We start from the raw sequence: 72089 nt of genomic DNA, 5'->3' as shown, positions 1-72089 counted from the left end.
CATACAGTCTCTTTGAAGAACTCCCATTTCTGTGTTGTGTTCATCGATGCCAATATTCCCTCCCAGTCTAAGTCTTGGAGAGCAGCTCTCAGCCTTGGAAAATTAGCTCTCTTAAAATTGAGTGTTTTTATTTTTCCCCTATGTGCTTGCTGTTTACAGCTAACAATAAATGTTCTGACTTTGGCTCTGATCCTGACTTTGACTTGCTTCTGATTTGGTACCTGTCTGCCCTTTGATGACCCTGGCTATTCCTTTGACACTGCTCCTGTCTCCCATCCCTGCTTCCTGCCTTGCTCTGGTGCACACCTGGCGATCTACCATACCAGCTCTGCGTATTACTACTGTGCCTGAATAGGAGGTTCATCAGTCTTCCAAAGTCAGCAACCACAAGAGCTGCAAACAACATCTACTGGCGCTCTTGTCCCCCTGGTCCCTAGACACCCTCTGTTCCAGTGGGGTCAGGGCTAGTGACACAAGTCATCATCATTTCAGCCTCCTATCAGGTACGTGACATAAGTTCTGCACGGTTTGAGATTACCATGTCCAGCAGAGCATCATTCCTAGTAGGGTCCTCTATGAACTGTACCATAAAGTTGTCCTGTTGTAGGTTTAAAATTTTTTGCCCTTTAACTGTTCCTGCAGTACCATTACTCCAGTCAATTTCCAGGTAGTTAAAATCCCCCAATATTATCACTGTCCCAGCCCATTCAGCCCTTTCGAACTGTGCAAGGAGCTGAGTCTCCATCTCCTCATTAACACTGGGAGGCCTATAACAAACTCCAATGATTACCTTTGTAGTGCGCACCCCCATGTGCAGTTCCACCCATAATACTTCAGCCTCATCACACACTCCATCAACTAGGTCCTCTTTCACACTCGCTCTGAGATCACTTCTCACATAGAGACAGACACCACCACCTTTCCTATTTACCCTTTCTCTCCGAAAGAGAACATAGCCAGGAATATTAATGGCCCAATCATGTGAAGAATGAAGCCAAGATTCAGCAATAGCAATTAAATCATAGTTCTCTCCATGCACCAAAGCTTCCAACTCACCTATTTTGCTTGGCAGACTTCTGGCATTGGTGAAAAAACACTTTAAATCATTGACACCTTGTTCACGCGTATTTTGCATATTTTTTATTTTCATACAAATGGTACCAATTCCACTGGTTGCTTGTAACATGGGAACCTTCTTATCATCCATAGCCTTCCCCCCATCTTTCCCCATTCCACCAACCAATTCAGGGAACACTTTGCATTTTCACAGTGAATGCAAAGTGTTCTATGATTGGATATGGTAAGGAGATAATGTCACCTTGTCCGATCAATGACTTTGTAGTCATTGAGGAGATGCAAACGTTTCTCTGAATGGCACCTTTACTAAATGAGTGACCCACTGTGTTCAGTAAGCAGTAGGGTGGTGCCTACTACACTGATTTTCAGCTTCCAGAATAATCACACAAGTAGGGCACATACATCCTTACACTGGATCATACTGGGCCAATGTAACCGTGTAAAAATTGCCATACCTAAGCTTTAAAATGTATAACCCCTTATTAGTGCTCGAAAGAGTAGGGCTCTCTAACCCCTTGTGTACTGTTGTTGTTGCTGTTCTGTTTCTTGTATTGTCCCCCCCCTCTATTGTACAGCGCTGAGCAAACCCTTTGGCGCTATATAAACTCGATATAATAATAATAATAATAATTAGTGGCCTGATGTGACTTTGTTCAATATAGAAACTTTCAAGATTGCCATTACTTTTCAGTAATAAGAATTTTTCTACCTATTATTTAAAAAATACAGAGTACAATTGTGAAAAAAAGCTGGGAACAGTGACAATAAATAAAAAGAAGCACTTGTTATATCTGGAACACAAACGCTTGATAAGGATGTGAAATAAGGAACATTGGGTCCCAAGTCATTAACTGAACAATAACAGAACTTGCTGAGTTGGATTATCAGTTCTTCTGACACCAAACTGGCAGCAATATCAATTCACCACCTACATGAGTCACCTCAAGCAGTCTCTGCTCAAATTGTCCTAATGAAACAAATCCTCTTTTCTCCAGTAATAAGACTGCAGCCACCACAATTATCGAGTCTCCTAATCTAGTCTGCCACGCAACATAAATACGTGTTTGGACTTGATGTTTAAAAATGATCCTTCATTTGTGACTGTATCATTAGGACAGAATTCATTAAACGCATATTATCAAGGTTAGAAGTTGTATATTATCGCAATTGACTACACATCTGTTAAATAACACCCTATCCAATAATATTTTAGCAGTGATATTGCTCTAAGCAACCAACAAAAAAAATGGACTGCCATATCCTTTATGGGGGCACTGAAACTAATAATTAGACCAGTGCTCCTGAACCTGCATTTTGCACTGTAGCATGCCTCTGCGGGGGCTGTGCATGATTGTTCTTTGTGATAATTGCATTAAATGTGCAAAACGTATTGGGCCGCCTGCCTTTACACGCATATGAACTTTAATGGCATCCCAGTTTTAGTCCGTAGGGTTCAATATTAACAGCTTCAACTCTTCTGGGAAGGCTATCCACAAGGTTTAGGAGGGTGTCTATGGGAATGTTTGACCATTCTTCCAGAAGCGCATTTGTCAGGTCAGGCACTGATGTCAAACGAGAAGGCTTGACTCGCAGTCTCTGCTCTAATTAATTCCAAAGGTGTTCTATAGGGTTGAGGTCAGAACTCTTCGCAGGTCAGTCAAGTTCCTCCACCCCAAACTTGCTCATGCATGTCTTCGTGAACCTTGCTCTATGCACTGGTGCGCGGTCATGTTGGAACAGGAAGGGGCCATCTCCAAACTGTTCCCACAAAGTTGGGAGTATGAAATTGTCCAAAATGTCTTGGTATTCTGACACCATCAGAGTTCTCTTCACTGGAACTAAGGGGCCAAGCCCAATCCCTGAAAAACAACCCCATACCATAATCCCCCCTCCACCAAATTTTACACTTAGCCCAATGCAGTCAGGCAAGTACAATTCTCCTGGCAACCGCCTAACCCAGACATGTCCATCTGATTGCCATACAGAGAAGTGTGATTCTTCACACCAGAGAACACATCTTCACAGCTCTAGAGTCCAGTGGCGGCGTGCCTTACACCACTGCATCCGCTTTGCATTGCACTTGGTGATGTAAGGCTTGGATGCAGCTGCTCAGCCATGGATACCCCTTCCATGAAGCTCTCTACGCACTGTTGTGCTAATCTGAAGGTCACATGAAATTTGGAGATCTTTAGCTATTGACTCTGCAGACAGTTGGTGACTTCTACGCACAGAGTGGGGTCAGTGCATGCTGAAGCGCACAGTCATTTTACAAGGCCTACCACTTTGTAGCTGAGTTGCTGTTGCTTCCACTTTGTTATAATACCACTAACAGTTGAGCGTGGAATATTTAGTAGCAAGGAAATGTCACGGATGGACTTATTGCACAGGTGGCAACCTATCACGGTACCACGCTTGAGTTCACTGAGCTCTGCAAATGTTTGTAGAAGCAGCCTGCATACCTAGGTGCTTGATTTTATACACCCGTGGCCAATAAGGTGATTGGAACACCTGAATCCAATGATTTGGGGGTGTCCCAATACTTTTGGATACTTTTGGCAATATATTGTGTGTATATATATATATATATATATATATAAAAACACAGCTTTATCATGCAATTGCCAGACTCTAAAGTAGCTGCCTTTCCTCTTCAACAACTCATGCTACTCGGCCACATGTTGCACATTTTAAAGGTGCAACGCAATTTTAGACTAGTGTTAAACTATTTCCTATGCAAATTGAATATTTACTTTTTTTGTAGCAATTTAGAAATATGCAAATGAATGGAGAATGATTAGGGAATACGGGCTAAACAAATCCCTCCGTAAGTCCACAAGTCATTTGTAACCCTTTTAATCATTCAATTAATCGCTAAAGTCAGACGAAATAAATCTCTCAAGGCAGCGCTCCATTAATCAACTCCATATTGAAAAAAGATATTCAGGGTAAACACGGTGATAAAGCAGGAAGCACTCAGTCAATGTAGAAATGTTTTCATGACTTTTAAAGGTAAACTGTCATGTCTTGTGTAAACATTCTTTTTTGACTTGGTAATATGTGTTTGTCTCCTGTGTTTGAATCATTTTGATGTGATTTGTTGTTATATCATAATTTCATAATAATATTTCATACACATTGTGAAGCCACTAGAAGGGTCACCTATCAATATGTCAGTAAGTGAAGGATCTCTAGTTGTTTGCATGTTAAGTCAGTTCTCATAGTCAGCCCTGGTGCACTGGTATACAACGGTTGATCTCTTGGGCACATTGCCTCAACCTTCAAAGCTTTACTGTTGGCAAGCAAAGTTTCCCATCAAAGTGATGGGCCAATAGCTTCCTCATAGTGTCTGGTATCGAGTGATGCAACATGCTACTGCACGAAGAATCTGTGTTTGCACCATATTACCGAGGAAGTGATCTGTAGTCACAAAATGGGTCTCGGTGTTTTAATCAATAAATACTTCAATATTAAGAGTCTCCCGAGCCATGAAATTTTTATTTTGGCACACCGGGTTCAATTCACTAAAAGATATTGCATGCAATATTTGGGTCATGTGACACATTTTTTTCCAAATATCGCATGCGATATTGAAAATGTCAATTCACTATCCCTTAATGCGGTCTTTACCTCTAAAAGCCACTGGGTAAATATCAGATAGAACAGGGTTAAAAGTCAATTTAAAGTAAATAAATAAATGCATGCATTTAATAAGTAGTGGTCCATGCATGTGATATTTAGGGGTTCTAAAAGGCTGAAGGTTTTTTTTTTTAATTCATGCGTTCTATGCATGAAGGTAAAAACCTTCAGTCTGCACCTCCCCCCACCAGCCCCCATAATACTTAATTGAGTCCATTCTCAATCCAGTAATGTCATGAGAGCAATGGCTCTCCTGTCTCTCTTCCTCCTCACTGGCTCAATTACAGCTAGTGAGGAGGGAGTGGGTACAAGGCTGATCCACCTTCTCTGTGTCTTATGGACACACAGAGCCAGCTTGGGAGCAAGCACGCATGGGTGTGCCCATAGAAGGGAGAAAGTAAGTATACATTTTTTTTTTAATTTTATCTACATAAAAACTTTAAGGAATGTATGAAATTTGTTTGGTAAGGAGGCACCACGCCTCCATGAACAGGGAATGGAAGTTTTTTTAAAAAAAGCACTATTTGTTGTACAAGATCCAGTATATTCTTCTAGATTGTAAGCTCGAAAGAGCAGGGCCCTTAATCCCCTCATGTTTTGCATTGTATTGTTATTGTTCTGTCACATGTTCTGTCCCCCTTTGTAATGTACAGCGCTGAGCGAACTATTGGTGCTTTATAAATACTGTATAATAATAATAATAATAATAATTGGGCTTTTCCTCCAGACTCTTGACCAGCACTCCTTCTTCTGCAAGGTCCCTCTGAAGTGTCTACCTGAAAAGAAGTAATGCCCCCTGGATGTGACATTATGCTATAAAATATCGGTTTCATGAGATAAATACAGTACATTTTGAAGGAATAACACATGCCTTATTTTGCAAATGTTTTTTGATGAATGGCGAAAACAAATTGGAAAAATGCTATGCACTACTTTGCCGCTAATCTTAAAGCTGTAAATACAATTTCACAAATTAAGCCCACTGTCAGCATAAGATGGGTGCCTCTGCAAAATGTGCAATTTTGGGTATTTTATGCATCAACTGGTACTATCCCATCACTCTGGCATTCCTTAGTTGGACCCTAAATTGACCCCCCAGAGAACTGACAATGACTGCCTACTCTTCTGCCTGGAGATTATATGTTTTTCTTTTTACACTATCTGCTAATGAAAGACTCCCCTGCAATCGGCATAAGCAAACAATACTCAGAGAGTAGGGAAAACCTAACAAAAGCAGAACTATAATGATCCCAGCTAAGGCTGACTACAGCCTACTGTAGATAGAACACTAACTTCGATACCCCTGATTAGGTCCCTACCAGGGGCGGACTGACAACTCATGGGGCCCCCGGGCAATAGGGGATCATGGGGCCCCTTTGTCCTTGCCCAAACTCAAAAAAGCCTATGAAAAAGGTACCAGGGGCATCTCAAGGGGCCCCCTACTGACCCCGGGCCCTCGGACAGTGCCCGAGTTTCCAAATGGTCAGTCCGCCCCTGGTCCCTACACATCCTTCCTACAATAAAGGGAACACTGTGTCTAAGTAGAAATGTAATATTGGCAATGTATTATTACAAATGTAAGCTATGAAATGCTCAAATAAACTTACAGTATTCTATATCCTCTATCAAATCAACCCTGTTTTTATGATGATATTTGCTCTTCATTTTAGAAACACATGAAACAGAAAAAAAATGCTTTTAAGCCATCTATTGTATCAGATGCTGCACACAAAAGAATCCTTGGTGCAAAATAGGTGGATCCACATACTGCTGTCATATTAGATATATCCAAATGTAGAAATCGCTGCACAGAGAACCTGCCAGAATACACATTCATACACTGTCCGCATGGCAGTAGCTTTGTGATTGCAGGTCCAGCTGCCAGTCCAAAACAAACTACGCCACAATCTGCCAACTAGGCGTCATATTCAGCTATGCCAGTCAAAGCCAAAGCAGACGTTCCATTTAGATTGGAAGATCACGCTCACAATGGACTTCCACATAATCAAACTGTAGTACAAATCTCCAGCTGCATTGCTTTTATTATTGTGTGAAGCTACAAATCCCACAGCTAATTATTATCTTTCGTTGTGACATTAAAAACCCAGGAGTGTATATTATAATATATAAGGAGCCTATTATATGATGTGCAAGCAGACAAAAATTCAATAGCCCATCAGGATTAATCATAAATGTAACACATTTGTGTAGCACGTGGCTGATATAGAAGAGCTTGATAAATGATAAGCAGTTCAATAAGAGTTCAAAAGATTATGAGGATTGATCAATGTGCTGCAGATTTATATACAGTATATGAGACATATGCAGTACTCTTAGTGAGCACTTTGCTAGTATACTAAACTGTATCCATAAAGGGATCCAAATAGTCAATAACAATACCTAGTTAGGCTGTGGTATTCCAAAATGTACCAAGAATATGTTCTCCACACCATTACACCACCAGCCTGTACTGGTGACACAAGGCAGTTTGGGTTCATGGATTCACATTGTTGACACCAAATTCTGACCCTACCATCTATGTGTGCCTGAGCCTAAATCTAGATTCATTTTTTTAATCTTCAACAGTCCAGTTTTGGTCAACCTGTGCCCACTGCAGCTTCAGCTTTCTGTTCTTGGCTGACAGAGGTGGAAACCAAATGTGGTCTTCAGCTTTTTTAGCCCATCTGCCTCAAGGTTCAATATTTTGTGCATTCAGAGATGCTTTTCTACTCACCGAGGCAGCCTTTTTGTCAGGTCGAATGAGATGAGCCATTCTTTACTGGCCTATCTCACCAACAAGGCATTCCTATCTGAAGAACTGCTGCTCATTGGATTTTTTTCTGTTTTGCACACCACCTGAGTATACTCTCGAGTAGTATTTTTCAACCTCTTTTGAGATTCCTACAAAACCTTCCATGCCACAATGTTAATGTTTATACCTAGAGATGAGCGAATCGAACCAGGCGAACCGGAATTCGAGTCGAATTTCAGGAAATATTCGATTCGCGGCGAAACCGAAATTTTGCCTACTTCGGGTGCGCGAATCGAACATTTCCCGATCAGCCGGCAAAAGTGTCCCTGCAGTGAGCTCCGCTATTTCTGACAGTTCTCTGACAGAAGGAACACATGTTTAGCGGTTGAAACATTGTATCTATTAGTTTACATTTAGGATACAGATGTTTCAACCACTGTACATGTGAAGAAGCTGTGAGAGAACTGTCAGAAATAGAGGAACTCTGCACATACACTTTTTGCCGGCTTGGAATTATTCTTCTTTTCATCCTACTTCTTCTTCTTCTTCTTCATCCTCATCCTCATCCTCTTCTTCTGAGGATGAGGATGAAGAAGAAGAAGAAGTAGGATGAAAAGAAGAATAATTCCAAGCCGGCAAAAAGTGTATGTGCAGAGTTCCTCTATTCTGCAGATACACTTAGAGGAGCTCTGCAGATACACTTAGAGGAGCTCTGCACATACACTTTTTGCCTGTTTGGAATTAATCTTATTTTCATCCTACTTCTTCTTCTTCTTCTTCATCTTCTTTATCCTCATCCTCAGAAGAAGAAGAAGAGGATGAAGAAGAAGAAGAAGAAGAAGAAGAAGAAGAAGTAGGATGAAAATAAGAATAATTGCAAGCCGGCAAAAAGTGTATGTGCAGAGTTCCTCTATTCTGCAGATACACTTAGAGGAGCTCTGCAGATACACTTAGAGGAGCTCTGCACATACACTTTTTGCCGGCTTGGAATTAATCTTATTTTCATCCTACTTCTTCTTCTTCTTCTTCTTCTTCATCCTCATCCTCATCCTCAGAAGAAGAAGAAGAGGATGAGGATGAAGAAGAAGAAGAAGTAGGATGAAAATAAGAATAATTCCAAGCCGGCAAAAAGTGTATGTGCAGAGCTCCTCTAAGTGTATCTGCAGAGCTCCTCTAAGTGTATCTGCAGAATAGAGGAACTCTGCACATACACTTTTTGCCGGAAACCGCTGTATGGAGGGAATGTCCCAGAACTGTCATAAATAGTCTATTTCTGACAGTTCTGGGACATTCACTCCATACAGCTGTTTCAACCGCTGTATGGAGGGAATGTCATGGAACTGTCAGAAATAGACTATTAATGACAGTTCTGGGACTGTCCTTCCATACAGCGGTTGAAACATTGTATGTATTTGTTTCCATAAATGGATCCATTTATGGAAACAAATACATACAATGTTTCAACCGCTGTATGGAAGGACAGTCCCAGAACTGTCATTAATAGTCTATTTCTGACAGTTCTGGGACATTCACTCCATACAGCTGTTTCAACCGCTGTATGGAGGGAATGTCATAGAACTGTCAGAAATAGACTATTAATGACAGTTCTGGGACTGTCCTTCCATACAGCGGTTGAAACATTGTATCTATTTGTTTCCATAAATGGATCCATTTATGGAAACAAATACATACAATGTTTCAACCGCTGTATGGAAGGACAGTCCCAGAACTGTCATTAATAGTCTATTTCTGACAGTTCTATGACATTCCCTCCATACAGCGGTTGAAACAGCTGTATGGAGTGAATGTCCCAGAACTGTCAGAAATAGACTATTTATGACAGTTCTGGGACATTCACTCCATACAGCGGTTGAAACATTGTATCTATTTTTTTCCATAAATGACATTCTGCAGATACACTTAGAGGAGCGCTGCAGATACACTTTTTGCCGGCTTGGAATTATTCTTATTTTCATCCTACTTCTTCTTTTTCTTCTTATGAGGATGAGGATGAAGAAGAAGAAGTAGGATGAAAATAAGATTAATTCCAAGCCGGCAAAAAGTGTATCTGCAGCGCTCCTCTAAGTGTATTTGCAGAATGTCATTTATGGAAAAAAATAGATACAATGTTTCAACCGCTGTATGGAAGGACAGTCCCAGAACTGTCATAAATAGTCTATTTCTGACAGTTCTGGGACATTCACTCCATACAGCTGTTTCAACCGCTGTATGGAGGGAATGTCATAGAACTGTCAGAAATAGACTATTAATGACAGTTCTGGGACTGTCCTTCCATACAGCGGTTGAAACATTGTATGTATTTGTTTCCATAAATGGATCCATTTATGGAAACAAATACATACAATGTTTCAACCGCTGTATGGAAGGACAGTCCCAGAACTGTCATTAATAGTCTATTTCTGACAGTTCCATGACATTCCCTCCATACAGCGGTTGAAACAGCTGTATGGAGTGAATGTCCCAGAACTGTCAGAAATAGACTATTTCTGACAGTTCTGGGACAATCACTCCATACAGCTGTTTCAACCGCTGTATGGAGGGAATGTCATGGAACTGTCAGAAATAGACTATTAATGACAGTTCTGGGACTGTCCTTCCATACAGCGGTTGAAACATTGTATGTATTTGTTTCCATAAATGGATCCATTTATGGAAACAAATACATACAATGTTTCAACCGCTGTATGGAAGGACAGTCCCAGAACTGTCATAAATAGTCTATTTTTGACAGTTCTGGGACATTCACTCCATACAGCTGTTTCAACCGCTGTATGGAGGGAATGTCATAGAACTGTCAGAAATAGACTATTAATGACAGTTCTGGGACTGTCCTTCCATACAGCGGTTGAAACATTGTATCTATTTGTTTCCATAAATGGATCCATTTATGGAAACAAATACATACAATGTTTCAACCGCTGTATGGAAGGACAGTCCCAGAACTGTCATTAATAGTCTATTTCTGACAGTTCTATGACATTCCCTCCATACAGCGGTTGAAACAGCTGTATGGAGTGAATGTCCCAGAACTGTCAGAAATAGACTATTTATGACAGTTCTGGGACATTCACTCCATACAGCGGTTGAAACATTGTATCTATTTTTTTCCATAAATGACATTCTGCAGATACACTTAGAGGAGCGCTGCAGATACACTTTTTGCCGGCTTGGAATTATTCTTATTTTCATCCTACTTCTTCTTTTTCTTCTTATGAGGATGAGGATGAAGAAGAAGAAGTAGGATGAAAATAAGATTAATTCCAAGCCGGCAAAAAGTGTATCTGCAGCGCTCCTCTAAGTGTATTTGCAGAATGTCATTTATGGAAAAAAATAGATACAATGTTTCAACCGCTGTATGGAAGGACAGTCCCAGAACTGTCATAAATAGTCTATTTCTGACAGTTCTGGGACATTCACTCCATACAGCTGTTTCAACCGCTGTATGGAGGGAATGTCATAGAACTGTCAGAAATAGACTATTAATGACAGTTCTGGGACTGTCCTTCCATACAGCGGTTGAAACATTGTATGTATTTGTTTCCATAAATGGATCCATTTATGGAAACAAATAGATACAATGTTTCAACCGCTGTATGGAAGGACAGTCCCAGAACTGTCATTAATAGTCTATTTCTGACAGTTCCATGACATTCCCTCCATACAGCGGTTGAAACAGCTGTATGGAGTGAATGTCCCAGAACTGTCAGAAATAGACAGAAACTGTCACAGAACTGTCCTTCTTCTCATCCTTCTCCTTCTTCTCATCCTTCTTCTCATCCTTCTTCTCATCCTTCTCCTTCTTCTCATCCTTCTCCTTCTTCTCATCCTTCTCCTTCTTCTCATCCTTCTCCTTCTTCTCATCCTTCTCCTTCTTCTCATCCTTCTCCTTCTCCTTGTTCTCATCCTTCTCCTTCTCCTTCTTCTCATCCTTCTCCTTCTCCTTCTTCTCATCCTTCTCCTTCTCCATCTTCTCATCCTTCTCCTTCTCCTTCTTCTCATCCTTCTCCTTCTTCTCATCCTTCTCCTTCTTCTCATCCTTCTCCTTCTTCTCATCCTTCTCCTTCTCCTTCTTCTCATCCTTCTCCTTCTTCTCATCCTTCTCCTTCTTCTCATCCTTCTCCTTCTTCTTCTCATCCTTCTCCTTCTTCTCATCCTTCTCCTTCTTCTCATCCTTCTTCTCATCCTTCTCCTTCTTCTCATACTTCTCCTTCTCCTTCTTCTCATCCTTCTCCTTCTCCTTCTCCTTCTTCTCATCCTTCTCCTTCTCCATCTTCTCATCCTTCTCCTTTTCCTTCTTCTCATCCTTCTCCTTCTGCTTCTCCTTCTCCTTCTTCTCATCCTTCTCCTTCTCATCCTTCTCCTTCTTCTCATCCTTCTCCTTCTTCTCATCCTTCTCATCCTTCTCCTTCTTCTCATCCTTCTCCTTCTTCTCATCCTTCTTCTCATCCTTCTCCTTCTTCTCATCCTTCTTCTCATCCTTCTCCTTCTTCTCATCCTTCTCCTTCTCCTTCTTCTCATCCTTCTCCTTCTCCTTCTTCTCATCCTTCTCCTTCTCCTTCTTCTCATCTTTCTCCTTCTTCTCATCCTTCTTCTCCTCATCCTTCTCCTTCTCCTTCTTCTCATCCTTCTCCTTCTCCTTCTTCTCATCCTTCTCCTTCTTCTCATCCTTCTCCTTCTTCTCATCCTTCTCCTTCTCCTCATCCTTCTCCTTCTTCTCATCCTTCTCCTTCTCCTTCTTCTCATCCTTCTCCTTCTCCTTCTTCTCATCCTTCTCCTTCTCCATCTTCTCATCCTTCTCCTTCTCCTTCTTCTCATCCTTCTCCTTCTTCTCATCCTTCTCCTTCTCCATCTTCTCATCCTTCTCCTTTTCCTTCTTCTCATCCTTCTCCTTCTCCTTCTCCTTCTTCTCATCCTTCTCCTTCTGCTTCTCCTTCTCCTCATCCTTCTCCTTCTTCTCATCCTTCTCCTTCTTCTCATCCTTCTCCTTCTCCTTCTTCTCATCCTTCTCCTTCTTCTCATCCTTCTCCTTCTCATCCTTCTCCTTCTTCTCATCCTTCTCCTTCTCATCCTTCTCTTTCTTCTCATCCTTCTCCTTCTTCTCATCCTTCTCCTTCTTCTCATCCTTCTTCTCCTCATCCTTCTCCTTCTTCTCATCCTTCTCCTTCTCATCCTTCTCCTTCTTCTCATCCTTCTCCTTCTCCTCATCCTTCTCCTTCTTCTCATCCTTCTCCTTCTTCTCATCCTTCTCCTTCTCCTTCTTCTCATCCTTCTCCTTCTCCATCTTCTCATCCTTCTCCTTCTTCTCATCCTTCTCCTTCTCCTTCTTCTCATCCTTCTCCTTCTCCATCTTCTCATCCTTCTCCTTTTCCTTCTTCTCATCCTTCTGCTTCTCCTTCTCCTTCTCCTTCTTCTCATCCTTCTCCTTCTGCTTCTCCTTCTCCTCATCCTTCTCCTTCTTCTCATCCTTCTCCTTCTGCTTCTCCTTCTCCTCATCCTTCTCCTTCTTCTCATCCTTCTCCTTCTTCTCATCCTTCTCCTTCTCCTTCTTCTCATCCTTCTCCTTCTTCTCATCCTTCTCCTTCTCCTTCTTCTCATCCTTCTCCTTCTCCTTCTTCTCATCCTTCTCCTTCTCATCCTTCTCTTTCTTCTCATCCTTCTCCTTCTTCTCATCCTTCTCCTTCTCCTTCTTCTCATCCTTCTTCTCCTCATCCTTCTCCTTCTTCTCATCCTTCTCCTTCTCATCCTTCTCCTGCTTCTCATCCTTCTCCTTCTCCATCTTCTCATCCTTCTCCTTTTCCTTCTTCTCATCCTTCTGCTTCTCCTTCTCCTTCTCCTTCTTCTCATCCTTCTCCTTCTGCTCATCCTTCTCCTTCTTCTCATCCTTCTCCTTCTTCTCATCCTTCTCCTTCTTCTCATCCTTCTCCTTCTTCTCATCCTTCTCCTTCTCCTCATCCTTCTCCTTCTTCTCATCCTTCTCCTTCTCCTTCTTCTCATCCTTCTCATCCTTCTCCTTCTCCTTCTTCTCATCCTTCTCCTTCTTCTCATCCTTCTCCTTCTCCTCATCCTTCTCCTTCTCCTTCTTCTCATCCTTCTCCTTCTTCTCATCCTTCTCCTTCTCCTTCTCCTCATCCTTCTCCTTCTTCTCATCCTTCTCCTTCTTCTCATCCTTCTCCTTCTTCTCATCCTTCTCCTTCTTCTTCTCATCCTTCTCCTTCTTCTTCTCATCCTTCTCCTTCTTCTCATCCTTCTCCTTCTTCTCATCCTTCTTCTCATCCTTCTCCTTCTTCTCATCCTTCTCCTTCTCCTTCTTCTCATCCTTCTCCTTCTTCTCATCCTTCTCCTTCTCCATCTTCTCATCCTTCTCCTTCTCCATCTTCTCATCCTTCTCCTTTTCCTTCTTCTCATCCTTCTCCTTCTGCTTCTCCTTCTCCTTCTTCTCATCCTTCTCCTTCTCATCCTTCTCCTTCTTCTCATCCTTCTCCTTCTTCTCCTCCTTCTCATCCTTCTTCTCATCCTTCTCCTTCTTCTCATCCTTCTCATCCTTCTTCTCATCCTTCTCCTTCTTCTCATACTTCTCATCCTTCTCCTTCTTCTCATCCTTCTCCTTCTCCTTCTTCTCATCCTTCTCCTTCTTCTCATCCTTCTTCTCATCCTTCTCCTTCTCCTTCTTCTCATCCTTCTCCTTCTTCTCATCCTTCTTCTCCTCATCCTTCTCTATCTCCTTCTTCTCATCCTTCTCCTTCTCCTTCTTCTCATCCTTCTCCTTCTCATCCTTCTCTTTCTTCTCATCCTTCTCCTTCTTCTCATCCTTCTCCTTCTCCTTCTTCTCATCCTTCTTCTCCTCATCCTTCTCCTTCTTCTCATCCTTCTTCTCCTCATCCTTCTTCTCATCCTTCTCCTTCTCATCCTTCTCCTTCTCCTTCTTCTCATCCTTCTCCTTCTCATCCTTCTCCTTCTTCTCATCCTTCTCCTTCTCCTTCTTCTCATCCTTCTCTTTCTTCTCATCCTTCTCCTTCTCCTTCTCTTTCCTCATCTCCAAGGGCATTTAAATTAAAGGTACAGTGTTCTGCACTAATTTAAAGGCTCTCTGAAGCCTAGAAACCCTTTTTATAAGTCATCTTCGTAGCGAAGAAATTCGCATCGAATCGAATTTCACACTGGAATTCGCCGAATCAGCCGAATCGAATTTTTGAGAAATTCGCTCATCTCTATTTATACCCACGCAATAAAAGTATCGGCGAATAAAATATGCAATGAACTGCTGAAAGACTCTGGATGGGGCTGGGTGTCACTGTGGGCGGGACAGGGGATACTGGAGGGAGTTAGGGGACTTTGTCAGGGATCGCGGCTCCATGGTCCACGATCGCGGCTCTGTCCCCCGCGCATGCGCATTGGCGGCAGATCGCGCCGGGAAACAGGCACTAGGTCCCGGCTAGCCGCGGCTGACAGGACGCCGCGCATGCGCAGTAGGTGCCGCGGGCGCGCCTCAGGCGTCCAATGACAGCCGGGGGCGCGTCCTAGCCGGCCAATGACAGTGCAGGGCGCACTATTTAAAGATGCCCTGCACTGTCACAGATTGCCGCAAGGTCTTCCTGTGATCCTGAGTTCCTGCACCTGTCTAGTGACCCTGATTGACCCTGACTACGCTGCCTGCCCCTGTGATTGACCCGGATTGCCCTGACTATTCTGCCTGCTCCTGTGATTGACCCGGATTGTCCTGACTACTCTGCCTGCTCCTGCGTTTGACCCGGATTGCCCTGACCATTCTACGGATTGACTTCCCTGCTGACCCTGCGTGTGACCCGACTACTCTTCGCCTACCGATTCTGTACCCCACTTACCCTCACGGGCCCACGATCCGTTACTACCCTGCTGGGGCCGCCATCCTCTTCATATCTGGCTCTCCCGGTACCTGTCCCCAAAGGTCTCCTCAGCCACTGGTGGGCCTGCTCGGAGGTCGTGACCTGGCCCGGGACTGTTTCAAGTCCATCCCCACCATCAGGGGCCCTGGTGAAAGCACAGCCCGGGCTTAGACCCCACGCTCTGAGTAGGTCTGTCAGTTGGCAGCCTGAGGCACCACCTGGCGGATCATAACAGTACCTTGCGGCCATGACAGAGCCAGGAAGTGGACCGCCGTCCCTAGAGGATATTTGTCAGCACCTGGCAACCTTGACCCAGGCTTTCCAGAACTTCCACAGTCGCTGCGCCCGACTGGAGGACCGCATGGAGTCATTAGCTCCCCTGACTCCCCCTGCTCAGAGTCCTCCACCTGCAGAACCTCCTGCTAACCCGGTATCCGGAGCGGTTGCCACACCCCTAGCTCCTGAACCCCGCGTTCCTCTGCCGGAACGATTCCGTGGTGACCGGAGCCGCTTCCGAGCCTTCCGGAACGCTTGCACCCTGTACTTTGACTTACAGCCCCGCACGTTCACCACCGAGACCGTCAAGGTGGGGTTTATAGTCTCCCTCCTTCAGGATGAGCCCCAGGATTGGGCACACCGTCTGATGGAGAAGCACGACCCCCATCTTGACTCCGTGACCGAGTTCTTTCGGGCCATGGCCGTCTTGTATGACGACCCTCAGCGAGCTGCTTCCGCAGAGGCTACTCTATACTCTCTGCGGCAGGGCCGCCGGACAGCCGAAGAATACGCGTCCGATTTTAGGCGTTGCATGGGAGACACCAGATGGAACGATGCGGCCTTATGTCACCAGTTCCGCATCGGGCTGTCTGAGTCTCTCAAAGACGAACTAGCACGAGTAGGCCTACCTGACTCTCTGGAAAAACTGATTGAGTTGGCCATTCAAATTGACCGTAGACTAAGGGAACGTCGGCTGGAAAGAAGCAGCCAGGGTCAAAGGGTGGCATGGATTCCATCCAGAGATACAGCTCCAACCCCAGGGAACCATCCGCGAAGCACGGAAACAGGGGACAACCCGGAACCCATGCAGCTGGGATTGGCCCGTTCCCACTTATCGGTCGAGGAACGTCAGAGGAGACTATCACAGAACCTATGTCTGTACTGCGGGGAAGCTGGTCATCAGGTGCGCTCCTGTCCTGCTAAAATGAGTAAGTCCACGCCCGTTTCTTTTACTTTACCTGCAGGAAGGGATGATCAGTCGAGTTACCTGGCCATTCCTGTGTCTTTACAGCTCCCCGGAGGAACATTGTCGGTGACCGCAATCGTTGACTCAGGAGCCTGTAGTTGCTTCATCGATCTGACTTTTGCCCACCGGCAAAAAATCCCTCTCCAGACCAAAGAAAGGGGGTTCAACATCTTCTTGGCAGATGGGTCCCGTATAAAATCAGGGGTGGTGGACCAGGAGACACCACCCATTTTCACCACAATGGCAGACCATCACCAGGAGTTCCTCCGTTTGGATGCCATTGCATCCCCCCTTTTTCCAGTCATTCTGGGGCTCCCTTGGCTGAGGGCCCATAACCCCCAGATTGACTGGGAAAAAAGAACAATTCAATTTCGCTCACCCTATTGTTTGAGTCACTGCCACGTCACAGGATCCGTGGTTCCCCGGTTCCTCCTGTGCTTGGATGGCGACACCAATCTATCCCAGGTTATTCCTCCGGCCTACCATGACTTCTTAGACGTCTTTAGTAAGCGAGGAGCTGATGTTCTCCCTCCGCACCGTTCCTACGACTGCCCCATAGACCTCCTACCCGGATCTGAAATCTCATTCGGCCGTATCTTTCCCTTGTCCGAAACAGAATCGGGAGTACTGAGGGAATACATTGACGAAAACCTTCGGAAGGGATTTATTCGTCCATCCACATCCCCAGCCGGGGCCGGGTTATTCTTCGTAGAGAAGAAGGACAAATCGTTACGGCCCTGCATAGACTACCGTGACCTGAACAAAATAATGGTAAATAATCGTTATCCCTTACCCCTAGTCCCCGAGCTCCTCCAGAGATTGAGATCGGCAACGATATTTACTAAATTAGACCTGCGGGGAGCCTATAACCTTGTCCGTATCAGGGAGGGGGATGAGTGGAAGACGGCGTTCCGTACGAGATTCGGTCACTACTAGTATTTGGTGATGCCGTTCGGGCTCTGTAATGCTCCGGCGACCTTTCAGCACTTTATCAACGATGTTTTTCGTGACTTTCTCGATATTTTCGTGGTGGTTTATTTGGATGACATCCTAATTTTTTCCCCCTCACTGGAGGTTCATCGGGGTCACGTGATACGGGTATTAGAACGGTTGCGTCAACACGGGCTATACGCGAAGGCAGAAAAGTGCTGTTTCGAACAGCACGAAATCACGTTCTTGGGACTGGTTCTCTCTTCCGCGGGGGTCGCGATGGATCCCCAGAAAGTCACGGCGATCTTAGATTGGCCAATACCCGCCGACAAAAAGGGGGTACAGCGTTTCATCGGTTTTTCCAACTTTTACAGGAAGTTTATTAGGAACTTCTCCGGTCTGGTCTCCCCGATCACGCAACTGACGAAACAAGGGGTCCGCTTTAAGTGGACTCCCGAAGCGCAGACGGCATTCGAAAAGCTCAAAGAATTGTTCACCTCTGCTCCCATTCTCTGCCATCCACATGCTTCTCTCCCATATGTTTTGGAAGTGGACGCCTCCGAAAATGCGGTAGGAGCGGTTTTGTCCCAAAGGAATGGTACCAAGGAACTACTGCACCCTGTGGCGTTCTTCTCCAGGAAGTTGACACCAGCGGAACGTAACTATGACATTGGAGATCGGGAGCTCCTGGCCATTAAAACTGCTCTTGAAGAATGGAGGTATTTACTGGAAGGAGCCACACACCCAATCCTAATATTCACAGATCACAAAAACCTTGAATATTTAAGAACGGCAAAACGACTGAGACCTCGCCAAGCGAGATGGGCTCTTTTCTTCTCTCGATTCTCATTCCATATAACGTACCGACCCGGTACTAAGAACACTAAACCAGACGCTCTGTCCCGCATGTTTGAGGACCCCGACGACGCTGTGGTACCTGACACCATCTTACCTTCTGGGAGTTTCCTCGCTCTACAAACGGAACTTCGCTCCCGGCTTCTCGATGCTTCTGTAGGACTACCAGTTCCGTCTGGGTCACCCCTCCAGAGCCATGGTGGGCTATTTTGGAAGGAAGACCGGATCATGGTCCCAGAAGAAGTGCGAACCTTGGTCCTAGGGCACTGCCATGACCATCCAATGGTGGGCCACTTCGGGGTAACGAAAACTCTGGATCTACTACGGCGCTCGTTCTGGTGGCCAGACATGATCAAGGATTGTGAGCATTACGTCCGAACTTGTCCCACCTGTCAAAGGAACAAGCCCTCCAGGAGCAGGGCATGGGGATTGTTACGTCCATTACCCATACCCAAGCGGACCTGGCAAATGATAGCCATGGATTTCGTGGTCGAACTTCCACCATCCCAGGGCTACACTGCAATAATGGTGATCGTCGACCGCTTCTCAAAGATGGCACATTTCGTGCCCCTGGAGAAGACCCCATCAGCACCAGAAATGGCACGGATCTTCATCAAGGAAGTGGTGAGGCTTCATGGGGTTCCCGAAGATATAGTGTCAGATCGGGGGGTCCAATTCACCTCCAGGTTCTGGAACGCCTTATGTAAATCGCTGGGAATCAAGCTGTCGCTTTCATCCGCCTACCATCCACAGACCAACGGCCAAACTGAGAGGACAAACCAGACGCTGGAACAGTACTTATGGTGCTACACATCCTACCTTCAGGATGACTGGCTGTCGTTGCTGCCTTCCACGGAATTCTCATACAACAACTCGAGTCACTCAGCTATGGGTCAGTCCCCGTTCTTTTCCAATTACGGGTATCATCCCACATTCCTCCCTGATCTGATGCCTGAGAATCCGGTACCGGCATCTCAAGACATCTTGAACTTCTTTTCTGTCAATAACAAGACAATTCAGGAAGCCATCGCTAAAGCCCAAGAGGACAGTAAAAGGGCATTCGACAGAAAGAGAAGAGGAGAATTACTGCTTCAACCAGGGGATCAGGTTTGGCTAGCAACAACCAACTTGAAGATGCTGTGTCCTTCAAGGAAGCTGGGACCCAAGTACATTGGCCCATTTCCGGTAAAACGAGTAGTCAACGAGGTGGCCTACGAACTCGAGCTTCCGCAGACCTTCAAGATACATCCTGTGTTCCATGTATCTCTCCTGAAGCCATCCAGACCGGATCCCTTCCCGGACCGTGAATCCAGACCTCCCGCGGCAGTCACCATAGGTGACCAGGAGGAATATGAAGTGGAGACTATCCTCAGTTGCCGAAGGAGGGGGGGCCAGACACAGTTCCTGATAAAATGGAAGGGGTATGGCCCTGAGGAGAACTCATGGGAACCCGCCCAGAATGTCCACGCACCCAGGCTCATCCGGGAATTTTGTCGTGATCACCCGCGGTGGAGAGATCAGTGGGGCTCCCGGAGGGTGCCCATTGGGGGGGGGGCAATGTCAGGGATCGCGGCTCCATGGTCCACGATCGCGGCTCTGTCCCCCGCGCATGCGCATTGGCGGCAGATCGCGCCTGGACACAGGCACTAGGTCCCGGCGAGCCGCGGCTGACAGGACGCCGCGCATGCGCAGTAGGTGCCGCGGGCGCGCCTCAGGCGTCCAATGACAGCCGGGGGCGCGTCCTAGCCGGCCAATGACAGTGCAGGGCGCACTATTTAAAGATGCCCTGCACTGTCACAGATTGCCGCAAGGTCTTCCTGTGATCCTGAGTTCCTACACCTGTCTAGTGACCCTGATTGACCCTGACTACGCTGCCTGCCCCTGTGATTGACCCGGATTGCCCTGACTATTCTGCCTGCTCCTGTGATTGACCCGGATTGCCCTGACTACTCTGCCTGCTCCTGCGTTTGACCCGGATTGCCCTGACCATTCTACGGATTGACTTCCCTGCTGACCCTGCGTGTGACCCGACTAATCTTCGCCTACCGATTCTGTACCCCGCTTACCCTCACGGGCCCACGATCCGTTACTACCCTGCTGGGGCCGCCATCCTCTTCATATCTGGCTCTCCCGGTACCTGTCCCCAAAGGTCTCCTCAGCCACTGGTGGGCCTGCTCGGAGGTCGTGACCTGGCCCGGGACTGTTTCAAGTCCATCCCCACCATCAGGGGCCCTGGTGAAAGCACAGCCCGGGCTTAGACCCCACGCTCTGAGTAGGTCTGTCAGTTGGCAGCCTGAGGCACCACCTGGCGGATCATAACAGACTTAGTGGTCCTGTAATGAATGAGGTTCCTGAATGAAGCTGGGAGCAACTGTGGGGAATAGGATCTTTGCAGGGGCATTTTGGGGGACTGTAGGAGCCTGAGGAAGGGGGTGGGGGACACTAATTGAGGTTGGAGGCATTCATGCGTTCTATGCATGAAGGTAAAAACCTTCAGTCTGCACCTCCCCCCACCAGCCCCCATAATACTTAATTGAGTCCATTCTCAATTAAGTATTAATTTAGTATTATTGCTCAAGGCTCTGAAGCAAGCTAGGGGGCACTGCAGGGTGATGGGTGGCACTATGGCAGAATGGAGGGCACTGTGGATGCTGAAGGCTCTGAAGGGGTCTGGTGGCACTTTGAAATGTTGAGTGGCACTGCAGGCCACTATGAAAGGTTGAGGGGGGGTCTTATGAGACTTGCAAGGCACTGTGGCATGTGAGGGGATCTGCAGCTGTCTGGAGGTCCAGAAGGAAGGAGGCCGCTGCCCGACAGCAGGCATTGTCCCAGTGGTTGAGTGCTCTAGAGACTGGGGAATATGTGAAAATATTAGGAGATCAGCAGTTACAGAAATAATCAAACCAGCCTGTCTGGCACCAACTATCATGCCACAATCAAAATCACTTTTTTCCCCCACTGTGGTGCTTGATATTAACAAAAGCTCCTGTATGGTTTTATGTACTGCACTGCTGTCACATAACTGGCTGATTAGATAATTGCATGAATAAACAGGTGAGCATTTGTTTCTAATAAAGTGCTTTCTGAGTATATATATGTATAGTGATGATGGATCCTGCCCAGGGGTGGACTGACCATTTGGAAACTCGGGCACTGTCCGAGGGCCTGGGGTCAGTAGGGGGCTCCATGAGATGCCCCTGGTACCTTTTTCATAGGCTTTTTTGAGTTTGGGCAAGGACACAGGGGCCCCATGATCCCCTATTGCCCGGGGGCCCCATGAGTTGTCAGTCCGCCCCTGATCCTGCCATCAGTAGATGACCATAGAGACATTCAGTGACAGCAATTTGCAGCAGTGAGCATTTGTGTTCTTGGCAAGGATGCGGCTATCCTGACTGCAGAAGGCAGGGTTGTAGGCAGTGTGAGCAATTTTCAATCACATCACACAAATCAAATGTTACCTCCATAAAATATGTTCACCTAATGAACACATATCAAATATAGCATAATACAAATACATATGAATATATACATAATTCGCAGAATACAGAAGCTGAGCCACCTAAGATGACAGCCAGTGCTCTGCTTAATCCCTTAGACAAACTTACTTTCCATCTTGTTTCTGGTCAACCTTGAACTCTTTGCTCCTCTTATGAACTTTCTATTTAAGCCATGTCTTTGCATTCCTGTTTGCCAAATTATTGTGCTCATTTATAGCCAATATCTTGCTTTTTATGCTCCTTCTGTGGGCTGCATCGCCATTACCATTTATTACCAACCTTTGGCTTGTTCCTTGACTACTCTTCTGCTCAATCCCAACCTGCAACCACTTGTTTCCGACCTTCGGCTTGTTTACTGACTATGCTTTTGCTATATCTGTTACCAGACCACTGCTTAGTCACCTCCTGGTGGGGCAATCCTGAGGACCAAGATCTGGTACTAGCCTGCAGAAAACCCATCTCCACTATCAGGAACTCTGGTGAAGACCAGTTAGTGCTTAGACAATGGTCCTCGGGTGAGTCCACATCATCTCCCATTGTGACCTGACCTGCTTGCGTACTTATTTTTCTGGTCGGTGTGAACCTTTCCACTGCTATAGCTACAGTGAGGAACAGAAGTATTTGAACACCCTGCTATTTTGCAAGTTCTCCCACTTAGAAATCATGGAGGGGTCTGAAATTCACATTGTAGGTGCATTCCCACTCTGAGAGACAGAATTAAAAAAAAAATTCAGGAAATCACATTGTATGTTTTTAAAGAATTTATTTGTCTTGCAGTGCTGAACATAAGTATTTGAACACTTAAGAAACAGCAAGAATTCTGGTTCTCAAAGACCTGTTACTGTGCCTTTAAAAAGTCCACCTCTACTCCACTCATTAATCTAACTTAGTAGCACTTGTCTGAGCTCTTTAAAGACACCTGTCCACCCCACAGTCAGTCAGACGCCAACTACTACCATGGGCAAGACAAAAGACACCAGAGACACAATTGTGGACCTCCACAAGGCTGGAAAGGGCTACGGGGCAATTGCCAAGCAGCTTGGTGAAAATAGATCAACTATTGGAGCAATTGTTAGAAAATGGAAGAGGCTAAAGACGACTGTCAGTCTCCCTCGGACTGGGGCTCCATGCAAGATCTCACCTCGTGGGGTATCACTGATAATAAGAAAGGTGAGGAATCAGCCCAGAACTACAAGGAAGGAGCTGATCAATGACATGAAGATAGCTGGGACCACAGTTTCAAGGGTCACTGTCAGTAGAACACTACGCCGTCATGGTTTCAAATCATTGCACGGAAGGTTCCCCTGCTCAAGTCATCACATGTCCAGGCCTGTCTGAAGTTTGCCAGTGACCATCTGGATGATCCAGGGGAGGCATGGGAGAAAGTCATGTGGTCAGATGAGACCAAAGTAGAACTTTTTGGTCTAAACTTCACTCGTCGTGTTTGGAGGAAAAAGAAGGATGAGTTGCATCCCAAGAACACCATCCCTACTGTGAAGCATGGGTGTGGTAACATCATGCTTTGGGGGTGGTTTTCTGCGAAGGGGACAGGACGACTGCACTGTATTAAGGAGAGGATGAATGGGTCCATTTATTGTGAGATTTTGAGCAACAACCTCCTTCCCTCAGTCAGAGCATTGAAGATGGGTCGTGACTGGGTCTTCCAACATGACAACGACCCAAAGCACACAGCCAGGATAACCAAGGAGTGGCTCCGTACGAAGCATATCAAGGTTCTGGAGTGGCCTAGCCAGTGTCCAGACCTAAATCCAATAGAACATCTTTGGAGGGAGCTGAAACTCTGTGTTGCTCACCGAGAGCCCCGAAACCTGACAGATCTAGAGGAGATCTGTGTGGAGGAGTGGGCCAAAATCCCTGTTGCAGTGTGTGCAAACCTGGTCAAGAACTACAGGAAACGTTTGACCTCTGTAATTGCAAACAAAGGCTTCTGTACCAAATATTAACCCTGATTTTCTCAGGTGTTCAAATACTTATGTTCAGCAGTGCAAGACAAATAAATTCTTTAAAAATCATACAATGTGATTTCCTGAATTTTTTTTTTTATTCTGTCTCTCAGAGTGGGAATGCACCTACAATGTGAATTTCAGACCCCTCCATGATTTCTAAGTGGGAGAACTTGCAAATTCGCAGGGTGTTCAAATACTTCTGTTCCTCACTGTACTGGTCTCCAAGTCTGATCCCTGACTGTGACACCCTGTTAGGTTTTAGTAAAATATGGAACTCTAGCAGAGAGATGTACCCTCAATTGTTGCTTTGTTTAGAACATTTTATCATACAGGAACTGAGGGGTACCCTCCAACACCAACATTGGCATAAATAAAATGCTTCTTTCTTTGGGAGAGTTGGGGAAGGGAAAGCTAGAACCACTGTGTCATGGTAAGAGGTCAGGCTTGGGGACCAGTAGCTATAGCAGTAAAGAGGATCCCACCAACCAGCAGGATAAGTATACAAGCAGGTCACCCTGATGGATGGCACATGCTCACCTGCAGTGTGGGGTATAAGCACTAACCGGAATTCACCAGAGCTTAAAATGTACCAGATTGCAGTCGTCAGGCCAAGGTCCAGTAGCAGATACAGTAGGTGGGGTCATGCACAAGTGTAGTCAGTAAACAAGACAAAGGTTGGTAACAAGTGGTTGCAGGTTGAGATAAAGCTGAAGCATAGTTGAGGAACAAGCCAAATTTTGGTAATGAGTGATAGTGGAGATAACGACAGCTGCAGCTGTGCAAAGGAGTAAGATATTGGCTAGAGGGAGCACAATAATCTGGCAAATAGGAAGTGCAGAAACATGGCTTAAATCAGGAAGTTAACGGGAAGAGCAAAGAGTTTAGGGTTCATTAGAGACAAGGCAAGAAAGTCCAAAGGACTTCTATTTATGTGTCGTCTTTCTTGGCTGTCTGTAATATTATAATAATGTATAATAATGTATATCCCCCAAAATTTTTTTTGTCAGCACTGGCCAGCAGGTGGCTCAGCATGAAGAACCACTGCTGAATGCAGCGGAGGCTGTGGGTTCAGATACTGGTCCTGACACAGTGTTGAATTTTTATTTCTCTCTGTGTCTTTGTTGCAAATTTTCCCTGACTTCCTGCCTGATAAAACATTGTCAGCAAAATAGGAAGAAAGGTTAAATCTAGAAAAAAAGTTGTTGGCCTGACATACATTGTATTGCGTTCGCCTTACTGTACGAAAACACGTGTATCCAAGTTACAGATTGCACAAGGGTAAAAGAGTCCTGATAGAAGTTGTCTCATTGCTGTTTTTATGATTTCTCATGGGGCACAAAGTACATGTAGTTCCTACGTGCTGTGAAAGGCTCATTTGGACAGGTGGCCCCTCTAGGGATACCTAGCAATGCAGTTAGCAAGGAGATGGCTGCATTGATCCCCTGAGAACTTTCCTGAGACAAAAGTAAAAGCCACACAAGGAATACTTGCGATGGGGAGATGACATGCCCCTCTTCTGTCTGCATTCGTTTTACTGGCACTTGTCTTAGGAAAGTGCCAGCGATAAGTGCCGGCAATCAATGCAGCCATTTCCTTGCTTGCTGTGTTGTTTGACAGCTGTAGGGGGAGCATCCTGCCCAACCACATAGCTAGCCTTCCACAGCACATAGGAAGATGAAACAAAGTACTACATGTACTTTGCCCCCTGGGGAAAAGAGCACCCTCAAATAAACACAGGTCTGCAAAAAAAATTTTTTCAAGAGCTTTTTTGGTTATTCCACATAATCTTTATGTTTTTTGGTGCGCTGAATCCGAAAATGACCTCCATTTTGTCACAGGACATCACGTTTCCTGACAATTTAGGTAATTATGTTAAATAAGGCAATACCTCAAAATAAATGGAAATAGACTTATAAAATTAAAGTTTTATTACACTTTTTTCATGAAAATCCTTTTTTGAACTGAAATGAGCTCACCTACACACACTAAACTCGATTCTTCTTCCCTGTGAGGCTCCTCTTGGTGCATTTACGCTTGTGAGTAGAATCTGGAATGTCTCTCTGAAGCATCCAACAGTAGTCTGCCATCATTGTAATGCTCCATTTTCCCTGGTATCTCCTTTCAATCTCTTTAATGTCTTGGTGGAATCGTTCACCTTCTTCCTCACCTCACAGCTCCCAAATTTTCAGGAAAGTAGTCAAGGTGGGACTGGAGAAATTGCACTTTTTAAACTCATCATGCAACCTAAAGCTTGAAATGCTTTCAGCATTCGTCTGACAATCTTTTTGTAGTGAGGATCTTTGTTATTGCCTAAAAATTTCTGTACGACTTCTTTAAATGCAATCCACCCGGGGGCGTGTCCAAGATGGCGACGGGACAGGCCGCTTAATACAGAGCTCCTGACGACCTGCTCCGTATCCACTGCCATCTGCGGGATAACAGCCATCGGGACCCCGTGATAGACCCTGCTGTGTCCACCGGAAAGGACATTGAACGGGTCTGGACCTTGCTGATCCGGATCCGCGGCGGCAATCCAGCGTGGCCGGTCACGGCCGAACGCGGCCGGGAGACAACCCGGCTAGTGCCTGCCCGGCGAGAGGCCGGGTGCACGAGGAAAGCGGTGCGGTCACGAGGAGAGGGTTGCCGATCATACCTCTCTCCCTCCTTCACCTGAGCTGGTGGCGGCTGGAGTCCTCCGTCCACCTCGGGAGTGTCGGCTTCTCCTCATCTGAGGCAGTGGAGTGGTGGGGCTTGTCACGGCCCGCACACACATGTACAGGCTGGGTGAGTGAGACACCCGGCGTAAAACAGGACCGCAAGTCCTAAGATACTCCCCACATATATAAGTGGGCACCTCTCCCTTATCCATCGGGGCACCCCCCCAAGAGCCCAGAGAACGTCGGCCTATAGTAAGGGCCTACACACCTCCCACTAGGATCTGTTTGACAGCTAGGCCCGAAACAGCAGCCTCTCCTACAAAGATTTAATAGGGAAAGCAGAGGAAATCCTTGCACTCATATGGATCCCTAATATGCTTCAGAAGCCAGAGACACATAGATTCATCACTGCTGATCTCTGCTCGCCCTCTCCAATCTGCTAAGGTTTATGCTGTGATCCCTGATTTGTTCAGAAATACTTCCTTTCTTCTTTCTTTCTCGTTAATTCTGGGGGTCCAGGCTGGCGCCCATTGAAAATGTCTACATAATATCGTGATCCTTGTCGCACAGAGGTGGGATTACGCATTCATAACACAGAGAGTAACCGGAAACATGGGGAAATCAGATAAGAAATCTACTACCCCTCGCTCACGATCCCCGCGGCGTCCGAATGGTCCGGCAAATCGCAGCATTCCGGAATTATTCCGGTCGCAAACTCCAGATCACATGGAAGCCTCTTCTCGTGAATCTCCATTACACTCGCCTCCTACGGAAACTCATCCACAGTACCTGAATCAGCCAACGGCTATCACAACGGGACACCCTGAATCCTCCCCTCTCACCTTAGGAGATTTGAAAGCGGTTGCGTCAGATATTAAGGGAACTCTATCTACAGCTATAGCCGAGCTACATATCGATATGCAAGCAGTAGCCAACAGGCTTGACGCAGTAGAAGTTAAAATTAACGCACAAGATCGAGCCGTTTCTGAGATGAGCAAACAGGTTGACATGCACACCTTACATTTGAGAGAGCTTGACCGCCACATAGAGGACCTGGACAACAGGGGAAGACGGCATAATTTAAGGGTGCGTGGTGTCCCTGAGGCAATCGAATCTGCCCAACTTACTCAAGCGCTCCTGACCATTTTTAATGATCTCTTGGAAAGGCCACCTGAATCTCCAATTGAAATTGAACGCATACATAGGGCGTTACGCCCGAGAGGTAGAGATGCCGACCCACCGAGAGATATAATTTGCTGCCTAGTTGATTTCCGGCTCAAGGAGGAAATATTACGCAGGACTCGAGACAAACACCACCTGCATTATCATGGAACAGAAATCAAATTATTTCAAGATCTTTCCCACCTCACTTTGCAACGTAGGAAAGACCTACGTCCTTTGCTCGATCTGCTTCGCTCCAAGGGAATAGCTTATCGCTGGAAGTTCCCGTTTGGCCTTGCGGCAACACATTTGGGGAAATCCGCTCTCATGAGATTTCCAGAAGATCTTACAATGTTCTGTGAATCTCTGAATATCCCACTACTGGATATACCCAACTGGTCTACTGAATCTCTCCCCCTCTCACGATCAGCTGAAGATCTTATGGATACGCAATTCTCTGCCTACCCGGGCAGAGACAGACGACGCAGAACCCCCCGGCACACCTCAACCTCCCCTGTACGACGACGGCTCATTAATGCTGAAAGTTTACCAACATCTCCAGCACATCGTAAAGCACGTCATGAATGACTCTACTTCATTGTCCCCTATTTACACGCAGGCGCAGAACTAGCTTCTCAACTTGAAGCCTCTTTATCTTAGATTTGAATATGTTTCCGAAGGAAGAAAGTTATGGAAAATGAACTCCACGACCCTTCTATGCAATCCACCATACAACCACCTGTGGTCCTGGAAAATGGACTTTTAGGTATGTTTAACACACCAAATGCTCATATTTTCTTTGTACATTATCTACCAGTCGTATGTCTTAAGTGTAATTATACTTCCTTGCTGAGGTTATTCTGCTATGAGATTCGGAGGGGTTATGGGATAAAGTGGCTACTGGAGATATTGGGAATACCCTTGCTGATACTGGAGCGCTTTCGCTTAATCAGCAACGGTCTATTGTAACCAGTTTCTAGTCCTCATGGACAACCGATATGTAGACCGATAGGAGCCCTGGTAACATTGACTGAACCCTTATGCTTGACCTACGCCTGATGCCCTGAGTTCCGCTGTATTTTAACCAAAATACACCTAGTTTAGAGCTCTATCTGACCGTGTTTATAACGTCCTATCATCAATGATTTACGTAGGCAATGCCTTCCCTCCCAGACGATTGCATATTTTATGCTCCTTGAGATATTTTGGATTTGGCTTTTGTGCTCCCTTTTCTACTAGCTACAAGGTGCCACTGGGGGAATATTAGCACATAGTTACTTCATACTTAGGATGTATAACGGGTCTTTACTATCTCCTGGAATGAGCCGGTGCTGGAGGGTCCCATAGGGTTCTCTACTAATGGCGCTCCCGTCCTTATGTGTCCATGACTCAGCTCGTATATATATACATGCATGTATTTCTGTGTGAATCGGTTTTGAGTAGACTTCGCACTTATATGATGCATATGCATATTCTTCACTACCCCTACAATTATAGGCTCCCCCAAACACTACTCCGATCTCCCCCACGTGAATCATAGGATCTGACTAGTTATATACCCCCAACCTATTCTCGGACTAGGTAGTGTCTCAGTGTCCCAGCTATAGGATAAAGGCCTTCCATGTTGTGGCTCACATCCATGGTGCACCTTAGGGTGTTAAAGTGTGACCTATGCTATCATTGCCGCTGACCAATACGCAAATTGGGCCATGGATTCTAAATACCTTCCTTTCAATATGCCGCTCGTGGAGGGTAATAGTAAGCAAACTCCACACTCGTAAGCAATAACATTCTAAATAACAGAAGTTCCCTCGGTTAGGATTTGTATTTAAAAAGTTGTTTGAAAGTCAATTACACGGAATAGATGGCCTATGGCATACATCCTGGAACACTTAAACACTATATTATTGTTGTATCCATACTATGTTTCACATACGGTTGATGTTCTTACTTGAAACTGATACAGTTAAAAATGATCTTCGTCTAGTGATATGATTATCAGATATCATTGGTTCATAGTTAATGATAAGAATTATCTATTTACTTATTATGTACAGACTGAACTTATGCTTGTTTACCACGCTACGAGGTATGAGGACGCTTCAATTTATTGATTAGCACAATTTTTGGTACCTATCCACATTCACGTACATATAATCCACCACATAGGCACTCTCCTTCGTGACTTACTTCTTACATATTCCTCATCGTGTATTCGCGCCTGTGAGGACTGTCATTAGCCCCTGTGTTCATCTGCAATGCTTTAGCTTATATAGCTTTATATCTTTATGTATATTATCTGTTACCCACCTCTTTTCCCTTTTTACTCTCGACATACATTGGCTGCTTCCCACATATCTCTGTGTTTCAAGGCCATCTTATGTTGGTCAAAGTCCTTTATATACCCTTCGTTTGAGGACACGTAACCTTTTCACGAGTATATTATACGTTCACAATACGGCCGTTTCTGGGCTCGACACATCTCCAAGTGTAATTTCCTATTCTAGTACACACCTTTATAATTTACTAGAGCTTTATTGAGAGAGAGAGTAGCTGGCCTACATCTTCTCTGGAGTCTTATCTATAAAAGAAGTTGAAGGAACGTATGAATGCTATATATACATATATATATGGGTTTCTATGTGACACGCCTGACACTTCTTTCTTCTTCTCCTTTATTCCTCTCCTACATATCTATCATCTGTATTCCTATCTTGACACACTTTTATTCTAGTATTCCTTAAATTCCCTTTTTATCCTCTCCCCATACCTACCCTCCCCCTTTCTCCCCCCCACCCCCCCTTTTTTTTTTTTCTCTTCTTCCTTCTTCTCTATCTGATATCTCTCTTATCTTACTTACAACCATTTGATACGCCAACAGGTTTTGAATAAGTATTTTTGGCATACAATATAATGGCTATTAACCTCCCATGTGCGCGTTCAGCACCCAAACTCTCTGTGGCCTCACTCAACGCAAAGGGCTTAAATATACCTGAGAAACGCTCGCAACTTCTAACATATATGAAACACCTTAGAGCAGACGTGATCTTTGTCCAAGAGACTCACTTTCGTGCAGACCACATACCTAGATTTTCGGATGCTAACTTTCCAAAGGTATATCACGCAGTCAACACGGAGGCGAAAGCAAAGGGTGTGTCTATTCTACTCTCTAAACAGCTCCCGTTTACAATCACTGAACATCTTGAGGACCCCGAGGGGAGGTTCCTGTTTCTTAAAGGCACCCTCTATAATAAGCCACTTACTCTAGCTAACATTTACAGCCCCAATACCGCACAAGTCTGCTTTTTTCGCACAATCGCCAAATTACTGTCCACTTTTCAGTCGGGTATTCTGATTCTTGGCGGCGACTTTAATGTAGCATTGAACCCATTGGAGGATACTTCCACCGGTTCCTCCTCTAAACCCTTCAAAGCACTCAAACAGATCAAACTGGAGCTACATGATCTTCTCCTCCATGATACCTGGCGCACCCTCCACCCTAAAGACAAAGACTACACGTTTTACTCCGCACCACATAAGCGACATTCTAGAATTGATTATTTTTTTCTTTCTCAGAAAGACTTACATAACTTGCACTCTGCTTCGATCGAACCAATGATCCTTTCTGACCACCACCCAATTTTGATGACATTACAATTTCCTGATGCGCCGGGCGCGTCCAAAACATGGAGATTGGACCCCTTTCTTCTTACAGACTCCTCTGTTTCCCTCCAGATCCGTGATTCTCTGACCAATTATTTCAAAGAAAATGTATCTCCTGAAACGACCCCTCTCACACAGTGGGAAGCACATAAATGTGTAACCCGCGGGCTTCTCATGTCTATAACCGCCTCGCGAAAACGTCTAGCTCAGGCATCTTTTGCCTCCCTACTGCAAAAAGTTTGTACACTTGAATGCACACATAAACGCTCTAGAGCCTTGAATTCTGCATCTGAACTAGATCAAGTGCGTAAACAACTTCTAGATGTTGTAGACAGGAAAGCCAAACGTAGTTTTATTCTTCAACAAAAACTCTTTTATGAACATGGAAATAAGAGTGGCAAGTTTCTAGCCCGGGCCTTACAAGCCAAAAAGGCAACTCGACACATATACCAGCTTACTTCTAAGCAGGGACGCTTATTGAAAACATCAAAGAATATTGCAGCTGAATTTGAAAACTATTATTCTGCCTTATACAATTTACCTGTACCATCTAAACCTCCAGGTGACACTAGATCACGTAAGACAATTATCCAGACTTTCCTGAACCAATATCTCCCAAACCCAATTACTAGAACACAAGCAAAAGAGTTAGATGGTGCTCTGACCCTGACGGAGTTACAACAAGCTATTGCACAACTGAAACCTGGTAAAAGCCCAGGTCCCGATGGATTTGTCACTGCCTACTATAAGACTTTCCACGACATATTGGCACAACCATTTTTACGGGCCTTCAATACCTTAGATACACCAGGGCAATCCTTGCGCCATCTCACTGAGGCACATATTACGGTTATACCAAAAGAGGATAAAGACCACACACTACCAGCAAATTATCGTCCGATCTCTTTATTGAATGTCGATTTAAAGATCTTTGCAAAAATCTTGGCCAATCGCCTATTACATATTATAGATCCCATTGTATCAATGGATCAAGTGGGCTTCGTACCTGGGAGAGAAGCCAGAGACAACACCATACGGGCCATAAATGTTCATCATTGGTTAATTCAAAAACAACAATCAGGCTTTTTCTTATCACTAGATGCCGAGAAGGCCTTTGATAGGTTAGCATGGGATTATATGGAGGCGGTTCTTTTTGGCCTTGGATTGCCTCAGCGTTTCCGTACCTTCATTATGTCTTTATATACCTCTCCCACAGCTAAAGTGCGAGTTAACGGTCTACTCTCAGACTCTTTTTTGATAGGCAATGGCACCAGGCAGGGATGCCCACTATCCCCCCTCCTTTTTATTTTAACACTGGAACCACTGATGAATTGCACCAAACAAAACGATAATATCAAGGGGATTCATATCAATGGCAAAATTCATAAGATAGCGGCCTTTGCAGATGACATCTTGCTTTTTCTAACAGATCCCCATATCACTTTACCTAATCTGCTAAAAGATTTTGAACTGTTTCATTACCTGGCCAACTTCAAAATAAACTTCTCTAAATCCCAAGCTCTTAATGTCTCTCTTCACCGGGAGGTGATTAGGCAAGCGAAATCGAACTTCCCTTTTGCCTGGCAGTCGGAGGCAATTACATACTTGGGAATCCAATTACCGACTAATCTAAAGGAACTCTATGATTTGAATTTCCTACCCCTCTTGCGTAATATTTCCAAAGACCTCCAGACTTGGAACAAACCTTGGTTTTCCTGGTTTGGTAGAGCAGCCATTCTCAAAATGAATGTGCTTCCAAGAATACTGTACCTACTCCAAACAATACCGATTGCATTACCGAGTTCTTTCTTTACATCTTATAAAAAGCTCTGCTCCTCCTTTCTTTGGAATAACAAACACCCCAGAATTAGCTTTGTACAACTCACCATGCCTAAGAGAAGTGGAGGTATTGGACTACCTGACATTACACGGTACTACAGGGCGTGTCAATTGGCAAGAGTAGTAGACTGGACCTCGAACTGTGATCGTAAGATTTGGGTTGACGTAGAATCTGATTTTTCGATGATTTCGCTTGCCTCCTCCCCTTGGCTGGGAAATGCTCATATTCCCACTGAATTTCGGGATCACCCTCTTGTAGGCCCCACGTTAAACTGTTGCCGACAGATATTCCAGAACACTGAGCTCTCTTCCTCCCCGGGCCCCTTAACCCCACTCAAAAAGAACCCAGACTTTTTGCCGGGTATGTCCCGGACTTTCCTCTCTGGATGTGACCTTCCAGATAATCTGACAATACATCACCTTTTCAAAAATACTAAGTTCTTATCTAGAGAGGACATTTTGAAGTTATGGCCATCCCTGAACCTAACACCGTGGATCTATAGACAAATTCATCATTTTACACATAACGCCTCGCATTTACAAGACTACTCCAGGTCGCTTACTCCATTTGAGAAACTTTGCTTCTCGAATTCCCCCCAGCGACATGTTATATCCAAGCTTTACTCCCTTCTTGAAACTACTAGTATATCTCAACCTCGAAAAGCGTGTGAGGCTTGGATACGAGATTTACAAATACCTTTGTCAACTGACGACTGGGATCACATTTATGAACATATACATTCGGGCTCCATGTGTGTTTCCACGCAGGAAAGTAATTACAAATTATACTCTAGATGGTACAGAGTTCCGTCCCTGCTGCATAAATTTGACCCTCACATTTCAGAGTTGTGCTGGAGATGTAAACAGACAACAGGCACACTCCTACATATCTGGTGGGATTGTCCCTTGTTGCAGCCTTTTTGGGAAAAAGTGCGAGATATAGTCTCACAAGTGACTACTTACACTCTGGAATACACCCCGGCTCAATTTTTACTTCACCACTCCTCAATTCCGTTAAGGATGTATCGTAAGTCTCTTACCCTGCATATGATAAATGCGGCAAAACAATGCATTCCTGTCCACTGGCGATCAGAACAGATTCCTACTGTGCGGGAGTGGTTTCATAGGGTCATCAGAGTTGCGGAGATGGAGGAATTGATTTCAGTGACAAGAGACCACCCGGAGAGATTTCGGAAAACTTGGGCGTGTTGGAAACACTTCCAAACTACCAATTTCTATAATCTCTATATGAATAACTAAAACTAATCTACAGGTCGTGAATACCGTTCAAAGTTATCACCTCTGGAATAGCGCCGCGGACCGTGTTTATCAAAATGTATGTTAAGTCCTAAGGATAATACCTATTAGCTTGTCTACTATATTATATTATGGTTGGCTTAATAGCTATTACCTATTACTTGATCCATTCTTCCTCTTTCACTTCCTTCCCACCTCTCCCCCCCCCCCCCCCCCCTCTCCGTTCCCCCCCCCCTTTTTTTTTTTTTTTTCCTCTTACTCCTCCCTGTGCTTTCTAAATCTTCCTCCATATACAGTACTCTCCTCTTTTTCTTTTCTCTCTTTTCTTTCCTTTTGTCTCATATTTCTCTCTTAAACAACTATTTCTACATACAAGCAGAATCTTAACTTAACCGGGTGCGGAATTGCACGAGGCGTCCGCCTCAGACATCAATGCTGTTTTGTGCTCCACTTCCCGATTACTTAAGCGCTTTTTACCCCCGACACTTGCATCCTCTATACCTCTATTGCTTACCATCCATATTTGCGAACTTGTTATTCTACTTTGTTTACTGGGTAGCGTGATCTCCTGTTTATGTTTACTGCATACGTCAATTACATGTCTGACTACCCGTCTGCGTTACGGGAGATTGCTTCAGTTATACGTGTGCAGAATGTGCTCCGTACATGTCTTTAATCTCAAATGTCTTGTATTTCAATAAAAATTTTTGGAAGAAAAAAAAAATGCAATCCACCCTTCTTTTTGAGGATCCGTCATGGTATTGACAAACTCTTGATCAACTATAAGCCTTCTAATGTCTGGTCCGACGAACACACCTTCCTTCAATTTTGCCTCCGTCAGGCCTGGAAACTTGGTGACCAAGTATTTGAAGCATTCTCCGTCTTTTGGAAGTGATTTTACAAATTGCTTCATCAATCCCAATTTTATGCGGAGAGGTGGTAGAAGAACTTTATGGGAAGGTACCAAAGTTTCTCGGAGGACATTTTTTTCACCGACTGTTAGCACCCTCGGCTACCAACTCTTCTTGCTCCAGTGATTTTGTCGGTCTCGACTGTCCCATAGACACAGAAAACAAGGGTATTTGGTATCCCACCCACTGGATTCTTCAGGAAAAATGAACCCCTTCTACCATTAGAAGCACAGACTCATGGCTGAGGCTTACACATACAGCATGCTGTTGAGTATCCCAGTAGTCGGACATGTCACTCAGAGCAGCACTTGTATTCACCTCCTTTACAGGGGGGAGGGGCAGAGATTGTTTACCTGCAAATAACAACAAAGTGCCAGAAGAGAACTAGGGAAATGAGGAAATAGAATTTTTTTCCCTAAAACTTGCTTAGCTTATGTTTATATTGCTGACCATCAGATTTACAGTGCTATATTTTTTTTTACATAACTCGGACAACCCCTTTAAGGTTTTTTTGGCATTTTATATCTTAAATGCACTTATGTGAATTAATTAATAGTAATTTGGACTTTAAATTTGGTTAAAACCCCATAATATAAAAATAATCCCAAAAATTTAAAAAATATGATAAATTTGAAGACAATTTTGCATTTTCTGGCAAATCATGACGTCTAGGAGTTTTTTCAATATTTTATTTGTTTTTAGCACACCAAAATACATGGAAATTAGATGAAAATAATCAAACAGCTTTTTAGTCGCAGACCTGTGTAATTGAGACTTCATTTTAAAGGTCCTGCCGAAGACCAGACACCACAAAATGTCAATTGCCTTTATTAGCCAGAAAAATATCTTTTATATTTCTCTTTGTCACAGGATAGAGCCCCAAGAGCTGCCATTCCCCTATCCAATCAGAGTGTTCTAATTGACCATCAAGACCCTGTAACTGCATGGGGAAGTGCATCTTGCAGAACTTAGACCAGAAGTCAGGAATGTTGTATATACATTATGGATATAGTTTTTTTATGTAAGGTTCATATTCTTGTCAATTGCCAAGACTAGATTTTTTAGGTTTACGTGACTATCTAGGGGCTTGGTAGACTTACTGATTGATTACGTTGACTTACTTCACAGTTACCAAGCATGTGCCCTATAAAGATCCTCTGAGGAGATGATAAGATAAACTGAGACCAAAGTGAGTACGCTAATATAAATCCAAGCCTTGTAAGCAGTTAACTGAACAGTCCCCGAACACCTTCCGAAAACTATCACCAATCGCTAGACGAATGGCGGGCTGTAAATTACCTAATACATTTCACAAAGTGTTACTTTCTAATTTACAAAATGTTAAGAAAGCAGCACGACATGCAAGGCGGGCGCATTGGTAAGAATTATAGTGCTTTTTGGGCAGGCATTTTTATTGCTTAATTAATATGAAAATTATTCTCGGCCTTTCCTTGGCAATGTGTCCTATAAAAATGAAAAACGACTTGTTGGGTTTATTAGGTGACAGAAGTGTAATCATCATAGGAGGAAAAGCTATTACATATTAAGCAGGCGAAAGCCCAAATTGATCTTTCTTACAAGCTGGTTGCGTGAACTTAGAGGCGCGTTTTGCTGATATAAATGTTTTGCATTTTGTTTAACACGAGAACGGCTTTTAATTGAAATTTAGGGCTAGGACAGGCTATAATACCTCCTGGGGTATTTACTATGGTTGCCTTTTATTCACATAGTTTAAAGAAGCATCCATTCATGGCAAAGTGACAAAATCTTCTGAAAGCCCATCCCCCACGCAGGTTTAACTTACAAATCCATGGTTCCCCACTCCCTCCTTACTGCAGGAGTCCACCATGTAAGCTACTATGTTGGGTAGTATCAGAGCCTACCCTTGTGAATGATGACACTACCCCTTCCCACCTGATGGTGTTTGGGACTGGTCATTGGGCCCTAAGGTCAAAGCACTGTTACATGCAGAAGGTTCAATACTGCAAGCCCCATTATGGCACAGCAATAAAGTAAGGTTCTGTTGGAATAGTGAGGTGGTGAAGATACATGGATCTGTGAGTTCTCCTTTCTGGGGTTTAGGCTATAAGAAGCTATAAAAAGGCACTGTCATTTTACCCTGAATTATATTCCTTTGAACCTTTCGATAACAGAGATGGCTGTACATTTTTTGTACACGTTTAAATAAATATGAAAAATAACAAAACAGCTTCCTAGCTTCCTAGTGCCACATTCTAGTAATAGGTCTCTATTAGGGGCTGCCTGATAGGAACCTGGTGCAAACTCATTATGTTTTCTCTTTATATGGATTCCACATTAAGGTGAAGTATTACATTTGACATGGCTCTTTATCCCTTTGGGGTTATTTGCTTATTGTTAAATACTCCTTATTTTATGGCATTACAGGCAATATCTCTCTTTTTTATGCCCCATATCATATTGGGCCTTTGATCTTGCCCTTACATCTGGTCCTTTTCATCACAAGATTTTATCTTGAAGTTCTGCCTGCCTGTCTATTTGCATATTGGCCCCTCATTGATAGCTTGCCATACAAGTAAGTGTATGGTTCCGTTTTTGAGATGTAGTATATTACCCCTACCCTGTCTATCTTATTAACACACAATTATTTTGTAGGCCTATTAACAACTTAAGGAGCCGCTACTTGTGACCTTCCTAACCTCAATATATGTAGGGTTTTGTGTCTTTCTTGGAAGTGAATATAGTGTATGACTATTGTGAGTACTGGCCCATACAATCTATGTAGATTCCTGACTAATGTACTTTGGGATATATACTACTTGCTGGTGGTGTCATATATTTTCCTCTATAGGATCTATTTACAATATATCTGGCCCTTGAATCTTGTATCCTGGTCTCCTATCCCGTCTCCCCAGGCTACTTTGCCGCAGGTCCGCTGTGCTTTCATGTAAGCCTAATAAGTAATTTTTGTTTATTGTATATATTTCAATGTACTTGTCTGTAGACTTAATTTTCATGTTTTTATATGTAGTAGCACCAAGGGCAGACTGACAACTCATGGGGCCCCCGGGCAATAGGGGATCGTGGGGTCCCTGTGTCCTTGCCCAAACTCAAAAAAGCCTATGAAAAAGGTACCAGGGGCATCTCATGGGGCCCCCTACTGACCCCCAGGCCCTCGGGCAGTGCCTGAGTTTCCAAATGGTCAGTCCGCCCCTGAGTAGTACTATTCTGCCTTACATTCAAGCTATGGTCCTGAAGAAGCCCAATGTACAGTCAAAACGCGTTGGATCTTTTTGATCTCTTACTCTGTATCTGATACCTATGTTTTAGGTGACTATTATGTATGCAAGGGAGTTAATTTGTAATTACCTGTGTCACTTTCCTCTTTGCCCCTTTTTGGGGGTTATGTATGTATCGTGAGTCTCATACATGGTATATGATTCTTTTATGCTAATAAATGGTATATTATTGTGTGGTCTCTTACTGTGCCCCAAAAATCTGCTAGTTTTTGCTGTACTTTTATTGTCCGGCCTTTTTTCATGCTTAAATAAATATTTAGGTCTGAAAAATAGTAAAAAAACCCCCACAAATATATTTTTTAAAAAACAGACATCCTAGAGAATAAAATAGTGGTAGTTTCAACTTTTTATGTCACACAATATTAGCACAATGATTTATCACATGCACATTTTTCAGGAAAATTACACTAAAGTTAACTTTAAGGGCATACATACACAATATAATACCCAATATTGTGGTAAAGTATAAATGATGAGGCTGTGCCAAGTGCATAGATACACTAAATCTAAACAGAAAGGGTAAAGGATGCAAATAATTCATATCTCATCAGTTACTTGGAGTCATCATCCTGAAATTTAACCATATCAAATATACACATATTTATTACAACTATTTCAAATTCCATTGTTAACAAATACAGTCATTGAAAGCACTACTATATTCATGTCCTAAACACATCTGTAGTCCTGAAGAAACAGAATATTTGCGAAATATGTAGACTAACGCTTGGATTGGAACATGACCATTCAAATTTTTTGTTTTGTTAACAATGGAATTTAAAATGGTTGTTATAAATATTATGGTTGATTTTATTGGATACGTTGGAAAAGGAGACTCCTGTTTGTACTTCCCCGAGGGTCATCTTAAATATCTTTTTTTTTCTTCTGTGTATCTTTGGTCGTAGTAAATAGATACCCAACATGTTAAAGAAGAAATCCGGGCACATTTTTTATTTCCCCATGCAGTGGGGCTGTGCCCGCACTGTAATGGGTTAAATGCTTGTTTTTGTTTGGGGGCTCAGTAGGTAAAGATATACTTACCTAATCCACTGATCCCCTGAGGGCAAGACAGGCCTTGGGCGCTCCTGCTACCCCGCATGCTAGAGATCTTATGAATGGGCTGTTCCTGATGTCATCACGCTCATAGACTGGATCTGGAAGCTTGGATGTGAGGACGACAGGAACAGTCCACTGCGGAATGTGGGGGAACACGGTTTTCCGGAGGATCAGAGGAATGGGTAAGTATAGCTTTACTCTGAGCCCCTAGACAAAACAAGCACTTAACCCATGCAGTGCAGGCACAACCCTACTGCATGGGAAAATAACATTTTTAACTTGAGCTCTGCTTTAAACGTTAAAATTGTGTGCACCTGTGAAACAGCGACAAACTACAGTTCCCTAAATTTTCCATAGGCAATGATTTAAAAGCCTCTACAGGGTATCACTTCAGAGATAACCATAAATAAAGGGCCTAAAATAATTTCTCTCACTCACTGGTAAATACAGTGATATATTCAACATGTGTATTACACACAACAATGTTGTGTGTAAGTGCCCGCAATGTGTGCGTTTGTGCCCTGGTGTGCATTTACAGGCGTATGTGCTTGTACTTGGGGGGCTCAAAATTATCTTGGTAGGGTTAGGTGCTTGGGGGGAACTAACTTTTTACAGCTTTTTTTTTTTCACTAAAACTTGACTCATATCAATTAGGGCTCTGTTAAAGTGATCAGGAGGCTGTGAAGCCACCCGATCATTTTCATTTGAAAAGATGACAGTCAGGTTGTGACATATTCAAACACATCTGGCTGCTGCAGTGGTGGGTCATAATGTGGGCAGGTCATCGTGACTGATGTGGATCTACATTGCTGGACGACACAACAGTTTACATGAGGTAGGGAATTGCTTATTTATTTATTCTAATTTGTGTAAGTATTTTTATTTGCTTTACCACTTTCTTTGTGAATGAGTGATTGTTACCTCATTCCAAGATACCGTCCCAATGTTGAAGGCCTCTGGCTTAGCATGGCTATCCTGGCCTTTCATGAATTTGAAGAGGGATCCCACACTATTAAAAAAAAAAATTCCTCCTTAAAATTCATACCATACCAGGCCACATGCCTTTAACAATGGAAGGGTACCTTGTAAGAAGGGTAGAATTGGGGCAGCAAATACACTATGGTGTTTTGAGGTACTGTAGGTTCTGTGTTTGCAAACTTCTCCTGGGTTTGTTTAACATGGAGCTAACAGAACTTTGCCTAGTTTGCACATCACTAACTAGCAGCCCATAATGCAGATAGGGAGTGGGGCAGTGGTACAGTGGCAGCTGAACAGGGATGAATGCATCACAAGAGTGCACATTACTTTTCAAATCTTCTGGCAAGTAAACCAGTTCTCAAATATGTAATTCACCCCCATACAGGGTTGTATTTCTATCACTGGTTCCTGTAGGGACAAAATCTCTGGTCTCCCAACACTATAATCTTTGAGTATTGTGTCTCTTACAAAAAGCATCTTTTCATTTTACTTTTCATAACTTGACTTAGAATATTGTAAAGATAAATATCAGGGCTGAATTATCAAATAGGGGGAGTAGGCACCTGCCTATTGGCCCCACCCCATTTAAGGGCCCCACAACAATGGATGAAAATAATATTTATTTGATCTTGATAGAAAATTACAATCAAGCTTTTATAAATTGTTACACAAGATAGAAAAAAATGAATCAACTCAAAGAAATAAACATTTTACATTAAAGACTCTATAAAGAAAATACTGTATTAACGTAATGTACCCAATAACAACTTAAACTACATAAAATATAGATGTCAGGTTTACATTACGGTTTGTCTCTTAAAAGCTCATCTTCTTTCAGGTATCAGTTTGTAAAAATTTTTTGGCGCAACCTACAAGCTACCGATGTGCACACTACATAGTTCAATATTATTCCACTACAGCATGAACATGAGAGACCTCCAGAAACCTGTGAGGGTGGCCCCAAGGCTTTAGCTGCCTAGTGGCCTCCACAGAGTTTAATCTGGCACTGGTAAATACCCATGTATGAGATCACTTTGTTTCCACTGATGGGGAGAATAATTTATATTTAAATTGCCACACTAAATTAAGTGTTGAATGCTGAAAATATAATATATCATATAACCAAAAAGAAAAAGTACATGCATAGAATAAATGAAAACTAGAGATGAGCGAAGTATTCAAAAATTCGATTCGGCTGATTCGGCGAATTCGCGGAATAAATTTGATTCGAGTCGAATATATTCGCTGCGAATTTAACTTATAAAAAGGGTGTTTCTAGGCTTCAGAGAGCCTTTATATTAGTGCAGAACACTGTACCTTTAATTTAAATGCCCTTGGAGTCTGCTGGGGAAGAGAAATAATACTGTCAGTCAGTATGACATGCAGATGAGTGCCGTCGATCTTAGAATTACCGCACACTTCACTCATTTGGGCAGTCACGGGGCCAAAACCAGAGTGTGGAGCCACAGTGTGGCGGTGGAGGCAGCAGCAATGGGAGGCCATACAGCACCCTATGACAAAATGGAACCCACCAGCAGTGTGAGGAGACCTGAAAGTGGCACATGGCAGAGTGTGGCGATGGAGACAGCAGCAATGGGAGGCCGTACAGGGACCCATGAGACACTCTGGACCTGGCAGCAGCATGAGGAGGCGGTACAGGGGCCCATGGCAGATTACGGGCCTGGCAGCAGCAATGGGAGGCCCGTAATCTGCCAGCACCCTATGACAAAATGGAACCCACCAGCAGTGTGAGGAGACCTGAAAGTGGCATATGGCAGAGTGTGGCGATGGAGACAGCAGCAATGGGAGGCCGTACAGGGACCCATGAGACACTCTGGACCTGGCAGCAGCATGAGGAGGCGGTACGGGGGCCCATGGCAGATTACGGGCCTGGCAGCAGCAATGGGAGGCCCGTAATCTGCCAGCACCCTATGACAAAATGGAACCCACCAGCAGTGTGAGGAGACCTGAAAGTGGCACATGGCAGAGTGTGGCGATGGAGACAGCAGCAATGGGAGGCCGTACAGGGACCCATGACAGATTACGGGCCTGGCAGCAGCATGAGGAGGCGGTACAGAGGCCCATGACAGATTACGGGCCTGGCAGCAGCAATGGGAGGCCCGTAATCTGCCAGCACCCTATGACAAAATGGAACCCACCAGCAGTGTGAGGAGACCTGAAAGTAGCACATGGCAGAGTGTGGCGATGGAGGCAGCAGCAATGGGAGGCCGTACAGGGACCCATGACACACTCTGGACCTGGCAGCAGCATGAGGAGGCGGTACAGGGGCCCATGGCAGATTACGGGCCTGGCAGCAGCAATGGGAGGCCCGTAATCTGCCAGCACCCTATGACAAAATGGAACCCACCAGCAGTGTGAGGAGACCTGAAAATGGCACATGGCAGAGTGTGGCGATGGATACAGCAGCAATGGGAGGCCGTACAGGGACCCATGACACACTCTGGACCTGGCTGCAGCATGAGGAGGCGGTACAGGGGCCCATGGCAGATTACGGGCCTGGCAGCAGCAATGCCCGTAATCTGCCAGCACCCTATGACAAAATGGAAACCACCAGCAGTGTGAGGAGACCTGAAAGTGGCACATGGCAGAGTGTGGCGATGGAGACAGCAGCAATGGGAGGCCGTACAGGGACCCATGACAGATTACGGGCCTGGCAGCAGCATGAGGAGGCGGTACAGGGGCCCATGACAGATTACAGGCCTGGCAGCAGCAATGGGAGGCCCGTAATCTGCCAGCACCCTATGACAAAATGGAACCCACCAGCAGTGTGAGGAGACCTGAAAGTGGCACATGGCAGAGTGTGGCGATGGAGACAGCAGCAATGGGAGGCCGTACAGGGACCCATGACACACTCTGGACCTGGCAGCAGCATGAGGAGGCGGTACAGGGGCCCATGGCAGATTACGGGCCTGGCAGCAGCAATGGGAGGCCCGTAATCTGCCAGCACCCTATGACAAAATGGAACCCACCAGCAGTGTGAGGAGACCTGAAAGTGGCACATGGCAGAGTGTGGCGATGGAGACAGCAGCAATGGGAGGCCGTACAGGGACCCATGACACACTCTGGACCTGGCAGCAGCATGAGGAGGCGGTACAGGGGCCCATGGCAGATTACGGGCCTGGCTGCAGCAATGGGAGGCCCGTAATCTGCCAGCACCCTATGACAAAATGGAACCCACCAGCAGTGTGAGGAGACCTGAAAGTGGCACATGGCAGAGTGTGGCGATGGAGACAGCAGCAATGGGAGGCCGTACAGGGACCCATGACAGATTACGGGCCTGGCAGCAGCATGAGGAGGCGGTACAGGGGCCCATGACAGATTACGGGCCTGGCAGCAGCAATGGGAGGCCCGTAATCTGCCAGCACCCTATGACAAAATGGAACCCACCAGCAGTGTGAGGAGACCTGAAAGTGGCACATGGCAGAGTGTGGCGATGGAGACAGCAGCAATGGGAGGCCGTACAGGGACCCATGACACACTCTGGACCTGGCAGCAGCATGAGGAGGCGGTACAGGGGCCCATGGCAGATTACGGGCCTGGCAGCAGCAATGCCCGTAATCTGCCAGCACCCTATGACAAAATGGAAACCACCAGCAGTGTGAGGAGACCTGAAAGTGGCACATGGCAGAGTGTGGCGATGGAGACAGCAGCAATGGGAGGCCGTACAGGGACCCATGACAGATTACGGGCCTGGCAGCAGCATGAGGAGGCGGTACAGGGGCCCATGACAGATTACGGGCCTGGCAGCAGCAATGGGAGGCCCGTAATCTGCCAGCACCCTATGACAAAATGGAACCCACCAGCAGTGTGAGGAGACCTGAAAGTGGCACATGGCAGAGTGTGGCGATGGAGACAGCAGCAATGGGAGGCCGTACAGGGACCCATGACACACTCTGGACCTGGCAGCAGCATGAGGAGGCGGTACAGGGGCCCATGGCAGATTACGGGCATGGCAGCAGCAATGGGAGGCCCGTAATCTGCCAGCACCCTATGACAAAATGGAACCCACCAGCAGTGTGAGGAGACCTGAAAGTGGCACATGGCAGAGTGTGGCGATGGAGACAGCAGCAATGGGAGGCCGTACAGGGACCCATGACACACTCTGGACCTGGCAGCAGCATGAGGAGGCGGTACAGGGGCCCATGGCAGATTACGGGCATGGCAGCAGCAATGGGAGGCCCGTAATCTGCCAGCACCCTATGACAAAATGGAACCCACCAGCAGTGTGAGGAGACCTGAAAGTGGCACATGGCAGAGTGTGGCGATGGAGACAGCAGCAATGGGAGGCCGTACAGGGACCCATGACAGATTACGGGCCTGGCAGCAGCATGAGGAGGCGGTACAGGGGCCCATGACAGATTACGGGCCTGGCAGCAGCAATGGAAGGCCCGTAATCTGCCAGCACCCTATGACAAAATGGAACCCACCAGCAGTGTGAGAAGACCTGAAAGTGGCACATGGCAGAGTGTGGCGATGGAGACATGGGCCCCCTGGCCACGCTTGACTTTCTGGCCACATAGTCGACATACGGCTACGTTTACTTCCTCGGGCGGCTTGACGAAAAATTGCCACACCGCCGAGTAGGAAACTTTGCCCCCGCTACTCCTCACTGGCTGACTGCTACTTCCTCCGTGCACACCGGCACCACTACTGGCCGTGGTGGTAGGCTGCAGTGGAGCTGGTGCTCTACTCCGTGGCCGTTTGCCTCCACTGACACTGCTGCGACCCTGCTGCCTCCTGGGCAACCCAACGACTGTTTTGCTCGCTGCCAAGCTGGCACCCTCTTCTCCTGATGATGCGGAAGCAATAGCCTGATGACGACGAGGCTGCCAAGTGCGATCAGCCTCATCATCATCAATTAGGGTCTCCGCCTCACTACTAGCCCCCTCGGCTGCGTGTGGGTCAGGAGACAGACCTGTCTCTAGACCGGCTACCGAGCCACTCTCCTCGCCAGTACTTCTTCGCCTGGCTGCTGAAGAGGCGGATGTCTCCCCCCGTTCCTGACCGCCCTCTGTTAGCTCTTCCTCACTGTACAGTGGGGCTGAGCCCACAGCATGCGATACTTCGCTTGGTGAGGGAACACCAAAGGACAGGGGCAGGTAGAGGACACGTGATTTCAGTGGGCTTGCTCCCGGGCCATGCCAACTAACGGTTGTGTCTGACGTACCCACCGACCGTTGGCTGTAGGTGTCAGAGGTGACCTGTGAAGAGGAAGACGACCGAGCCAACCAATCGATGACTGCAAGGTTGTCGGTGGAGACACGACTGCTGGATGACACCGGGAGCACTGGCCTCTGGCTGTGACTAGTGCTGCCTCGACCCCTTCCTCTGCTGCCACGTCTGCTCGCTCCTGAAACATTGCCTCCTCTGCCACTCCTCTGCGTGTTGTCTGACATACTCTTTAATTCAACGATTCTGTGTCCCTGAGTAACGATTCTGTGTCCCTGAGTAACAATTCTGTGTCTGTCCCTGAGTAACAATTCTGTGTCCCTCAGTAACAATTCTGTGTCCCTCAGTAACAATTCTGTGTCTGTCCCTGAGTAACAATTCTGTGTCCCTCAGTAACAATTCTGTGTCCCTCAGTAACAATTCTGTGTCCCTCAGTAACAATTCTGTGTCTGTCCCTGAGTAACAATTCTGTGTCCCTGAGTAACAGTTCTGTGTCCCTGAGTAACAATTCTGTGTCCCTGAGTAACAGTTCTGTGTCCCTGAGTAACAGTTCTGTGTCCCTGAGTAACAATTCTGTGTCCCTGAGTAACAGTTCTGTGTCCCTGAGTAACAATTCTGTGTCCCTGAGTAACAATTCTGTGTCCCTGAGTAACAATTCTGTGTCCCTCAGTAACAATTCTGTGTCCCTCAGTAACAATTCTGTGTCTGTCCCTGAGTAACAATTCTGTGTCCCTCAGTAACAATTCTGTGTCCCTCAGTAACAATTCTGTGTCTGTCCCTGAGTAACAGTTCTGTGTCCCTGAGTAACAATTCTGTGTCCCTGAGTAACAGTTCTGTGTCCCTGAGTAACAATTCTGTGTCCCTGAGTAACAGTTCTGTGACCCTGAGTAACAATTCTGTGTCCCTGAGTAACAGTTCTGTGTCCCTGAGTAACAATTCTGTGTCCCTGAGTAACAGTTCTGTGTCCCTGAGTAACAATTCTGTGTCCCTGAGTAACAATTCTGTGTCCCTCAGTAACAATTCTGTGTCCCTCAGTAACAATTCTGTGTCTGTCCCTGAGTAACAATTCTGTGTCCCTCAGTAACAATTCTGTGTCCCTGAGTAACAATTCTGTGTCCCTGAGTAACAATTCTGTGTCTGTCCCTGAGTAACAATTCTGTGTCCCTGAGTAACAGTTCTGTGTCCCTGAGTAACAATTCTGTGTCCCTGTGTAACAGTTCTGTGTCCCTGAGTAACAATTCTGTGTCCCTGAGTAACAATTCTGTGTCCCTCAGTAACAATTCTGTGTCCCTCAGTAACAATTCTGTGTCTGTCCCTGAGTAACAATTCTGTGTCCCTCAGTAACAATTCTGTGTTCCTCAGTAACAATCCTGTGTCCCTCAGTAACAATTCTGTGTCCCTCAGTAACAATTCTGTGTCTGTCCCTGAGTAACAATTCTGTGTCCCCGAGTAACAGTTCTGTGTCCCTGAGTAACAATTCTGTGTCCCTGAGTAACAGTTCTGTGTCCCTGAGTAACAATTCTGTGTCCCTGAGTAACAATTCTGTGTCCCTCAGTAACAATTCTGTGTCCCTCAGTAACAATTCTGTGTCTGTCCCTGAGTAACAATTCTGTGTCCCTCAGTAACAATTCTGTGTCCCTCAGTAAAAATTCTGTGTCTGTCCCTGAGTAACAATTCTGTGTCCCTGAGTAACAGTTCTGTGTCCCTGAGTAACAATTCTGTGTCCCTGAGTAACAGTTCTGTGTCCCTGAGTAACAATTCTGTGTCCCTGAGTAACAATTCTGTGTCCCTCAGTAACAATTCTGTGTCCCTCAGTAACAATTCTGTGTCTGTCCCTGAGTAACAATTCTGTGTCTCTCAGTAACAATTCTGTGTCCCTCAGTAACAATTCTGTGTCTGTCCCTGAGTAACAATTCTGTGTCTTTGAGTAACAGTTCTGTGTCCCTGAGTAACAATTCTGTGTCCCTGAGTAACAGTTCTGTGTCCCTGAGTAACAATTCTGTGTCCCTGAGTAACAATTCTGTGTCCCTCAGTAACAATTCTGTGTCCCTCAGTAACAATTCTGTGTCTGTCCCTGAGTAACAATTCTGTGTCCCTCAGTAACAATTCTGTGTCCCTCAGTAACAATTCTGTGTCCCTCAGTAACAATTCTGTGTCTGTCCCTGAGTAACAATTCTGTGTCCCTGAGTAACAGTTCTGTGTCCCTGAGTAACAATTCTGTGTCCCTGAGTAACAATTCTGTGTCCCTGAGTAACAATTCTGTGTCCCTCAGTAACAATTCTGTGTCCCTCAGTAACAATTCTGTGTCTGTCCCTGAGTAACAATTCTGTGTCCCTCAGTAACAATTCTGTGTCCCTCAGTAACAATTCTGTGTCCCTCAGTAACAATTCTGTGTCTGTCCCTCAGTAACAATTCTGTGTCCCTGAGTAACAGTTCTGTGTCCCTGAGTAACAATTCTGTGTCCCTGAGTAACAGTTCTGTGTCCCTGAGTAACAATTCTGTGTCCCTGAGTAACAATTCTGTGTCCCTCAGTAACAATTCTGTGTCCCTCAGTAACAATTCTGTGTCTGTCCCTGAGTAACAATTCTGTGTCCCTCAGTAACAATTCTGTGTCCCTCAGTAACAATTCTGTGTCCCTCAGTAACAATTCTGTGTCTGTCCCTGAGTAACAATTCTGTGTCCCTGAGTAACAGTTCTGTGTCCCTGAGTAACAATTCTGTGTCCCTGAGTAACAGTTCTGTGTCCCTGAGTAACAATTCTGTGTCCCTGAGTAACAATTCTGTGTCCCTCAGTAACAATTCTGTGTCCCTCAGTAACAATTCTGTGTCTGTCCCTGAGTAACAATTCTGTGTCCCTCAGTAACAATTCTGTGTCTGTCCCTGAGTAACAATTCTGTGTCCTTCAGTAACAATTCTGTGTCCCTCAGTAACAATTCTGTGTCCCTCAGTAACAATTCTGTGTCTGTCCCTGAGTAACAATTCTGTGTCCCTGAGTAACAGTTCTGTGTCCCTGAGTAACAATTCTGTGTCCCTGAGTAACAGTTCTGTGTCCCTGAGTAACAATTCTGTGTCCCTCAGTAACAATTCTGTGTCCCTCAGTAACAATTCTGTGTCCCTCAGTAACAATTCTGTGTCCCTCAGTAACAATTCTGTGTCTGTCCCTGAGTAACAATTCTGTGTCCCTGAGTAACAGTTCTGTGTCCCTGAGTAACAATTCTGTGTTCCTGAGTAACAGTTCTGTGTCCCTGAGTAACAATTCTGTGTCCCTGAGTAACAATTCTGTGTCCCTCAGTAACAATTCTGTGTCCCTCAGTAACAATTCTGTGTCCCTCAGTAACAATTCTGTGTCTGTCCCTGAGTAACAATTCTGTGTCCCTCAGTAACAATTCTGTGTCCCTCAGTAACAATTCTGTGTCTGTCCCTGAGTAACAGTTCTGTGTCCCTGAGTAACAGTTCTGTGTCCCTGAGTAACAATTCTGTGTCCCTGAGTAACAATTCTGTGTCCCTCAGTAACAATTCTGTGTCCCTCAGTAACAATTCTGTGTCCCTCAGTAACAATTCTGTGTCTGTCCCTGAGTAACAATTCTGTGTCCCTGAGTAACAGTTCTGTGTCCCTGAGTAACAATTCTGTGTCCCTGAGTAACAATTCTGTGTCCCTAAGTAACGATTCTGTGGCCCTAAAGTCTCTTTGGCCCTAACTTTGTCCCTAATACAGAGAGGTCTGTCTCTTTTGAATGACCGGAGGCTAATGGAGAATTCTAAGATGGCCGCAATTTATAGCTCGACCATTACACAGTGCTGGCTGGCTGGTTGCTGATTGGCTAATGCGATCACATGTCATGAATGAATGCATTATGGGTCAGCGCGCCTTGTCTGCGCGCCTTCCCAGAGATCCCCGCTCCGTCGCCACACATGTCGCCGCCATTTTTGGAAAATTTCGATTCGCGCATCCGAAGTCTGCTAATTTTCGGATTCGGCGCGAATCGAATTTTCCTAATCTTCGAAACGAATTCCACTTCGCCAAGTTCGATTCGCTCATCTCTAATGAAAACGTCTCAGTGATGTTCAAAATCATGAACAATATAATGAAGAGATCCTAGTCAACACGTCTCCAACACTAGAGTGCACCACCACCATAGGTTTAGGGGGCTCTTACCAGAACATGTGGACTCTTTTGCTAAAGAAAGAGTCAGAAAGGTGTGTGATTTATTATATCCTCTGCAGCAGACCTCTTATCTCCTCCACATCTCCATGTGAGACCATCAAGACTGAATACCAAGTTTCATATCACCTCCACAACTCTCCTAACACAATAGGCAGTCCTAGAAGTGTGACCTTAGGAATGAGGAGAGCATCACCTTGACAACTGTGTCAAGCTTCTTCTAGGACTGTCTATTGTGTTAGGAGAGTTGTGGAGGTGATTTAAAACATGGCATTCAGTCTTGATGGCCTCACATGGAGATATGGAGAAGATAAGATGTTGGCTGCAGAGGATATAATAAATCACATGCCTCTTGTCTATTTCATTAGCAAAAGAGTCCACATGCTCTGGAAAAGAGTTCCTCTAAACCTATGGTGGTGGTGCACTCTGGTGTCGGAGATGTGTGGACTAACAAGGATCTCTTTATATTGTTCATGATTTTGAACATAACCAGGACTTATTATTTATTTCATTTTTTAATGCGCTTTTTCTTTTTGGTTATATCATTTATTATAGGTTCAGGATTCAATACTTGTCACTTAATTTAGCTCCTCAATTTATACTGTATATATGAGGTTGTACACAATTTATCTAATTGTCTTTGTCAGCTGCTTTTCTTATGATCTGCCAGTGCGACTTCTATGGGTGTAGAACTGTATGCAAAAAACATACCTCCTCAGACCCATTCTATATGAACCATATGACTTGCTGACTTGACAAGATCCACAGGCAGTGTACCCCCAAGAAAAGTAAAACATAAAAAATGTCCTGTGATTTATTCCACACTGAACATACTGTATATGGGATGTTTCTATGGTCATTCTGGTATGGTAATACAACATTTCTTTCCTAAAGTCTCCCTACTCTAGATGGATATAACGAAAGCTGGAGTGTGGACGGGAAGGGAGTATCGAGCTAGCAGCTGAGCTAACTAACAGAAAACAGAGGAGGGGTTAAGTAGAACATACTAAAAACTAATATAGGAGAAAAAAATGGGTTGCTTTGGCTTAGTTAACTTTGGACCTAGTAATTCAATTCAATTCCAAACCTGTATTTTTCTCTTTGGCTTGAGGAACCCTTTAAATGAGCATCATTACCATTTTTTTCAGATATCTTGTGATCTGAAGATGCTCTTAGGCTTGTGTCAATAATTACCACCTTTCAGATAGGAAAGTGCCATTTTTTTTTAGCAGACTGGCTTTGAAGTCACATTCCCCTTTTTACATATAACCATTTAATTAAACATATTTTGCAGCCTTGAGCTGTAGATTTGGTGGTGTTGTTTAATAGCCTCAATAAAACAAAAAAAAACCTTTTTATGCAGGCAGCTAATTTGCTATTTGCTTAGTGAGACTCACTGCCGAAACAGATGGCATCACAATGTTTTTTGGCTGCGAACACTTGCCCATCTTTTATTGTTCTTTGTGAACTTCTGTCACCGAGCATGGGACTTGGCGGATAAACGCAAACAGAGTTTTGAAAAAGAAAAGTATGCGATTCCCCAACGCCCGCTGCTTGCCATGCATTTAAAACCCAGCAGAAAATGTATTAAATTTTTACACAGAGCAAATATTAATCAGTTAACAGAGGGGGGGGGGGGATGTAAAAACATAAAATAAATATTAGCACCATCACTGATTTTAATCAGGACTGATAGTAAATACAGAGAGTTTTAATTTTTAATAGCTTACAAATGGGAAAGGATAATGTCATTTAGCATTCCAAAATGACCCGCAGTGCTTAGCGAGATACCTATCAAATAACATTTGCTTGATTAGGACTCAATGAAATACGCAGTGAATAAGTTGCACGGTGATATGATTAAAAAGTGCCTGATACTACTCTGTGCACAATAGAAAAGTAAACAGGATTTTCTCCCTAAAGAGGATCTGTCATTTAAAAAAAAAACACCCCAAACTGCGACAGCTATAACATGAAAAAACATAGAGATGCCTGTGCATACACTACATGGATAATACACTGACCATTATACCAACCTAGATGACCAGATGTATCTGGTCACCCCTCCAAACTACTGAATTCAGGTGTTTCCGGAGAAGCATACTGTTAAAGTGGTTGTAAACCTCTGACTTGAAAAATGAACAAAGCATAGCCTTCTATAATGTGAACATGCCTCAATCCAAAGCACAGAGTGTGATTTCTGCCTGCGGTTTGGTTCTTCTGTTATCTGCATGAATTATTTCTGATAGGCTAGGCCAACTCTAAGAGATCAGGGGGACGGGTGAGCAGCAGCTTAAGCAGATAGCCTGTGATTGACAACCTCAACTGTACATGTTCCCTATGGGACTGTGTAGAGCGGGTGTGTACCTTCCCTCTACTCAGGTCCCAGATTACACTCTGTTCTCCTCTCTGACCTGTGCAGTGTGTGACATCAGTCTCCCTCGCCCCTGCAAGCTCAGAAAAGCTAGGCATAGGGACCAGGTGAGATTCAAGAGAGGCTGCAGGCAACTTGATGGTCTATGCAGAGCTTGATTTTCATACCCGGGGATGTCCAGAGCTGTAAAACTGAGTGTCTTTCTCTGTTGCCGGGGGGGTGTTAGTGGAAGACAGGCTCTTTCCTTGGGGTTGAAGGGGGCTGGCGTTGGTCGGTGTCAGGCTCTCTCTGCCGGAGAGGGCATCTGATTTTCGTGTTGCCTAGGGGCGCACAAAACCTAAATACACCACTGATTGGGAGAGTTGGTATTTTAAGGTATCTGACCTGTAAAGGGTTGTTTCTTGCCGAATAGTTTGTGAGACATGGTGTCCCCATGAGTACAAAATGGCAGCAGTCTCCCAGCAGGTAGGAGTATTGCTAACCTGAACCCCTTGTGTTCCATGGTGATGTGCCAGGTTGTGTTGATAGTGGCTGCTAGGGGGGCTGCATACAAATGTTTTGAGGAACGTCCTTATCTGCTTTAACACAGCTGTGTCCCTGTGCAGAGAGCCAGCATGATAAATACTTGATTTAATGAATTTGGTGTGGAGGAACTCAAATGGTTCCCAAAGAGCCCTGATCTTAAATCTCCTGAACACTTACTGTATGGGATGCATTGGAACGCTGATTATGAGCCAGGTCTTCTCAACCCATCAATGCGATGGTTTGGAAGTGGGATGTCCAACAAGCTCATGTAGGGGGGGTGTTATGGGAAGAAGTTCATAAACATAGGGGGTTATTTACTAAAACTCTGGTGCAACATCACATGGAAACCAATCAGCTTCCAGATTTTATTGCCAAAGAATACAAGCTGAAGTTAGAAGCTGGCTACCATGCACAGCTGTACCAGCTTCTGAGTGCACCAGTTTTAGTAACTCTCCCTCTCAGTGTACCTTCAGTTGACTCTAATACTTTAATATACCCCTTCCTGCCTCCTGCACATTTCCATGGGTTTGTGAGGCACCCTATTCATGATGGGTCAATAGGAATGTGAGGAGGCAGGAGGTAACTTACAATGAGAAACGTGAAGCCACACACAAACAATTCACCAGGTAATAGAAGTGTAAAAAAAGGCTTCAGCTAGACTTCTCTCATGCCACATGCCACTAACATGTTTCATCCTTCCATTGGTTTAGTCATAGAGGTTGCCACCTCTATCATTAAGCCCGTGGGAGGGTGAAATGCATCAGACATGGCATGGGAAACTAGCTGAAGCCGGTTTTACTATTCTATTACCGAGTGGATTGATTGAGCGCAGCTTTACATTTCTTTTGTAAGTTAGCAACACGTTGCTGAACGGCCCCTCTGGATGCCTGTACTTCACAGTGGTTGGAGTCGCCATATGGATACACGCAGTGACTTGCAGTGGAGCAGTTTCTTATGGAGGCAGGAGGTAGTTGAAAACTCTGCATGCTATATGAGAGGCAAGATGGTTGCGTTCAATGGGGGAGAAAACAGGGCCTCTGAAGACACATTAGGATAAAGTTTCAGCTCATTGATTGAGCACCAGCAATTTTTTTATAAGATGGTTAATTCATATTTAGATGAATAGCTCTTTTTTCTCTAGATGCCCTATTTGTGCAGCTTTACAGCTGCATGCACTTGTAGTTATTGTTTTAAATAAAAGGTGAAAGGTCCTTTCTACAAGTGCCATGTTTTGATTCTGGCAAGCAAGCATTCTGAATGCATTTACATTCGACTTCCCCCTTTTGAACTGCATTTACAGTCAGAAGATGTCAGCTATCCCCTCTCTGTAGATGTGAATGCTCACCCAGCTACTCTCCTGATTACCGCTATTGATCTCCTCTGATTTTCTTAATGCAGTTTGCCTGTAATGAAGGTTGTAGGAGAGCCAATTTGCTTCTCCTTTGTTTAAAACAAGGAGACGCGTGACATTAATCACGCCTCGCGTCCTGATCCCCGCGAATGACTGATAACTTTGATGAGAGAGTTCATTATTTCCTCATTTCAGTCTCACAATAAATAAAGTACAAAATGAGCATGCCGCAAGAGGAACCTTGGGACCCATATTAAAAAAAAAACAAGATTTAGCTTTTAGTCTGCAAAGTAAACTGAAGTTCTAAGAGCGCAGTGTTCAACCCATCTTTCACACATAAAACATCGATAAATTAGTCCTGTAGAAAGGAGAAATGCTGAAACATGAGTAATTATTTGTTGCAAAACTCATACAATGGGTGCGTCAATCAACCTTAATCTTTAAGTTTTCAGCAGTAAAAATCAGTCTACAACTAAAGTAACCCTATAAACCATTCCCTGACTCCCAAAACACATACAAAGGGTACATCAGTCAACCTTAATCTTCAAGTTTTCAGCATTAAAAACAAGTCTAAGAATAAGGTGACCCATACATTCCCTAACTCCTAGCCCAACCCAAACCTTTAGCTGCACCCCCAAACTTCATTTCAAAAAGTTCTTAGTCTTCCAGGTTGAAAGAAGCCAAGCATCACGCAACAAAAGAGACTGAGGAAAGATGGTGAGTAAAAGCCATTATGGCTCTGCACATATTGTCAAGTCAACACTTCTCTGTGCTTCATCCGGGATCGCCCACCACCGGAGAATGACCAAAATGGATCAAAACCCAGTATGTCATGTGACTGGCTAGAAGACAGCATAAAAAGATAAATAAATACTAGAAAAAAAAAAATAGGAACATAAAATATACTGTTGAGGGAGGGTGGAGCAGAGAGTTAGACTTTAACTATTCCCCCACCTTAGCCTTTAAAATATTACTAAACCCAGGACCCTGCATTCACTATATCTGGTCTCCCAGGACCCTGCATTCACTATATCTGGTCTCCCAGGACCCTGCATTCACTATATCTGGTCTCCCGGACTCTGCATTCACTATATCTGGTCTCCCAGGACCCTGCATTCACTATATCTGGTCTCCCGGACTCTGCATTCACTATATCTGGTCTCCCCGGACCCTGCATTCACTATATCCGGTCTCCCGGACTCTGCATTCACTATATCTGGTCTCCCAGGACCCTGCATTCACTATATCTGGTCTCCCACAGTACACACAGCATGGAAATGCAATTATTTTAGTAAGTATAAACTGCTAAATACCTTTTCTCATCAGCAGTTAGAGCAGTTTTGTGACTTCTATCAGTGTCCAGCAGAGCATCTGTTAAAGCTTGTAGAAGGAGTTTTCATTCTCCTCTCACTGCACTGTGGGTTTGCATAACCCCTGACCCTCTGTATGGACAGTGCTGATTGGCCCTGTGCTGATCACATGCACCCTCCCAAGAAAAATAAAAAAAATCTATCAGTACACACCAAACTGAGCATGTGCAGAGTGTCAAAAAGGCTCTGTTCTATCAGGAGAATGTGGAAGAAGGGGAGGAGCAGAGAAGAGAGGCTCAAGCATTCTTTGTACACAATGTAGGGAATTAACCCCTTAGGTTCCACAGTGAGTATAATAAGCATGCTTTACTGCATATACAGACTGATTTTTACTGTTGTGGGTTTAGTAACACTTTAAGTCTAACTTAAAGCAGAACTCCAGTCAAAGTTAAAAAAAAATAAAATTCAGCAGCTACAAAAAGTTTAGCTGCTGACTTTTCAAAAACAGACACTCACCTGTCCCGCGATCCAGTGGTGTCCTAACCGCAGTCAGTTTCACTGGCTGTCCTCTCTCCCTGGCTCCGGAATCTTCAGTGTGGGCATCCGACTGTGACAGCTTGCAGCTTCACAGCCGGGTGCCCACTGCGCATGAAAAATCGCCTCTAATGTCACGTATGTATGCGCGTTTATGTGAGTATGGTGTTGCGCATGAATGCATTCTACTGGCCAGGATATAAATGTATTCAGGCCATTGGAATACATAAATACACTCAGAGATACACATTTATGCATGACTACGCACATGCATGCGTAAATAATGCTCATAAGCTCCTCTCTAAATGTAGCTTTGGTGATTTGTTTTTTTATGCCTCTAGATCAGCGGTTCTCAACCTGGGGGTCGAACGACCATTTCCCAGGGGTCGCCTAAGACCATCGGAAAACACATATTTCCGATGGTCTTAGGAACCGAGACACCGCTGCAGTCTCCGGCGATGTGTGGGCGGGATGATACGCTGCTGTCACCTGGCCACACATCCGGGATCGCTCAGCAGCTCCGCCTCCTCGCCGCTGATTGGCCACCGGAACTGTAGCTCAGGAGAGGCACACAGGCGGCCAATCACCGGCGAGGAGGTGGAGCTTGGAGAGGAGGAGCCGAGCGGCAGCGCGCGTACATCAAAGAAGACCGAGGGAGCTGCCGAAGCAAGTGAAGAGGAGAGCGGCCAGAGAAGGAAGACAGCTGACAGGTAAGTGAGAGAGCGAGCCCAGGCTGGAGCAGGGGTCAGCAAAGTAAGTATCATTGGTGTCAGTGGGAGGAATAGTGCCCCATCATTTGTGTCACTAATACCAACGATGGGGCACTATTCCTCCCCCCACTGACACCAACGATGGGGCACTATTCCTCCCCCCACTGACACCAACGATGGGGCACTATTCCTCCCCCCACTGACACCAACGATGTGGCACTATTCCTCCCCCCACTGACACCAACGATGGGGCACTGTTCCTCCCCCAACTGACACCAACGATGGGGCACTATTCCTCCCCCCACTGACACCAACGATGTGGCACTATTCCTCCCCCCACTGACACCAACGATGTGGCACTATTCCTCCCCCCACTGACACCAATGATGTGGCACTATTCCTCCCCCCACTGACACCAACGATGGGGCACTATTCCTCCCCCCACTGACACCAACGATGGGGCACTATTCCTCCCCCCACTGACACCAACGATGGGGCACTATTCCTCCCCCCACTGACACCAACGATGGGGCACTATTCCTCCCCCCACTGACACCAACGATGGGGCACTATTCCTCCCCCCACTGACACCAACGATGGGGCACTATTCCTCCCCCCACTGACACCAACGATGGGGCACTATTCCTCCCCCCACTGACACCAACGATGGGGCACTATTCCTCCCCCCACTGACACCAACGATGGGGCACTGTTCCTCCCCCAACTGACACCAACGATGGGGCACTATTCCTCCCCCCACTGACACCAACGATGTGGCACTATTCCTCCCCCCACTGACACCAACGATGTGGCACTATTCCTCCCCCCACTGACACCAATGATGTGGCACTATTCCTCCCCCCACTGACACCAATGATGTGGCACTATTCCTCCCCCCACTGACACCAACGATGGGGCACTATTCCTCCCCCCACTGACACCAACGATGGGGCACTATTCCTCCCCCCACTGACACCAACGATGGGGCACTATTCCTCCCCCCACTGACACCAACGATGGGGCACTATTTCCCCCCCCCCCTGACCCCAATGATGGGGCACTATTCTCCCCTCCACCACACTGACATCAATGATGGGGCACTATTCCTCCCACTGACACCAATGATGGGGCACTATTCCTCCCCCCACTGACACCAACGATGGGACACTATTCCCCCCCCCCCTGACCCCAATGATGGGGCACTATTCTCCCCTCCACCACACTGACATCAATGATGGGGCACTATTCCTCCCACTGACACCAATGATGGGCCACTATTCCTCCCACTGACACCAATGATGTGGCACTATTCCTCCCACTGACACCAGTGATGGGGCACTACTCCCACTGACACCAGTGATGGGGCACTACTCCCCCCACTGACACCAGTGATGGGGCACTATTCCTCCCACTGACACCAATGATGGGGCACTACTCCCCCCACTGACACCAATGATGGGGCACTACTCCCCCCACTGACACCAATGATGGGGCACTACTCCCCCCACTGACACCAATGATGGGGCACTACTCCCCCCACTGACACCAATGATGGGGCACTACTCCCCCCACTGACACCAATGATGGGGCACTACTCCCCCCACTGACACCAATGATGGGGCACTACTCCCCCCACTGACACCAATGATGGGGCACTACTCCCCCCACTGACACCAATGATGGGGCACTATTCCTCCCACTGACACCAATGATGTGGCACTATTCCTCCCACTGACACCAGTGATGGAGCACTACTCCTCCCACTGACACCAGTGATGGGGCACTACTCCCCCCACTGACACCAGTGATGGAGCACTACTCCCCCCACTGACACCAATGATGGGGCACTACTCCCCCCACTGACACCAATGATGGGGCACTACTCCTCCCACTGACACCAATGATGGGGCACTACTCCTCCCACTGACACCAATGATGGGGCACTACTCCTCCCACTGACACCAATGATGTGGCACTATTCCTCCCACTGACACCAGTGATGGAGCACTACTCCTCCCACTGACACCAGTGATGGGGCACTACTCCCCCCACTGACACCAGTGATGGAGCACTACTCCTCCCACTGACACCAGTGATGGGGCACTACTCCCCCCACTGACACCAATGATGGGGCACTACTCCCCCCACTGACACCAATGATGGGGCACTACTCCTCCCACTGACACCAATGATGGGGCACTATTCCTCCCACTGACACCAATGATGGGGCACTATTCCTCCCACTGACTCCAACGATGGGGCACTATTCCTCCTACTGACTCCAACGATGGGGCACTATTCCTCCCACTGACACCAACGATGGGGCACTATTCCTCCCACTGACACCAACGATGGGGCACTATTCCTCCCACTGACACCAACGATGGGGCACTATTCCTCCCACTGATACCAACGATGGGGCACTATTCCTCCCACTGACACCAACGATGGGGCACTATTCCTCCCACTGACACCAACGATGGGGCACTATTCCTCCCACTGACACCAACGATGGGGCACTATTCCTCCCACTGACACCAACGATGGGGCACTATTCCTCCCACTGACACCAACGATGGGACACTATTCCTCCCACTGACACCAACGATGGGGCACTATTCCTCCCACTGACACCAGTGATGGGGCACTATTCCTCCCACTGACACCAGTGATGGGGCACTATTCCTCCCACTGACACCAGTGATGGGGCACTATTCATCCCACTGACATCAGTGATGGGGCACTATTCCTCCCACTGATACCAACGATGGGGCACTATGCATCCCACTGACATCAGTGATGAGGCACTATTCCTCCCACTGACACCAGTGATGGGGCACTATTCCTCCCACTGATACCAACGATGGGGCACTATGCATCCCACTGACATCAGTGATAGGGCACTATTCATCCCACTGACATCAGTGATGGGGCACTACTCCTTCCACTGACACCAATGACATGGCACTACTCCTCCCACTGCAAAATTACAGTTATGAAGTAGCAATGAAAATAATTTTATGGTTGGGGGTCACCACAACATGAGGAACTGTATTAAGGGGTCGCGGCATTAGAAAGGTTGAGAACCACTGGTCTAGATGCTGCTTTTGAATACTGATCCTAAATGCCAGAATGTGCATGGCCACATAGGATAACATAGAAATGCATTTAGAGACATACAAAAAAAAATGCTGTTTTTTTATGATCGGTTGCATGTGGCCTTTGTATTTTGGGCATTAAAGTAATGCTAAACTCTGGTTTAAAAAAAATATTCAAAGTATGTTTTCTAACTCAGGTAAGTTCCTTCTATTGCTGTTGGCCTTCTTCAAACCTCCAGATTCCTTTTTTTTGCTGTTGTGATCTGACTTCCTGTTAGAGGGAGGCTATGTTTGTTCTCCATGATCCCACTGTCTATAGGAAAGTATCCACCCTAACTCCCGAGATGGATTATGGACTGTGGGATTTGTAGTATGCATTGAGCACATGACCACAAATAGGTGCACTGCTCATTCCAATCAAATGGAAAAGGAGAGGAATAGGAAATCTTCCTCTCTAGCTCCCTCATCACCTTCTCCCATGCTCACCTCCAGGACTTCTGCAGAGCCTCCCCATCCTCTGGAACTCCCTACCACAGTATGTTCGGTCAGCCTCCACCCTGTCTGCCTAACAGGCGATCTTTGAAAACACATTTATTCAGGGAAGCCTACCCCACCTCCACCTAAGAACTGTACTTGATCACCTCCACCAGATCATCCCCCGCAGCTATCACCTTTTGTGTCACCTCCCCCTTCCTTTAAAATGTAAGCTCCACGAGCCGGGCTCTCCTATTCCTTCTGTGCTGAAATGTATTGTAATTGTACTGTTTCCCTTATATTATAAAGTGCTGCTCGAACTGTTGGTGCTATATAAATCCTGTATAATAATACTAGGAAATGTTTGAGGTTTGGGAGCTTACAGAGGATGTTACAAGGAGGCACAAAAACACAGCAAGAAATCATTTAATGAAAAATAGATTACAGGACCAATAAGTAGTGGATGTATATGGATTACATGGCTGCTGACTATGACAAGATGGAGTAAGCTGCTCACTAATATTCAGCAAGCAATAGCATGCAGTGTATTCACTCTTCTTATTGCTCTCTTTCACTTCCCCTTCTGTGAAATACCTGGACACTGTGTCAATAGTAATACAACCAAATTGTAATTATGAGCTGATTCAAACCTATCAAGACAGTTTAACAGGTGATCTTTGTTAAAGGTCAATCAGTGTAGCTGATTGGTGCTCTTTGAAGTTCATCATAACTAATTAAAATGACATCTGAGGCTAGAGTCACGATCCCCCTCTGAGTGTCAGATATAGGCCCATATTTTAATGGATGTCCTCTGTGGGTTCTCCTTCTCCCACCAAAACCAAGATTCCTGCAAAAAAAATGACACTTTGATTTTATTCAGGTTGGATATAATTCTAGATCCATATCCACTGTTAATGCTCTCCTGAAGAAATTAACCTTGTTCATGAAATGCGTAGAGAATAGTCCTGGGTCTAAGCTAAGCATTATGTGAGTCACTGTGGAATATCAGTATGGAGGTAGCACCCTGGCCCTGGGCCATATACTCAAATTTAGTATATGGCTTTGCTGTCACCAGCTGAGCTGCCTGATCAGATTTATTGCTAAACCCAGCGGCCTTCCCCTGGAAGAATGCTCCAGAAATAGTGTGGAAGGGTAAATCCCTAGGTTATGAATAGTTGTATGACCCTGGCTAACCCTTGGGAAGCTGACAAGAAGGTGTGGCTGGGGAGAAGATAAATATTTGGGAGGAACTGATCAGTTTCCCTCTTCACCTAGGACCTCTTCCCTGAGAGGTAGCATGTGTGTGTTCCAGAGATGTTACTGCTATTAGACCCCAGCAAGTGTTATGGCTGAGGGCCTGAAGAAAGCTGGACTTAAGGAAAATTGATGGAGGAAACCTGCCTGTGGAAGCTTAGCTGGAGATGTGAGTGCCTTTTGCCTGAAACTCCAGGTACAAAACTTCTTACCAAGGAAGTGATGCCAGAGATTGCTGCTTAAGGGCTATGACTGTTCTCATAGGGTCTCAGAGTTACTGGCTGTTCCCTCCATTATCAGCTTTATTTAGAGGCTGCTACTTTAGGGCCAAACTCTGCTGATGTCACGGTCAGGGATAAGAGGTTCCCACTGACCAGCAAGATAGGCATACAAACAGGTCACCTTGGCAGATGACTCAGGCTCACCCGAGGTGTAAGGTATAAGCACTAACTGATATTCACCAGATCTCCTGATGGTGGAGATGGGTTTTGCTGCATGTTAGTATCAGGTCACAGTCCTCAGGATCGCCCCACCAGAAGGTGAGCAAGCCCTGGTCCAGTAGCAGATGTAGCAGGTAAGAATCAAGCAAAAGCATAGTCAGTAAACAAGCCAAAGGCAGTAACAAGTTGCAAGTTGGGATGAAGCAAAAGCGTAGTCGAGCCAAAGGTCAGTATAGAGTGGTAGCGAAGATACAGACAGCATCTGGCAAATAGGAAGTGCAAAAGCATGACCTAAATAGGAAGTTCATGGAAGAAGCAAAAGGGTTCAAGAGAAACAGGACACAAGGGAAGGTTGTCTACCTAATCGGGCAAGGGGCTGCCCAGCATCTCAGGTGGTTCAGCAAGAAGGGATAATACCAGGGGCGGACTGACCATTTGGAAATTCGGGCACTGCTCGAGGGCCCGGGGTCAGTAGGGGGCCCCATGAGATGCTCCTGGTACCTTTTTCATAGGCTTTTTTGAGTTTGGGCAAGGGCACAGGGGCCCCATTATCCCCTATTGCCCGGGGGCCCCATGAGTTGTCAGTCTGTCCCTGGATACTACAAGATTCATAGCAGAAGTCACAAGTTCAGATCCAGGTCTTGACATTTTTTCAGAGAGCTGTCCTACAAGATTTTGTGTCTTGAATATCCTGCAAACCTCAACCAGCCTCCATGCATTGGTTGAAGATCTGCAATAAATCTTCAGAAGATACGCCTAGACTGAGTTAGGGTTTTATGGTGTGCTTCTGGGACTGAAAACAAGGCTGACTGCCTCTTGACAGGTAAGGGGGACTCAATTTATTTCCACCATCCCCTCTGGGGGTTAGAGCTACATGTAAAACCTAGATTTTCTGAAATGTTATTAGCTGAAAATTGCTGGATAACTGTCCTATATGATGTCGATAGAGTTAAGAAATTTTTGGAGATTTTCTGTACCATCCTATGGATCATAAATTCAATGCACCTGACAAAGTCTCATTCGATACAGTATCTTCATAAGTAATTAAATTCAGGGATGATGGCACACCCATAAAATTGTTTGCTCTTGGGGTCCAATATAACTAATTCCAAGGAGAATAAGGATATCGTGTACTGTTAAGGCAAGCCATTACTTTTGAATGGGCTGCCAATGTATGTCAATGGATGAATAACCATTTTCTCTTTTAAGTCATATTGCATAATTTCTTTAAAAAAGGCAAAAAAAAATAATAACTGAGCATTTAATGGTTCACTTTAAAACATCTTTGAAATGCTCTGTTGTTTTACATATTTTGATACACAGCATGTGGTCATCATCATTTTTGCAAATGGGAAAATTCTTCATCTTCATTCAGGACAGCTCCCAATTTAACCAAACTTCTTTCAGCTGACTTTGTGACTCATGTGGTGCTCAGGAATCTAAATAGGGATCGTGCTCTTAGTTTTCACAGCGGTCACCCCTGGTGTCAACGGCTAATACCATAGCGCATGAGACACCTGGAGATTCCGCCCGTCTAGCTGAGCCACAGAAAATCATTTCTCTGTTTACAATGAGGGCATTGCTTTCTCCCACGCATCAGTTTACAAAATAGCCAAGGCGCTTTGTGAATGCTTTTCAAATGATAAATAAGCTGCAGGTCACTTGAGAAGACATAAAAAAAATGAAATGAAAAGGATTATATATTTTTTTGTTTTTTTGCGCAGACAGCATGTAACTTGAAAGGTCTTTTAAATCACGAGAAGCTTGTAGATTTTCACTCAGCGGTACAGAATATATTGTTTTAAAAGGCTATAGGCTGTGAATTACTTGCAGAGAGGTGATATGATTTGTACGCTAGATAATGTGTTTTGTTGTCGACAAGCAAAATTACTTTCTGTGCCTAATAGCCATCAACTAAAGTGGACTTACATATTTAAAGGTTAACCTAAAGCTATGTATTGTTGGGAGGAATAAATACAGAATGACAGATGGTCTGAAATAACTTTCCTGGAGAAAATGCTGCTCCGTGTTCCCTTCTGTGTTGCTTTTACAACCAAAAGCCTAGGCACCTGGCCAAACACTGAATAGCCATAACTTTATGTCCTGCCACCTAATATTGGGTAGATCCCCCTTTTGCCGGCAAAGCAGCTCCATTTGCTACCAATACAGCCCTGGCCCAACGAGCCATGGATGCCACTAGACCTCTGAAGGTATTATTATTATACAGGATTTATATAGCGCCAATAGTTTGCGCAGCGCTTTACAATATAACGGAGACAGTACAATTATAATACATTTGAGTACAGGAATAGGAGGGCCCTGCTCATGGAGCTTACAATCTAAAGGAAGGGGGTACAAAAGGTGATAGCTGCGGGGGATGATCTGGCGAAAGTGATTCAAGTACAGTTCTTAGGTGGAGGTGGGGTAGGCTTCCCTGAAGAAGTGAATTTTCAAAGATTGCCTAAAGGCAGACAGGGTGGGGGCTTACTGGACATGCTGTGGTAGGGAGTTCCAGAGGATGGGAGAGGCTCTGGAGAAGTCCTGGAGGCGAGCGTGGGAGGAGGTGATGAGGGATCTAGAGAGGAGGATATCATGGGAGGAGCGGAGTGGGCGATTTGGGCGGTATCTGTGGATGAGGTTGGTGATGTAGCTAGGGGCAGTGTTGTGGATGGCTTTGTAAGCTGTAGTTAGTATTTTGAATTTTATACGTTGGGTTAGTGGAAGCCAGTGAAGGGATTGGCAGAGAGGGGCAGCAGACGCTGATCGGTTGGTAAGGTGTATGAGTCTAGCAGCAGCATTCATAATAGACTGAAGGGGGGATAACCTGTGTAACGGTAGACCAGTGAGGAGGGAGTTGCAGTAATCGAGGCGGGATATAACCAAGGTGTGGATAAGTTGCTTCGTGGTGTCATTGGTCAGGAAGGGGCGGATTTTGGAAATGTTCCGGAGGTTGAGGCGGCAGGATTTAGCCAGTGATTGGATGTGGGGTCCAAAGGAGAGGTCAGAGTCTAGGATTACGCCTAGGACCCTGGCATGAGGGGAAGGACCAATGGTTGTGCTGTTGACCTTAATGGTAAAGTCGTGAGTGGGGGATCGGGGGGGAGGAAATATTACAAGCTCAGTTTTTGAAAGATTGAGTTTAAGGTAGTGATGTGACATCCATGCTGATATGTCGCTTAGTAGATTTGTGATACGTGAGGAGATTGAAGGGGTGAGCTGGGGAGTGTAGAGATAGATCTGGGTGTCATCAGCATAGAGGTGGTATTGGAAGCCATGGGAGGTTATCAGTTGGCCCAGGGAGGAGGTATAGAGAGAGAAAAGGAGGGGCCCAAGAACAGAACTGAAGGTTCATATATAAATCACCCCGGAATGGCATCTGGATCCAAACCATCAGTAGCAGTTTCTTTAAGTCCTGTGAGTTGCGAGGTGAGGTCTCCATAGAATGGATTTGTTTTTACAGGACATCTTACAGATTCTCGATTGGATTGATTGTATCGGATTGAGATCCTGAGAATTTGCTGGCCATGGTAGCCTATGGGTGATGTCACAGTTTAAGGAATTCAGAACCATTGTTGAGCACTCCTTACACAAAGATACACGATTACTTGACTAAACAAGAGTGGATTAAAAATAGGTAAGTACACAGATCTTTTTTATACAGGGTAGGCAGGATCATGGAGCGCAGGAGCCACTTGGTAATGAGGGTTCTCTGTTCTGTGCCTTGACTCCAAGGACAACCTCTAACTCTCTGAAAACCTGAGTGTAAGTTACTGTAAGCACTTATAGGAACACAAGTGCAGATACTTTTAGGCTGTGGGGGCCTTTTGATTGAGGCAAGTACACACTATAGAAGGGAAATGTATTGTTCATTTTTCATTGCAGAGGTTTACAACCATTTCATGGCAAGACTGAAGTTCAGCTCTAAATAAACAGAGTTTTTGCTTGCATGTGATTGGATGATTAAAGTGTTCACAGTTTCACATTATTCACTAAACTAAGTGAAAATTCACCTTGCCAAGAGAACAATCTACTTATTTTATAATCAACCGTAATGAATTTTGCTCAAGCTTGATGAGATGGGTTGATGACCATCGTCTGCCTAGGTACCATATCACCAGCTTTGTGCCACCTAATGCCAGCAGTCTGATATAGTGAAGGGGATGGGCACTGACAAAGCAATTCTCAAAAAATGCATTGGATTGCACATTAGCATCTCAACCATTGCAGCTGTTTGTATTGATTGATTTCCTGGGCTCTTAATTTATACAGATAAATCTGTTTTTTTTCATTTAGATCGAGGTTCTTTAATAGCGATGTTTGTGTACCAGTTTTTTTATTGCTTTATTTTAAATCTGAATTTAAGACAGCTGGTCCCACAATTTACTGCAATGAAATTCAAAGCAAATCTTGCTGGGACATCACTATATAGCATGTCATATATAAATCACCCTGGAATTCATCAGGCAATATAAAACATCAGATAACCCTGCTAAGAAGTGCAAGATTTCAGTATTCTGGCATGCTACATCTCCAAACTGGCAAAAGGAAAATCTTTAAATAAAGTATTTTTTTCATAGTCTAGACAGAGAGATAAGAACTTTAGTTGTGGCTGCCAACTAATACCAAAATTTATGGACAGTCCATAAGTAATTCAGACAAATTAAGTATTTCCATAATGTCACTCAATAGGATTTTTAAAGCCCCACTGCGGACAAGAAGTGGGGGGCATGGGGAGACAATGGGGGTCTTGTAGACCCCCATTATCTCCATAAAGAGAACCTGTCACCTGTTCATGCTATCAGATAGGGAGCTTGTTAACCCCCATGTAATAACAATAAAATTGAAGGAAAAAAAAAAGTAAAAAAAAATAAAATCATAATGAACTTGAATAAAAAAAAATTAAAAGTAACTCAATCACCTTGCACACATCCACAAATGCAAACAGCACCCAGAGTGCTGTCAGGGAATGAGGAGCCAGACACACAAGGAGGTGCAATTAAAGGTAGGTTTATTACACAGAAAAAAGGCAAGAGTCTATGCAAGTCCGACAGCAACAGCGGATGACTTGGTAGGACAGAAGTTCTCCTGCCGAGGCCGTCTTCCAGGATAATCAAGTCGAGAACCAGCGGGAATCGTAGCCAAAGCCAGGAAGAATGGTTGCCAGAGCTGGGGTCAGAAGCCAGGAATAATGGTCGCCAGAGCCGGGGTCAGAAGCCAGGAGGAGTCTTAGCCAAAGCCGAGTCGGTATCCAGGAGAGCAAAGAGTTAACTAAACAGGAGCTTGCTGCTGTGCAACAGACAGGACACGAATGCAATGGACAGCTGCAAACAGCAGACTTAAATGTGATAAGCCGCCACCTCCTGGGAGGAGCAGCAGAGGGCTGAAAGCATAAAGGATCCTACAATGCTTTACAGACCTAAGATGGATGCCAGTACATGGAGCAGCACAAGCCCTGAGGAAAGGTAGGACCTTGATAGGTGCACATTTTATATAATCACAGTTTACACGCTCAATGAATTTTTTCATTCAGGAAGATGAGTACCGGCTATACCAATCCTCATCATTTCTTGTATTAAAAGGGGTATAGACTCCAGAGAGAGAGATATCATATTCCCCCGGTACAAATCATTAGTAATACCTCATCTGGAATATGCAGTTCAGTTTTGGGCACCAATTCACAAAAAGAACATTGGGGAGCTGGAGAAAGTACAGAGAAGGGCAACCAAACTGATAAGAGGCATGGAGGAGATCAGCTGTGAGGAACGATTAGAGGAACTGAATTCATTCTCTCTTGAGAAGAGGAGATTAAGGGGGGATATGATCTACATGTATAAATACATCAGTGGTTCATATAGTGAACTCGGTGTAGAGGTATTCACCCTGAGGTCATCACAGAGGACAAGGTGGCACTCGCTACATCTGGAGGAAAATAAATATAATCTCCAAACACGGAAAGGTTTCTTCACAGTAAGAGCTGTGAAAATGAGGAATAGCCTCCCTCAAGAATTGGTTCTGGCCAGCTTAGTGGATTGGTTAAAAAAGTCCTGGATTCTTTCCTAGATACACAGAATATAACTGGATACTAACATTTATAGGTAAAGTTGATCCAGGGAATATCCGTTTGCCTCTCGGGGGATCAGGAAGGAATTTTTTTCCCCTGCAGGAGCAAATTGGATCATGCTTGCTGGTTTTTTTTTGCCTTCCTCTGGATCAACTGTGGGTGTAGGATTATATCTTTTTTTTTTTTTAAAGGTGATAATAATGATAATGGTTGAACTGGATGGACTTTTGTCTTTTTTCAGCCAGACTAACTATGTAACTATGTATTTTTCCCTGAAAATATAGACTTGATACACAGTGCAAATATTACATAAAAGAGTACAACAACCATCTTTTTATTTTACAGGGCCTCTGCTTTCAGAAAAGATATAATATTCTGGGGGTTGAAAGTCATTCTATAGCCAAAATGCATATTTTAAAATGTATGAAAAACATGGAAATATTACTGTGTAGGGGAACAGGTTAACCCCCCTGGCGGTATTCCCAAGTGTAGCTCGGGGTAAAGTTTCAGTACGACAAGCGGTAACCCCGAGTTACACTTGGGCTTACCATGCGGCGCTACTCCGGGATCTGTTCTTCACTTACCTTGTCCTACGCTCCCGTGATGTCCTTTCTGCAGTGTCCCTGGCAGTGTCCCCGGCAATGTCCTCCGGCCGATGCCGGCATTTGTCATCTGGGTTCCGTTCCCTGCGAGCGTCGGGACATACGGGGGGACGGAACGGCGGGAAATTTGAAAATGACAAAAAGTGACATTCACTAAATACACTAAAATCACATAGTATAACATTACTGTACCAAACCATTTCACATACATTTTGTCCCGAGTGCTTTGTCCGGCGCCCTGCCTGCATTTTGACTGTTCTTTCTGCCTGGAAACTGAGAAACGTCCATGGCGTCCAAAAAGCGTCCCTTTAGGTCAAAATCGGTTTTAGACCAGCTAGAGAACAGCGATAGTAAATCAGAACCACTTGCAGAATTGAGTGATAATGATTCGTGGGGGAAATTCGACATCAGACACTGAAAATGACTTTGCGACTTTGCTCAGTGATGTGCGAACTTGGCGTTCTATTTCAAATTTCAGTGTTTTTGGTTTGATTATATTATTGAATTAAATTTATTATTATTATTTTATTATTTTTATGGTTATTTATTAAATTATAATTTATGATTTCGTGTTTCAAATTGTAACATACCCGGGATGTTTACTAGACTCTTGTTCGGACAGATTTCAGTGAGTTATTCCTAAAAATTACAGGCCTACAATAAAATAAATACATATTTCCATGCAAAAGAATGTACCACTTTGAGCACAGAAATATGGACATAATCAGACCGCTAGGGAGGTTAAGCAGATGTAAGTAAGTTAGGTTAGGATACTCTTGCTCCGGAAGCAAACTTCTGTGACTTTGGACAGAAAAATCATCTATCCTGGTAAATGTGCTCATATTGATACCATCAGATACCATAGTCATAGTACCTGATGAGAAACAGACTGAAATTAAAACAAGAAACCAAAAAAAAAAAAAATCAGCTCCGATTCTCATTTTATAAACGCCATTAACTTTCTGACCTGTTGCAATGATGTTCTTTAGCATTCTTCTTTAATTACTCAGTGTTTTATGAACGCATTGGAGGCTCAGGCTTCATTTTACGAATAAGGGGAGGGCTAGTCTTCTAATTATCCTACTGGAAACATTTGAATTAACCAGATCAGCATGACTTGATAAGTGCAATGAAACGCGGAGTCATTTGAGACTCTTTGAAATTTGTCAGGTGAAAAAAAGGCCTATGCTTTTTTAAATTTTTTTGTTGTTTTTGTTATTTCCTCGTCATTAATTTTCTTCTGTTCTTTTCAAAACAAGAACTCGGCTGAACAATAGTGGTAGCAAAAATGGCCACAAAAACCATTATAATTTTTGTAAACATTAAAAACTTTTAAAGACAACTCTCACTCTTTCAGTAAAAATTATGGAAAGCTGTCAGATACGTGTAGAGAAATTTGATTTTCTTGATTTAAACTTCTGGGTGTGGCCACTTCTTCTTTGACAGCACTGACTGCTAAGGGGAAGAGACTAGGCAGTTAGAGTAGCCTCACTGGGACTGCATGAGCCCCACATGACGCCATTCTCCAGTACATGGAAGCTGAACACACAGCGCTGCTGCCTCCTTTCCATAATATGAACATTGGTGCTCAGACTGTCGCCTGCTGTGAGACCTATAGAGACTGGATCTTGATAGAATTCCGGCATTTCAGTAAAATTCACTCACAGACAGTTTTTATTTAGGAAAAACAATACTGAAAATCCACACAAAACTCTAACATGTTTAGGCCGTTAGACCTTAATTACAGCTCATTACTCATGAATCATAACCATGATTAACCACTTGTCTATCGGGCACTTATACCCCCTTCCTACCCAGGCCAATTTTCAGCTTTCAGCGCTGTCGCACTTTGAATGACAATTGCACAGTCATGCAACACTGTACCCATATGAAATTTCTTTATCATTTTTTTCACACAAAGCTTCTTTTGGTGGTATTTACTCACCACTGGGTGTTTTATTTTTTGTGCTATAAACAAAAAAAGAGAAAAATATTTAAAAAAAAGGTTTTCTTTGTTTCTATTATAAAATTTTGCAACAGGTAATTTTTCTCCTTCACTGATGTGTGTTGATGAGGCTGCACTGATAGGCAGTACTGATAAGCACTGATGAGGTGGCAAGGATAGGCAGCACTGATGGGCACTGATAGGGGGCATTGATAGGTGGCATTGATAGGCAGCATTGATGAATTGGCACTGATGATGCTGCACTGATAGGTGGCACTGCTGGGCAGCACTGATGGGTGTCACTGCTGGGCAGCACTGATGGGTGACACTGCTGGGCACAGGTGGGTGGCACTGCTGGGCACAGGTGGGTGGCACTGATGGGGGCACTGCTTGGCACAGGTGGGTGGCACTGCTGGGTACAGGTGGGTGGCACTGATGGGTACAGGTGGGTGGAACTTATGGGCAGTGCCCTGATGATCAGTGCCGATCCCTTCGCTGACAATTACCACTTCTCAGTAGTGCTTTCCTCATGCTGTGACAGCATGAGGATAGTGCAGCTGATAACCAATAACTGTATTTACCGGTGATTTGCTGTGTCATTGAACACAGCTGATCACATGGTAAAAGGCCACCGTGATTGGCCATTTACCGTATCACGTGATCAGCTGTGTCCATAGGACACAGCGATCAGCGGCGGCGCAGGGTGCACATCGCTGGGGGTGTGCACGGGGTGCATTCTTGAATGACGCCCATGGACGTCGTCCCAGAACTAGACAACCGTGGTGTAGCCGTCCTTCGGCTATAGAGCAGTTGGGAACTAGTTAAGGTCTAATGGCCAAAACACGTTGGATTTTTGTGTGGATTTTATGCATTGTTCTTTTTAAATAAAGGCAATCTGAGGATTTTACTGAAGTTCTGGAATTTTATAAAGACTTATTCTCCATGTGTATATGTCTGTACATGTACTACTATAAAAAAAACAAAAACTAAAAGTTTAAAACAAGTAAATATAAGTCATATAAAATGCATGAAAATACTGCAGCTACATAGGTAAAAAAATGTACAAATGATATATAAAGAAAAACTCCAATAAAAAAAACAATAAAAAGACAGCCTAGGAGTAGTAAAACTATGAGAAGCAGTTTTCCTGAAAATATTCATCTTCAGCCTGACACTAATCACTTTAGAAAGTCCTCTCCTGCACTAGATCACTAGATGGTGCTATTCCTTGGGGTTGGATGATGGCCAGAGCCATTCAGCCCACTTCCTGTAAGCTCAGGGCATCATGGAAGAACCCCCCGGGGTTCACACTACTCCCATATGGAAGAAAAATATATTTGAAATATATTTTAAAAATATTCTTCCCAAATATATTGACATATATTTGAAATGCTACAATATTGGCCATATTCAATATATA

Source organism: Staurois parvus, unplaced genomic scaffold (assembly GCF_062004578.1).
Source record: "Staurois parvus isolate SC_StPar_1 unplaced genomic scaffold, SC_StPar_1.0 ptg000997l, whole genome shotgun sequence".
NCBI classification, from domain to species: Eukaryota; Metazoa; Chordata; class Amphibia; order Anura; family Ranidae; genus Staurois; species Staurois parvus.
Note: the sequence above shows the minus strand (reverse complement) of the source record.